The following is a 72089-nucleotide window of genomic DNA, read 5'->3' on the forward strand; positions in this document are numbered from 1 at the left end:
TAGATTAATAGAAATGGGTTAATAATTAAAACAGAGCTAGCCAATAAGAAACAAGTAACTGACCAACAGAATTATATCAAATTCAGAGTCTCTGTGTGTTATTTGGGGCTGGCTCGGTGGTGGGTCCAGACCGGCAGGGAAAACCTTACTCGCAACAAACCTACTTAGAGAGTAATGGTGGGAGAAATGAGAATAATGTTGAGAGGTAATTTGACTTTGAAGGAACTTTGAAAACATTCTTAGCATCTTAAATCTTGGTTCATTGTAATGGGAAATGACCAAAGGATTTTGCATGTGAAAATTTTGATCAAATTTCCCTATTGGAATGATCATTCTAATTTAATAATTCTTGCCATCAATGATCAAAAGTAGATGCTGTGATGGTTTTATTTTCTGCTCAGTTAGATTGTGGTCAAACATGAGTCTGGAAATTGAAAAATAGTTAATGATACAACACTTTAAATAGTACAGTTCAAGTTGCTTTTTTTGTTTGTTACCACTTTATCATCTTGATAGAAGCCAGGGTCATCAGGAAAGAAGAAACCTCGGCTGAGAAAATGCCTATGTTCTCCAGACTAGCCTATAGGCAAGTCTATGGGATCTTCTTTTGATTGATGGCTAATGTAGACCCAGCCCAGTGTGGGTGGTACCACCTCTAGGCAGGTGTTTCTAAATTATAGAAGAAAGCAGGCTGAGCAAGCCATAGAGAGCAAGACAATAAACAGTGCTTCTTCACAGTTTTTGTTTCAGTTTCCTGCCTGATTGAGTTTCCTTCATGAACTGTAAACTGTAAGATGAAATAAACTGTGTCTTCCCCTAAATAAATAGTACAGTTCAAGTAAATTATCTTCCATAATATTAATGAATTTCATTAAGTAGATTAAAGGGTTTAGGGGCAAAGACTGATGTTTCTCAAAGAGGGAGTTTTCAAGATTGCAACAGAAAAAATAATTCATTCTCAGTATACTGCCTTTTAGTAATTGGAATCAGTATCACAATATTACCTAAATTTTAGACTGCTAGATAGCTCTTCAGCTTTCAAAGTTGCCATCTTCCACAAATGTGTCAACTATTTCTTTAAAAATTCGTGCCCCCTTGTCATTCTCTTCAGATACCCAAATCTGCAGAAGCTCAAGTCTCTTTTTATAAAATAGTTTCCTATTTGCATATATACCACACACATTCTTGTATTTGCTTTACATTGCCTTTAGATAATTGCTTATAAGTGTTATATAAATAGTTACTATTTTGTTTAAAGAATAAGGAATAAAAAATTCTAGACATATTTTGTGCAGATTCAACTTCGTTAAAAGCTTTTTACCTGAGATTAGTTGAATACATAGTTTTCAGGATGCACAGAAAGAAACTGACCGTATACATACAATTTTCTTTTAAATAGAAAAAAAAGAAAATTGAGAGTATAGAGTTCATACACATATATGTGGGCTGTATGTAGCAAATTAAATGTCATACTTGTAGGATCTGAGTGTAAAGTAAATGCATATACATCAAAAAATAATTTTTAATATTTTCATAATTAAAAGTAATAAAGAAGATGAATACTGTGGAATGAAGAGGAATCATGAAAGCAAGAGTGAAAGTAGATAAGTTAATGCTGAATTGTTGCACTTGATCAGGTAAGATCTAATGATGTACAAACTCTGGATGAACAGTCAGTGAGGCAACGAGCAGGATTTTTGGAGGTACTCAGTTGTCTTGAAGAATAAGAGTGTGAGTGAATAACTCAAGATTAAAGAGGAAAGAAGAGTAATGATGTCTTCAGGATTCTTATTTTAGCAGTTAGAATTGTAGTTAGAATTGTGATAAGACCATTAATTAAAGCAAAGTAGAATGATCATATTTTAGAAGAAAACTTACATCAATAGGCTGAGGCTTTCAGAGCATTAAAATGTCAAGAAAGAGTTTAATACGGCTAAATCCCTACAACACTAATACTTTTAGTGCATGGACAGAACAGGAGAGTTATGTAAGAAGACTTTGCAGAAAGTTGGAGAAGAATGGAAGGAACAGCAATACGGAAGTCCAAGGAAAGGCATTTTAGAAATGCAATTGAAATATCAAGCATGGTAGAAATGAAAACAAGGAAATAGAGACCCACAGCAACCCTCTTTGGGTATACTGTGAGTACATCTCCACATATGACTGTGTGATGGGTGGATTAATCCTACAATGGAACAAGTATCATGGCAGTACTGTGAGGTATCTGGAGGAAGGGGTTTACAGAGAATTAGTTCCTAGGAAAAAGGAAGGAACTGGGAAAAATAAACATAACTCCTTCAAGGGATAACACTGTGAGAAAAGAGACATAGACTGGGAGTGGGAAGAAATTATAGACAGAGGAAGAGATCCATTCTTCAATGTGGTAGACATTTGATAATATATGTGCAAATTATAAGGAAGCTCCGTTTCAGAGGAGGATAGTGTAAGGTTTCTAGGTACACTGGAAATCTTGAAATGCGAAGCAGAGGCATGGAGACTAGACTTTCTCTATGGCACAAGAGAAGTGGAAAGCAGTTCAGAAACATTTGTGTAATGTTAATCCTAGAGCAGAGAAAACAGTGGCTCTGTGTAATGATGTGTTACTTTGCTTCTTGCTGTGATGGAATACCCAACAAAGTAACTTAGGGAAGAACAAAATTAGTTTTGGCTCATGCTTTGGGTGGAGTCCATGAGGATGAGATGTGGTGAAAAGTGACTCCGGCTTCGATGGCAGGAGCATGAGGCAAATGGTCATGTTGCATGTAAGGAAAGAGAGATAAGGAGAAAAGGAGGGAGATTGATGATCAGTTCACTTTCTTTTATTCAGCACAGGACCTCCTTTCTTGGCACTATGCTGCCTACATTCATGTTGGGTCTTCCCACCTCAGAAAAACCCTTCTGGAAAAGCCCCCACAAACACTCTCAGGTTTATGTCTCCTTGGTGACTCCAAATCCCACCTACTTGCCAATCAAACATCACAAATGACATTTACTAATCCACTGTAGGAGGCAAGGAAATTTCTTGAGAAGGCAAATCCATAAATCAGAGTTTATGCTGAGTATGCAGAGTTAATCAGTGAGTGCAGAAGGGAGAATGAGCTGATTATAACAGAAGAGTTTTTGAGGCGTGATGAAAATCTAATGAAATGGGAGATCACAAGTCCCATCACCATTTTGCTCTCAAATGGCTTCATTCCACTTTTGTGGGTAAGATGCAGAGACAGCAGATGGTGGGGATCAATCTAGCTTGAGTTTTTTTTTTTTTTTTTTTTTTTTTTTTTTTTTTTTTATGTTCACAGCAGGATACATGGTATAGGAGTCTTCAAAAGGGTAGGGAGGTTTGGAATACTAAGCTTAGGAGGGAAGGCTTCGATGACAGAAGGAGGCTATTAAATAGTGAGAAAATAGAAGCAGATGGTAGAGTAAGATGCTGAATAATTGTAAAATGAGAACATTGGAGCTGAAGAGAGTGAGAATGGATAATTAACTATGTTATGCTTCTTGTTTTTATTGGTGAAATAAGGTTTTGGACTGAAGGATTTCCAAAGTTCCTTCTAATGCTATACATTCACAATTCGAGGTGCCTAGAGACAGGGGATGGGACTGGAGGAAGGACCTCTGTAGGTATCAAGAGTGTACAGAGGCCACAGAAGGCCAAGAATGATGTCCAGAGATGACAGTGCTCCTGTCATCATGTACACAGCATCCAAGAGAAAGCTAGCCTAATCCCTGAGGTTCTGGTTGCTACCAATTGCATTTGAGCAAGACAGGAAGATGCAGAAAGCACACTTCTTTTGCATTTTATCAGTTGCTGGTCTTTTCAGTTGTCAAAGATTTAGTCATTTCGTAGATTTTTTTCTATTGCGTAGATTTTTTTCTATTGTTTAATTTTAAAACACATTTGTTTTAGAATTGTACTTATATGAAACTTTAAAAAAATGCTTTTGACACTTTTAGACTTTCATTTTTTATTTCCATAATGACTTTTCCTATTTTAAAGATATTAGAAAGAGTGCATACATATAAAATCAGTGAAAAGAGATACCAGGGACTAAGACATGAAAGTAAGACCATGCAGGGGAAAGGATAAAGTGACAGGGATAAGATGATCAGCTATTTTAAATATTTAAAGTCCATTGTTATGGTTACTTTTTTAAACTCCACACAACCTACAGTCTCACCAAGGGATTATATAGATCATTTTGTTCTCTTAACTTGCCTGAAGTGAATTGTTAATTGAGGTAGGGAGACGCAGGCCATTGTGGGTAGTACCATTTAGGAGAGGAGAAAGCTAGCTAATAGGTAATCAATAATGCATTTTTTTTTTTTACAGATTTGATGTGACTATTTGCTTGAGATACCACCTTCATCTCCCCCAATGAAGGACTCTAACTCTGAATTGTAACCCAATAAACCCCTTTCTCCTGTTGCTTTAAGTTGGAATATTTCATTACAGCAATGGAAGTAAAACTAAAGAATATATTAATATCATGCATATCACCATTGTCTCTGTAGAACGTTTCTATCATTTTGAATTGAAACAATGATTCTTGTTGCCTCTAATTCAAAAATAAAACTGCTTAGACTTAAAAAAAAGTAAAGCACATATTTCCAAAGGATATAGGGAAATTACTAGAGGCGTTTAATTTTAACTCAATATGGATCTTCAGTCAGGAATTCCACTCTATACCTTAAGCTACTGCACCCATTGAAGAAGGATGTTACTGGAAATATAAGTCAGTATGTGATCTAGAATGCCAGCATCCCTTCTAGAAAGTTAATGTATTACTTTTGCAAAGATGACTAGTGTCTTCCTTACACTGGATCAGTGCTTTTGGCACTTGCCATTTCTCTTTCATTTGTCAAAGAGTAATCAGTGGCATTTGAAAACCACAGGAAACTTTGATGAAGTCTTTGGCCTAGAACTTCCATAGAACAACCTAATAAAATGTATCAATTAGTCCAAACAATAATAACTCCAATAAGTTTTCATTACATGACTTCATCATCATCATCTTCCTCCTCCTCATCTTCAGGAGCTTAACTTTTTATTTCAGATTGAACAGAGAAAATTTATGTGGAAAACTGTCCTATTCCCCTTGTGATTTTAATTTACTTTTGCTTTTTCAGCCTTTTTACATCCCTTCTCTTAATACCTTTCTGTAAAGTCAAACTTACCTGCAGACTAAACATGCATCACTTGACAGCACACTTTAATATGTTGCTTGGATACAGATGTTAGGAAACATAGGACCACAGTTTATACTTCATTCTGTTGCTAAGGAAACTGGGGAAGCTTTAGGATTTTTCCTTTGGGAATCAGAACCAAAAACTGGAAAAAAATGTATTAATAGTTTTCGAAGAAGAAAAACTTATAAAACATGGACTAATTATATTTTTGCAGTGAGAAGTTAATTTATAAGCATCTGTAGTCTCCTGCTTGTGGGATAATTATTGCTTTGTGTGCCTTTTTCAGTAAGTTGATCACATTACATGATGTGGGGATGCCCAGCATATTGAAATGTAAACACAATTTACACTTGTAAAGCATTTCTATAGCATGTTATAAATAAATTCTTTGGTGCTTCAAGGGATAAGACACAAAAGGATTTAATTCTACAAGCCTTCCTGCTTTTCTTACTTCCTTTTATAATCAGAGCATGGGACTTGCAGGGGGAAAATAATCTTTGTTCATGTGAACTCTACTGGAAAATCATCTCCAGAAAAACACAGGAAGTTAACTATTAGAATTTTCTGTTCTTCCAGCTACAAGAAAACATACCTGTCTGAGAGTTCCTTAAAACTACACACTGACTGGCATACTTAACATTATGGAGACTGACAGAGTGAGTGCTAAGGTTAATTCAGCAAGAAAAACTCTGCATAGCCTAGCTGATTGAACTTTGTAACAGGAATATATCATTGTGTGCTAAAACATAGCTACTCATAAACAAGAGTATGAATGTTCTCTTCAGATGGTGTCTTTAACAAAGCTCAGTGTTCTTGTTATAGCTCATCTTCTAAAAACTGATGCAGCCTAGCTGTAGGAAGTACCTTGTCTCTTGCTTCTGTACACAGAGCCCAAACAGTGCTAAAAAAGGAAATGGAACATATGGTAATAGGTTCTCTGAAGCTTTGATGCTGGGTTGTAATCAGCAACCAGAGTGAGAGAGGCAATGGCAACCATGAACTCTCCCCCAAGGGCCTCATTAACTTGGCCAATTGTGCTACTGTAGAAAAAAAAAAAAAAAAAAAAAAAAAAAAAAAACAGTGCCGCCTACTTGAGAGAGGAAATCAAGGTGAACCCTAGGTTTTTCTTAGCTGGAATAAGTTTAAACTGGAAAGAATAAAACTTTTCAAAAATAAAGAAAGTTCCTTCCCAAAAGGATATTTTATAATTTTTATAATCTTTTAATTTAATTTTACTTTTGGATTTTTGCCTGCATGTATGTCTGTGCACCCTGTACATGCAGTATCTTTAGAGGCCCTAAGGGAGTGTCAGTTTCTCTGGAACTGGAGTTACAGGTGTTTGATATAGTGTGGGTGCTGGAAACAAAACCCGGGTCTGCTTCAAGAACAGTACGTGATCTGAAATGGTAAGCCATTTTTCTAGGGCACACAAAACATCTTTGGAAATAACACTGTAGAGCTTTTGAACGTCCATGTAGGTTTGATGTTGCAAGTAGAGCATTGGTCATATGGGACCTGAAGATTTTCTACTCCTCCTCGCAGACAATGAGGTGGTGGGAGGTCATTCTTTGCTCAGGTTTTCTGTAACGAGAATGAGGGTTACATGGTTGAATTTTGGAAGTTTGCCTGACTTTCATGTTCTTTAAGACTCCCTATAATCCCCCCTATTTCCTTCATGAAATGGTTTGCAGATACTTTTAAATTTATAAATCTCATCATTTCTCTTTTCTCATTCCTAATTCTCCCATATACTCCTCCTTGCTGTCTTTCAAACTCTTGACTCTTTTTCATTGGTTATTGTTACACACACGCACACACATGCACACACACACACACACACACACACACACACACAAACACACACACTCACACACAGAGAGAGTATAACTTGATCAGTTTGTATAATGTTAACTGTATGTATATTTTCAGTGCTAGCTATTTGCTGTTGGACGACAATTGGAGTGCACTTTCTCTCCTGACGAAGACTGTTTCTTCGCCTCTCAGCATTCCTTAGTTGCCTGTAGTCCTTTGTGTTGTAGGACTGAAGCTTTTTGGGCTCCTCCCCTGATGCCACATCAACATCATTATGTCTATTGTTGCTCTTGTTCAGCTCTAGTTTAGGTAGTCGTGTTGATGAGGCTTTATGGGTGTATCTTCTGACATACTAGGAAGTACCTTGTTCCTCTGGCTGTTACAATCTTTCTGCCTTTGATGAAGCAGCCTGATTCCTTCTTACAGTAAAGACAAGCTAGGTTAATTCTTGTTTATGATTAAAACTGTTTTTCAAGGATTGAGAAACCTGTGACATTAATTTAAAATGGTTTTGTGCTACCTATTCTAGGAAACAGCAACCATGTCTTTGTTTCAGAAAGTCATTTACAACCCTGCTTTTGTTTAAAAGGGTTGTTATGACAACCTGTTGTTATGACTGCCTTGTTATGACCCTCTTGCAATCATGTTTGCTTAGGGAGGTCCTTTTGACTAAAACTTTTTATGATTATATTCTGCTCCTATAGCCCTACCTATTTTGCCTACCAAATGTCCCATTTGGAAATCTCCTACCCCTGAACTATAAAAGCATTGTCTTCCTCATATCCAGTGCTGACTTCTTGAAGTCTGCCTTAGGAGGAGGCAGCCTGTGTATATGAATAAAAAAGCCTGCTTTAATTAATTACTTGCTTTAATTCATTTGACCATGATGATTTGGGTTGGTGGTCTTCTCAAGTCTTTGGGATTACTATCCCCTCTTCCTCAATGATTCCTGAACTATAGGTATAAGAATTATATTATAAATGTAACTTTGGGATTGGGCTCCAAAACCTTACATTTTTATTGGTTGTAATAAAGACCTTTCAAATCCAAGAGTGATTTTATGAACACCACTCAAACAGTGTACCTTTTTGAGACTCCAACTGAAATAAGTTATGAAAATATTTAATGTTGTACAATATCCTTAGTTTTGCCAATTATTTTATACACGATAGTATAGTATCTATCTACTTGTATTCATTATTATTTATATATTTGTATTTTCAGTTTAAAAATAATTTTTGTAACTACATCTAACCTCTGTGTTAGCTTGAAAGCTGCTTTATTTTAGTTTTCCTTTGATAATAATATCAATTACTATTAAGAGACAGTTACTATTTATTCAGACTTACTATAGTTACCAAAGTATTTTATTTGTTCTGACCTTCCTACTCTTTTTTATTGCTCAGTTTGTTTGTCTTAATGCCACTAATTCATTGCTTTTATTAGAATGTCTTTATGGTATTTAACATTATTGTTTTTGCTAAATTAATTGGGGTATTTGTTGTTCTGTGTCAATTAAAGAGTGTGCTTATTTCCATAAAAAAGTACAGTGAAAATTTGAGAAATATACTAAATCTGTAGATTGCTTTGATAATTTTCACAAGAGTAAATCTTCTAATTATGAACATCAGATGTCCATTTATATTTTAATCTTTTTATTTATGAGTTTTAAAAAATCATTTTCAGAGTATGGCTTCTTTATTTCTTCATGTAATTTAATTTTATTTTTATTGTAACTTTGCTGACTTTCTTAATTTTATTTGTGGATAGTTCATCATTATTACAAAGAAATACTATTGAACTTTGTATGTTGATATATCTTGTAGCTTTACTGAATCAACTTATTCATGCTTACAGTGATACCTTCAAAGTTTTTTTCATACTTAAGATAATTAGTGGTAAATTAGTTTTGACCAAGATGTTAAGAGAATGAAACAGGGAAAAGAAAGGCTCTTCAACAAATGATGAGGGAAAGTAGGATATCAACATGCAGCAAAACAAAATTCAATTATTATCTCATGCCACAGATGAAAATGAACTAAAAATAAAGATTTACACATAATCCCTGAAACTATAACACAACTAAAAGAAGAAAATTATATATCATTGATTTGTCTAATGATTTTTAAAAATACAATACTCCCAAACAAAGAAGCAAAAATAGACTACAAACAAAAAAAGATAAAACCCCAAATTTAAAAAGAAACAATTGACAGAGTGGAAAGACAATCCACAGAATATGAGGAAATGTTTATGTGGTAGTTTGGATATGAAATGTCCCCCATCAGCTCCTCTATTTCAGCACTTGGTCCCCAACTGGTAGCACTGTTTGAGGAAGCTACAAACCCTTTAGGAGGTGGAGCCTTGCCGGAGCAAGTACATCACTTGGGGTGGACCTTGAGGCTTTATAGTCCAGCCCCATGTCCTATTCCTGCTCCCATTGCTCTGTCTTCACTACCACAATAGACTATATTCTCCATAGGAATTGTAACCCAAATAGATGTTTTCTTCCTTAAGTTACTTTTGTTGGGCTATTTTTATCTCAGCAACAGAAAAGTAATTAGACATATCTAAACATTCTATACGGGATTAATAATCCAAATATGTAAGTAAAATAAATAACTCAATGACAAAACAAATAAAAATCAAGTATTTTAATTTAAAAGTGAGAAAAGGAACCAAACAAAAATTTCTCAAATGAAGATATACAATTACTTGAAAGTACTACATGAAAAATAAGCTACCTTCTTTAGTCTTTGGAGAAATGAAGATTAAATCCATAATTAGATATCATGTCACACCTATTAGAACAGCTTCCATTAGAAAGAGGAAAGATAAAAGAATATTTACTAACAAATATTCAGAAGGAAAGAGATGTTTGTCTCCTATTGATGACACTGTAAATCAGCATAACCATTATGAAAATAGGGCATTAAAAATATATAGCAGTTTCATGTACTCTAATAATTTTACTTCTAACATGTATCTAAAAGTTGTAGTCAATATGTTGAGGGTACATCTGTGACATCTTTATTCATTCCAATATCTTTATAGTAATCAGCATAAGTATTTGTCACAGCAAGACTATATAAACAGAATGTAATATATATCAAAAATATCTTGAACCTACCCAGACAAGGAAATCCTGATAACTACTTCAACCAGAGGATACTGTATTAAATAAAATAAACCAGGTGCAGAATACAAATACCATATGTCCTTATCTATATTGGATTCTAATAATACTTGAATTCATAGAACCAGAAAGTAACACTAATTGTTGACAGCACTCTGGAATAGAAGCCAGGTACAGTTGTGTTCATCTTTAATTGTAGAATTGTGGAAGCTAAAGTAAGAAGATGGGAGTTCCAGACCACCTTGATTATTACTCAGTAAAACTTTCTCAAAAAGATGTTAGGAAGAAAACAATAAAAAAAAAAAAAAAAAAAAAAAAAAAAAAAGGAGGAGAAGGCAAAGGAGGAGGAGAAGAGTAAAGGGAGAAAAATAAGAATGAATAAGAAAGAAGAATAAGAATAAGAAGGAAAAGAAGAAGAAGAAGCCACATCAGCAGCAGCATCACCTTCAGCGTCACCATCACCAGCATCACTTGGGAGTGGAAAGTTGGAAGTGTAAATCCATAGGTTTTATTGTGTGACTCTAGGCAACTGTGCCTGCTATTCAAGCTAGCCACCCAATTCTAACACACTCTGACCTAATGTGGTGGCCTTTGAATTCCCATTGGTCATGTCTGGTTGAAAGAGTCTTGGGCTGTATGAACAATCTCCACTCACAGTATATATTCATTTAGGATAAGATCATATATTTTCTGACACCTAAACCATCTGAGGACACACAGTATTTTTTTTTTCTTTTTACCTACACTGTTTCATCATTTATGTCTTCTGTGAACTACGACTCAAGCTTCAAAGTCTTCCAGAAATGCATTAGCACAGTGTTTGGATTTCTGTCATTTTCCTTCCATAGGAAATTCAGTTTAGCCTAACTCTTTGGTCATTTGCCATTGAATGAATCCAGATGAATTTCTATATCTGTCTTTCCCTATTCGGATTGTCCTTTACTCACCTTTGTACTTCATGACTTACATGCTGGGTTCAGTCATTCAAATCAGCATTTTCTATTTCATAAATCTGTCATCCTTATATCTGGCTCAGCAAAGCCACTAGAGTCCCCTAGGCCAGTTGAGAGATCTCTACTAAATCACCCTTTAAAATTTTTTGTAAGCACATCCCTATCCGGACAAGTGAATTGGGCATCAAATATCACTGCTCATGCCAATTCCTCTCTTACGCAGCTAGGTCCTTTCCTCTTTTGTCTTTCAGTTTCTGATATTCATAAGAACTTCAGTTAGTGATGACCAAGGGTCACTAGTGGCTTATTTGAGCTAGTCCATCAGAGACTAATTTCCCTCCTATTGCCTATGTGGCCTTTATTTCAAGGAGTGATAGACAACAATTTGGCTTTATTCATCTGCTTCTAGAGCATGCAGACTGATTCTATTGACTACTGTGTTCCACAGTCTCTTGAGCCAGGATCTTCATTCTTTGTATAAAAGTCTGTCTTAATCCTAGCAGTTATGACACTGACCATTCTCTGATTATCATGGTTTCATTTACTGGGCCATTTTAAAGGCTCCTGCCAGCATGTTGAATTGTGAATTGTCCCTTCTTCTGTATCAAAGGTTGGACCTTAGAGGCATCTTCCTTCACATCTACTATGTTCTCTTCCTTCTCACTATGTTAGTCTCCCCATGTGACATTGTTAGATCTTAGTCAGAATCTTTTGCAAAGATCTTATTTGTGGTCTCCTTTCTTATTCCCTACTCCCATCTCATCTTCCTATCTTTCACTTTTTATTCAAGATCAGAGGCTATTGCAAGGGTGGCATGCATATCTCCCTTATTCATTGCAATTCTTCTCTTGCAAGGCAACTGACAGCTGAATCTCCACTCATGTCTTATTCCTTACAGCAAAGGCCACACTGCAGCTGCAGAGCCTGTACATGATCCCATCTCATGTAAGTGAGTGTCAATATATTCTGTACTTCACCAACTGTTTGGAGGACATGAAAATACTCAGTAGGCAGAACCCATCCACAAAGAATGTATACCACCCCACACGGTATAGAGGATGGCCATCCCTAAATTCTCCTACATATGCTCTACTCTCAGATAGCTTGGCCTTGGTTTTGTTTCTTTTCTCTTAAAGCCAAATTTGAAGCAAGATGTAACTAAACACTGGACAGGTTAATGAACTCTTTGGCCAGGTCTATCTCTGGGTTGTAATTTCTGTCACTCATTATAAGGAGAATAAAACTCCACTAAAGAAAGAAGGTACATTATGTCACATCAAATGAAGAAAGGTAGCCATATGGAGTTTCCCAAGTGGATGATTCACTCTCAAACATATCATTCTCAGTTATATGTTTCAACACTCATTAAAGAAGCATTGTGACCAATTCTTCTCAACTAATTTTTGGCTCTTTTGGTATATGAGTAGATGCCAATTATGTTGTGTGACTTATTCTGGAGAATCAGTAATAATCTATTTATCACTTCTAGATCATTGACAACAGACCAAAGAAACCACTCAACCTAAGACTCACCTTGTGAACAGATAACTTTACTGAAGTTACCTACAAGGGTGTAGGTGAGAGGTTACTTACAGGATCATAGGTGACTCAAATATAGTTATACCACTAAAAAGACCCCCAAGATAAGGGGTACTAATGAAACTTGCATCAAAGAATATCTTGCATAATATGCATTCAATTGAGCAGATGGGAGTGTTCCTCCTCCCAGTATTTATTTCTTCATATATAGCTTACAGGAGGGACCCTGTGAATCATTTAAGTTTCAGGAGCTTCCTGAGCTTTGTGAGATTTTTTTAATTTCTGAGTTTTACATTGCTTCTACCTTCAGAGGAAAATATGGATGCTTCAATTTGGAAAATACAGCCCTACAACAAACAGGAATAACTTGTTTTTAAATCTTTTATATAGTATAATTAACTATAGTTAATAACACTGTATTGTATATACCCAAAAACATAACAGTGTAACTTTAAAGTATTTTATGTAAAACTGGGAGGTAAGAAAGGTGATGATGTATTAACTAATTTAACTCAGTTATTCTATATTATATATGTACACATTAAACATGACATTGTTTCTCATGATTGGATTGAAACACTTGCCAACTTAAAATGACATGAATTGAAATCCAAGTCCTTGATGCATTACTATTCTCATTTGATAAATAAGGAAACAGAAGATACTAGAAGCTCTGAGCCAAAGAATATCCCAGACTAGATTCTTAGACAACTTCTTTACTTTGAAATTTGTGATTCTCATGTCACAATTATCTGTCTTTGTTTGGCTCTAGGACTTCAAGATCTTAGATAACTGAATTGTAAATCATCCAGTGATGCTCCTTTCAAATCTATAAAGTGACACTGACAGTATGTCAAATATTGAAAATACTGGCAAACATAAAAAATTGGTTGAGAATCCAGGGGATGTGCATTCTACCCTGATTTTAGTGATTGAAAAGTATAATATTGTGAGAAAATAATGAACCAATTTTTTATCCCAACCCTGCAAAAATCCATTGAACTTTCTACAAATATTTTGGCTACTTTAGAGGATACTCTAAATATATATATTATATAATTTTATCATGGAAAAGTTGAGATTTGCTAAGTTTTTTTTACAATGTCATTAATAACTCATGTATGTAGTTCAGATGGAGCAGATGGATGCTCACACTAAATGCCTATACTGTTTGTCTGATAGGCTGCAGGTTAAATAGAAAGCAGATTATGGACCTTAACTAAGATTCCAAAGACATTCTATAGTAGTATCATAGAATTAACAGATTGGATGAGTCCATAAAAACATGGAGAGAAGTCTGTAAATAACTATGTTTTTCTGCAGTTAATGCTTGGATTCAGCTCTACAGCAAAGTTCCATATACATATTCTGCTTCATTCTCTTCCCCATGAGGAGGTAATCATTACAGTTGATTATAGAAACAATCAACATAATACAAAATGCTTAAGTATATAACAAATACCCACTTAATTAATAAATAGGCTAATCCTGAAATTACATCAGGAGCAAGCATTGCAATGCTGACATTTTTTCTTTGGGAAATTTTCCCAAGACAACCACTTAGCCTTTTATGCAGGGTTCTGGTGACAGCACAAATTAGCCAGTTTTATAGGAGTACCTGCCAAGGTAAGATGCAGAGCAAGTTTTTGGTTTTTGTGTTGTTGTTGTTTTTGTTTTGTTTTGTTTTGTTTTGTACAGGCATCCCAAGTAGATATCTTGACAAAAACCACCTAAAGCTTCCCACCTAATGATGTCTGTACCTTCCATCTAACACACCTATTTCCACAGTCTGCACATCTTGGCTACTGGATATTGATTTTCAGTTGCTCTCATCAAAATTTCTCATCCCTGACTCTTCCTGCTACCTTCATGTCTCCTAACCAAACTTGTCAACAAATCAGGGATCACTACCTTCCAGAACTAATTAGAAATAGTTTGTTACCTGCATTGTCATGTACCTGGATGATTCCAGTTCTAAAGCTGGACCTCTGCTTCCCTGATACTCTACAGTCTGTTTACAGCAGCTTGCAGAAAAAGTCTTATTAAAATACAAGTCAGGTTATGACATCATCTGGGCAGAACTTCCAAAAGCTTTCCATTTCATATGGAATAGAAGAAATTCTTCACAGGCTCCTCTACTTTGGACCTCTTAGAATTCATCTCCTGCTGCTTCACTCTGCTTTGCTCTGCTTCCACCTTGGGAATATCCTTCAAGTTCTCTGAATATGTATATGTTCCACAGAGGTTTTGAACCTGCTCTTTTCCTGCTTCCACAAGTGATTCCCTCACCTTCATATCATAGCATGTGTGCTTTCTTTTTGGGGCTACTTTTATGCCAAATATGGCCTCTCCACTGTGCATGTGCATTCATTCTCTGTTTTCTTAAGAAGTTTGTTATGGGTTGGTTTGGTTCCTCATAAAGGACATGTTGACATCTGAAGCCTTTAGTGCCTATAAATGTGACATTATTTGAAAATAGGGGATGTTTAGATCTAATCAAGTTGAGTTGAGGTTATTATCTTGGGCATTAATCCAATATGACTTGTAGTGTGAAATAAGAGAAAAATATCAGGTTGCTAGAAAACATACAAAAATAACATTGTGTGACAGCAGAAGTCAAGACTGGAATACTCTTATTGCAAAACTAAGACCATGGGGTATTTATAAACAAATAGAAGCTTTGGGAACAAGAGGTGGATTCCCATTAAGAGTTCTAAAGGAAGCAGGATCCTCTGAAGTTTTATCTTGGACTTCCAGCCTACAAGTGAAAAAGGAATAACTCTTTGTGATTCCATATACTGAGTATGTAGTGCTTTGCTTTGGAGACTTTCAAGACTAATACAGTCTGTTTCTTGCTACCTACTATGCCTCAGTTTTAAAAATTTATTACCTATATCTATTTTTTTTGTCTCCCCAGCATTATAATGAAAGCCCAAGAGGGTACTCAATAGTTCTGGCCCTCCATGCCACACTGTTTTTGTGTACTCCAACTTCTGTCTACAGATAATTGGTCTTAAGTCCTGCAAATTAGTCTCTAGAATATCAGAACGAACACAACAGGATGTGTAAATTTTCACTATTTTTTAAATATTTTATTCTTCTCTCATGCAATACATCTTGGCTGCAGTTTTTCCTCCACTCCTCCTAATGCCTTCCTCACTCCCTTCTTTCCCAGATCCACTCTTCCTCTGTTTCCTTTCAGGAGAGAGCAGCTCTCCCAGGAATATCAACGAGCCTGGCACAAGAAGTTAAAATAGACCAGGCACAAACTCTTGTATCAGGGCTGGGTGAGGCAATCCAATTTGCTCTTTTCCAAAGATAATTGAAGAGCGCATTGGTGTTAGGGCCATTCACAATCCTTGGGAACTATGTGGACTGTAGAACTATTGGACAAGAAATAGTCACTTGGACTCCATGTATTCTGATGATGCACCAAAACCATGTGGTGAAAATATTAGGAAATACTGATGGATCAGTTGGAAAAAGAAAAAAAAAATGTACTCAGTATAGGGAAATCGGGACCATTATGAAGATATTTTTATCAAAATTTATTTACTTTTACTTCTTTCCCATAATGTTAATTTAAATGGCTTTTAATTACTTCCTATGCCTCAAAATGTCTCAATCACACTGTGCCCCAAAGATACAAATATACTATCTTTGAAACACAATATTCTATGTAGTATTGAATTCTGAAGCTAGCCATGTTAGAAAAAGCAATGCATGTTATTGTACAAAATGTTCCCTAAACTGCTTTAGAGCATTTGGAACGACACAGAAGAAAATGTCCATCACCCTGGAGATGCTTTCTAGCTTGTTTCTGGCCTGTAAAAGTAAATGCAAAATGTTAGAGGGATAAAAATGTAGGGGTACAAAACAGCAAGAAAATGACTTCTCAGGCACCATACTGTGATGGCTAGAGGAATGGGCACAGTTCCAAGACTCTGCAGGTGTGAATGGTCACTGACCAGAAATCCTAATTTCCAGCAATAATGAACATCTCGGAGTGTTGTTACTGATGTAAATGAGATGCACTTGAAAAAATAGCTCAGTGGTCAGCAAATGACTGCCACTATTATTATATTTCCAGACGCAATTGTTACCTGTAAGAGAAAGACTAAGCTGAGGGCTGCTAACCTGCCTGGTCTCTTTCAGAACACGTAACTATCAGTGTAGGAAAGGATTCATTCACAGCCTTCCTGATTAACACCTCTATCACTTCTCATCATTATCCTTTCATCTTACACATCAGTATATAATCCAATAATCCTTTCACCAAAATAGCACCTTTGAGGATGGGATTTTCAAAGTGCTCCATAGTCATTTAATAATTAGGCAGATCCACCCATTCTTCCAGGGCCTATCCATGAGAATCTTGAAGAGTTAGGGGCAATAAAATATCTCTTGCTGAGACAGTAATTTTCTAGAAGAGACAGAGGGGTAGCTTCAACATTTTGATGCATCTTGCAGAGGTTGAAACTTTATTTTCTTGGAGTTAAACTCATTATTGTTGCTTTACTTACACTGTTTCCTTGAAAAGCTTCCCCCCCCCAAAAAAAAAACAAAAACAAAAACAAAAAACTTTTGAGGGATGCTTAAATGTCCAACGTTCTGGCATGGCAATTGAACCCTCTTGGGAGGTTAATTATCTTCCTGTCTAAAGTATCATGAGTTCAAATTCTCCAGAACTGCTCTCATTTTACATGTCACACCATGGTGAAGTTTTCCAGCTGAGCACTCAGCTTTCTTCTGAAGTAGGCAGGACTGCCTATTGAAAACCTCAATTTAAAAGCTGCCCATTTATATTTTTGGTTGTTATCCTAGCCTTTAACGGCTGAGCCATCTCTGCAGCCTGGTATGTACTCACTCATGTATGGATTTTAGACATAGAGCAAGGGATCACCAGCCTATAATTCACACTGATAGAGAAACTAGGACACAAGGGGGAACCTAAGAGATTCATACAAGGTCCCTCACAGAAGGGGAAAGGAACAAGATCTCCTGAGCATATTGGGAGTGGGGGGGCAATGAGTAGAGACAGAGCTAGGAGAAAAAGAAGGAGAGGAGAGGAAAGCATGTGCGACTAGCATGATTGAGTCAGGGGAGGAATCGATGACAGAAAATGAGAGAGAGAGAGATACCATAAAAGAGGAAGCCATTATAGGTTTTGAAGAGAAATTAACTCTAATGAAATGTTCAGAGGCCCCTAATAATCTGAGCAACAGTGGAAAGGCTACCATAAATTCCCTTCTCCGATAATGAGATTGATGACTAACTTCTCTACCATCACAGAGCCCTCATCTAATAGCTGATGGAAACAGGAGCAGACACCCACAGCTAAACACTGACCTGAACTGGAATCCAGATGCAGAGAGGGAGGACATGACCAGGTTACAGAAACCCATAGAGACAGCTGACCTAAATAAGAAGGAGCTAATGGACTCCCAGGCTGATAGCTGGGAAACCAGCATTGGACCAAATCAGAACCCCTGAACATGGGTCTTAGTTAGAAGGCCTAGGCAGTCTAAGGGACCTCTGACAGTGGAACCAGGATATATCCCTAGTTCACAAAAAGACTTTGGGAGCACATTCCTCATGGAGGGATACTCCCTAACCTAGAGGAAGGAGGGAGGGCCTAGTCCCTACTCTAAATGACTTGACAGATTTTGTTGATCTCTACTGGAAGGCATCACCCTCCCTGTGGAGTTGGGGGATGAATGGGATGGGAGGGTCGTCGGGGAGCATGGGAGGGAGGGAGAAAAGGAGGTGGGAGGGAGAGGAAATTGTGATCGGTATGTAAAATAAGAAAAAAAAAAAAAGAAAAAAAGAAAAGAAAATAAGAAGCTGCCCATTTAAAGGAAAACACCAATTTGTCAATGAAACAGGAATTTGATTCGATCTGAGATGTAGTCTGCAGTCTGAACAGAGAGACTGGCTGTTAACAAACACTGAATAACTTCTATGATATCATGACAGACTGTATAGCAACATAGTTCTGGAGAATGTGTGCTAGTAGACCATGGTGTGATGCTCAATCTGGATTGCCCTTTGTTATTATAGATGATGAGAAAGAAAATGTACTACTTTGACATGAATAGTGATTAACAAGAATTCTTTGAAACTGTGAAAAAGTATGTCTATGTGTGTGTGTGTCTGTGTGTGTTTTCTTCAAAATGTCCACTCTAGTAGGAAATCCACACCCTATAACGATGTAATGTCACTAATACAAATGCTACTTTAAATATCTCTCCTTTGTGGTACATGTCATAAACTTCTTACTGCATTTCATATAAATTTAGAGTATTTGTTGTCTGTATTTCCCATTGGGGCATAAATTCTATGAGAGGAGACACTTGAAATGGTGACTACACTATCCCTACTTCATGATTATTAAAGGAAAGTTGAGTACCTTTTAAGGAGATGTTATGAAGGTGGGGCAAATAGCAAATGGTATAAAATAATAAAACTCATGTCTACTGAGTCATCGAGTGACTAAGTCTAGTTCTCAAAGAATTTCCCTAAACTCAGATTCTTAAGAACTCAGTTTCTTACACTGTGATAATGCAAAGCAGGAATAATTGGTCCTGAGATCTTGAACTTAGCCAATAATCTTACACCTCTTCCACAACAGAGCTACATGCTATTCTCTGCATGGACTTTGTATCATGAATGCATGAAAAGAAAGATCTGAGATAGGTGAGCATGAGGGAGAAAAGGAATGATGCATACTGGATATGTTGGGATGAGGGGCCTTGTGGTGAAAGGTAACAGTGTGGACTTTTCTTCCCTTTCGTTACAGCTGGCTACATCTGCTGGATACTTTGGGAAGTGAATTTATCTCCTGAGTTTTACAATACTTACTTTTCGCTCTCACTCCGAAACCTTAATGGCACATTCTTTCACTGTCTCTATCTCTACACTGCATTCATGAATGAGACAGAAGATAACTTATACTCCTTCTGGCAGAAGTAATAGCATAGGGTTAGGAGCCAAGGGACAATCAAGTAAAGATAGTATGTCCTTATAGATATTGACTGAGACACCCAAGATCATTCACCAAGGGTTTGGCATTTTTCTTTGGTTTTGTGAGTAATAGTTAAAGACAGGAGATTTAAATTGCTGTATCTGCCTGCTTTCAATAATAATTATTTACTATTAGTTCTGGCTTAAAAGTACTACACTATTCTGATATTGGTTGTAGCCGCCACTTTTGATTCTGAATGTTCAAGGCCCAGATGCAAGTGATATATACATAATCTCTTTAATATTATCAACAGTGAAGGTAAATATTAGTATTAGATCCATTTTACAGGTAAGAAAACTGAAATTAAATGTAAGGAAATTGCCTAACATGAAATTAACCATCGCAATATATACTTTTAAAGGAATAAAGAATAGAAGTATATGATTATCTCAATTGATGTAGAAAAAGCATGTTAAAAATTCAATACTATTTTATGGTTAAAATAAAATCTAACAATCTGGAAATAGGAGGGAACTGCCTCAAAGTAATGAATGCTACTTATGGAAACCCCTAATTATATCACACTCAAAAAGAAAGTACTGAAAGTATTTTTTTTTTTTTTGCCCTTTAAGTCAAAGAATGAAGTGATAGCCACAGCTATCAATTGAAATATATCCACTGAAAGTGAAACAACAGACCAGTCACACTAAAAGAGAATACATAAATCAACCTTTGTTCACAGATTATATTATCTTTTCTCAAAAACCCTAAAAAATATTCACATTCACCTACACACACACACACACACACACAGTCTGTCTCTCTTCTGTCTCTCTATCTCTGCCTCTCTCTCACAGATGACACAATGTTATGATCAGTGAAGTAGTAATTCATTCAAGTTGCAGGATGCAAACTTAGTTGCATTACTTATATAACTAAAAATGATCAATTCATAATAAATTAGGAAAACTCTTTCATATTTAATTTCTAGATGAACAAAAATGGATTAGATTTTACCAAAGAGACAAAGGCTTACATACTGAATTTTATGAAACATTTCTGAAATGGAATTATATTAAGTATAAATAAAGGAAATTCTGTACTTTTGTATTAGGTTTAATATTATTAAAATATTCATGCAACTAAAAGTGGTACACAGATTCAGTTAAGTCTATATAAAGATCACAATGGTGCATTAGAACTAGAAACATCAATCTAAAATTTATACAGAATATTGAGACTCTAAATAATCTGAAGAATCCTTTGAAAAGGAGTATGAAGCTTGTACACTCTTCCTGGCTTCAACTGGGGTAGCAAGGGAATGAAAAAGAACAATCATATGGACACAGAAAAGCTGGGGTAGGGTAGACTAGGCTCTGATGGAGATATTCATATATAAATGAATGAAGTTGGACCTTTATCCCATATAATATATATTCCAAATAATGTTGGATTTAGTAACTAAGCAAAGACATAAATGACAAAATTCTTGGTGTCTTAGTCAGTGTCCTCTTGCTGTGAAGAGGCACTGTGATTACTTAGGGTTACTATTGCTGAGATGAAACACCATGACCCAAGGCAAGTAAGGAAGGAAACTGTTCAGCTTACACTTGAAGGAAGCTAAGAACAGTAATTCAAGCAGGGCAGGAATCTAGAGACAAGAACTGATGCAGAGGACATAAAGGAAAACTGCTCACTGGTTTGCTTATCATGGCTTGCTCACCTTGTTTTCTTATATAACTCTGGACCATCATCTCAGGGATGGCACAACCAGAATGGACACTTTTGAGCCCTTCCCCATTGATCCCTAACTAAGAAAATGCCCTATAGCTGGACCTTATGAAGACCTTTTTCTCAGTTGAGGTTCTCTTATTTCATTTAGCTCTAACTAACTCATGTAGAGTTGACAGAAAACTACCCAGGACACTTGGACATGATATACAAAGCAGAAGGGTGGCTCTCCATTTCTCTGAAAACAAAAGTCAAAGTGCATAAAGTGGTCTCTATGATCTGCCTGCTCCCTCTTTACCACCCTTTCTTAGTGTTCCCACTTCCTTCCTTCCTATGAGCCTCATTGCTTTCAGTGTGACAGGAATTATACCCCTAGGACAGTCTTTACCACAGATCTGCATAGTCCATCTTTACCACCTTCCAAACTCTGAAACTTCCAAATCTCATTTGCTTCCTAGTGAGACTTACTCCAAACACTCTACCAGAAACAAACAGAACATGACCTTCTGAGCACTTAGCATAATTATTAGTAAATAGTAACTTCTTGAAAGCCAATAGCAATACATATTTAAAGACAGTTACTAAACTAAAGTGGCAACAAGGGTAATGTACAAGCACAAAAACAGACATGTAGCCACAACATTAAACATGAGTATATGTAGCTGTAGTCATCTCTCATTGAACAAAGATACCAAGAACAAACACAAATAATGCTAGGGATAATGAGATATCCTTGTGTAGAAGAACGAAATCAAACTCATCTGTCACTTTGCACAAAAAGTTAGCTCCAGATGGATCAAAGACTTCAATGTGAACCCTGAAACACTGAAACTTCTAGGAGAAAACACAGTAGTTCTCTACAAGCGATAGGTGTGGGAAAGGACCTCCTGAACAGGGCTTCATTTTCCCTGAAATTACTGCCAATAATAATTGACAAGTAGAACATCATAAAATGAAAAAGCTTCAGTTCACCTAAGGAAGTTGTGGGAACAGCGAAGAAATGGAGAAAGCTATACCAATGACAGAGCATTAATATCCAGAATATATAAAGAACTCAAAATACAAAGAGTTAAGAAAACAAATTACTCCGTTTAAAATTAGGCTATGCATTAAGAAGCTATGGAATGCTAGTTAAGTTACTTTCTAAACTATTATCAAAGAATGAGCTATAAATATGAACAGAGCATTCTCAAATTATGAAATAAAAATAAGAAATAAAAATACCAAATAAAGAATTCCTTATCCTCTATCAGTTAGGGCAATGCAAATTAATTTTTAATCTTTAACCAGTTAGAATGGTTAGTAGCCATTTTAAGGACTGTGGGGTAGTTTGAATTTGAAATCAATTGTTTTATTTTTTTCATCATTTTCTAATTTATTTTATATACCAACAACAGTTACTCCACTCTCCTCACATATAGCTCCCCCCCACCCGAAGAGCCAGCTCACACATCAGGAACAGGTCTTGGTTTGTCCACAAAAGACCAAGCTACACAATTGTTGCCAAGATTCAGAGGGCTTGGTCAGTACGATGCTGACTCCCTAGTTATCTATTCAGAGTCCATGAGCTCCCACAAGCTCTGGTCAACTGTCTCTGTGGATTTCCCCACCATGATCTTGACCTCATCTCCTTTTTCCTACAGTTCCTCCGCCCTCTTTTCAACTGGACTCCTGGAGATCAGCCCAGTGCTTGGCTGTGGATATCTGCATATGCTTCCATCAGGTTTTGGATGAAGGCTCTATGATGACAACTAGGGAAGTCACCACTCTCCACTATTTAAACCACTCTCTCCACTATTGCTAGGAATCTTAACTGGGTTCATATTTTTGGGTTCCCAGGACCCTCCTTGACACCAAGTTTCTCCCTAACCCAACAATGGTCACCTGTATTAAGAATACTCCCCTATCACTCTCCCACTCCATCTTGTCCGCAACTTGACCACCCTGATCCCTCATGTTCCCTGTGACCCAACATGTTCCCTCTATCCACCCAATCCACACTCAGTTTACCCAAGAGATCACATCTACTTCCTCTTTCCAGGGAGATCCACGAGTTCCTCTTAAGGTCCTCCTTGGTAGCTTCTCTGCAGCTGAGGATTGTAGCCTGGTTATCCTTTGCTCTACAGCTAATATCCACTTATGAGTAAGTACATACCATATTTGTCTTTCTGAATCTGGGTTACCTCACTCAGTATGATTTTTTTTATAATTTCATCCATTCACCAGCAAATTTCATGCTGTCATTTTTCCCTATTGAGTAAAACTCCATTGTATAAATATACCACATTTTCTTTATTCCTTTTTCTGTTGAGGGACATCTAGGTTGTTTCCAGGTTCTGGCAATTACAAATAATGCTGCTTTGAACACAGCTAAGCAAGTGCCCTTGGGGTATGATTGAACATCCTTTGGATATATACCCAAGAGTGGTATCACTGGGTCTTGAGGTAGATTGATTCCCAATTTTCTGAGAAACCACCGTAACAATTTCCAAAGTGGTTGTACCAGTTTGCACTCCTAGTAGCAGTGGAGGAGTGCTCCCCTTACTCCACATCTTCTCTAACATAGGCTGTCATTAGGGTTTTTGATCTTGATCATTCTTACGGGTGTAGGATGGTATCTTAGAGTCATTTTGATTTGCCATTTCCCTGACAGGTAAGTATGTTGGACACTTTTTAAAGTGTAACTCAGCCATTTGAAGTAAATTTTGTGCTTGAAATTTTTCATAATAAATACAAGGAGAGGCAACCACTCAGGCATGACTTTAGGAAAAGTCTTCTGATACAGAGAAAGCAAAAATATTTTTGAGCTGTTCACATTAGTAGAGTTGAGGACTAGAGATAGATTTTAGATGCTATTTAAAACAAACAAAGGTCATCATATGATCAGATTCTTGGAAGGGAAAATGGACTTTTAGATTAGTTTTTTAAAAAGCCACTGGGAAAATGAATAAGGTCAGTGGACATTAGTTTGCTTATATGTAACAAGAGCATCTACAAGGAGTTGGGATTATAATTCCACCTGAGATAGAATTCTGGGTATAATCTATCCAGGACTAACAGACATAATATTCCAAATTTATATGAGGTAAGAACATGGGATGTTTTCATATAGAACCATTCCAAACAGGTCTAAATGAGGGCTTATGTATCCAATGATGACAAGTATTAGGGAACTTGTGTTTATCAAGCTAACATTTGTTTCAGTAAATGTTGCTGACCTTAGGTAAAGTTGCTACATAGCTTTTGTGATTTGCTTTCTGTTAGCTTTCTCTTCCTCTGTGCTGATTATTTTCCTTTACTCTGTCAAATACCTGAGAAAATAACTTAAGTCATGAAATATTTGTTTTGATTTAGTTTTCAGTCCACAGTCCCTCAGTCCCACTGCTTCTGAGTTTGTGCACCTAAAGGCAGAGCTTCACCATGGAGACAAATTCAAATCAGAGGACAGGAGACAAAAGGGGAAGAAGCTAAAGACCAGATATAGCTTACAAGTCAACTCCCCTGAAAACTCCCACTTAGGTGAGGTATTTCCTCCAACTAAGCCCTGTCTCGGGGCTTCCACTGCTTCAAAAAGGCATCAAATTATGAAGCCACTACTAAAGTTTGCAACTGACTTTATGGTTCAATCACTTCAGGTGGAGACCAAGATTTCAACAGACAAACACTGTGGAAAAACACGCAAAAGCCAGACCTCAGCATCATTAATCTCTCCTACTTTTTCATTTTTATAGAATTTAACTTGTTACATACAACTGGTCTTTTGTGGAGCCTATACCCCAAAGAAAGTCAAACCTATATTCATAGGTTGCCCTAAAGATTTTTCCTTCATATAGCAAAGTGATAACAACAATACAATTGTATACAAATAAGAAAACTTAGATAAAAGAGAAAAAAATACAATTTATAAAAACTGATACAAAATAAAGACCCAAATAGGCATATTTTTACAAAAGAAATTGAATCTGTCATAAAACTCGTTCCATAAAGAAGACTTCAGTTAAACAGTTTTAATTGCTAATTTCTCTAATTCGTGTTGTTTCCACAGAGGAAACTTCATAGCAAAAAACCCAAATGCTTTGTACTTTGTGAAATCAGCAGAACAGACTCTTGATGCTAAAAATAATATTATATGAAAAAAATACCATTTCTTTATCTTTCATCAATATAGATTCAAAATTCCTAAACATAGTATCCTTAATGTCAGGCAAGAAACCTCCCATTGAGTTGTCAGTCAAGAGTGTCCAAAAGACTGTAAAACATTATAAACCATTGTGTTGTCCTTGGTTGCCTTCCAGAACTTGAAAGTAGGATCCTACTGATGAGGAGATCACACAGTTTTACACAGGAGTTGGAGAAATCAGGTTGGAACTGATGAGGATGCCTCTTCCCCGAGGATTAGCTTTCACAGTATCCAAAAGTGTTTTGTAGGCTACCAAGGGAGAAAAGCAATCAGCAGGCTATAAAGCCTATGACCCACAGCAATGGCAGGCCCTAGAAATTATTCCCAATGTGTAATAGTGACAGTTTTCTCTCAGGGAAAAAGATGTTTAGTTGGACTTAAGGCCTACTCAATAGGAGGGAATTCATATCTGGCATTGTAAACCTAGTTAAGCACCCATGGATGAAGAAGTAATAGAACATAATGGACAACCTTGTATTTCCAACTTACGAAGCCAATGTAATTCCTAACTGCATTTCAAAGACTTGTCCTTATACCCATAGTTAAGTGTAGCTCTCATCCTCCATCCAACTGTCTTATTTCTGTCATGGGTAGAGACTATTACAGAAACACATAAGTGGCTAAACTGCAGAGAATAAGGGATCATGGGGTGTGCCAGGCCAATTTGCACAGCTATGATGTAATTTCTCAAGCTTTGAGTTGTGGAAGAAGGGGTTTGGGAGACACAGAAGACCATGGAGGGGTAAAGGGATGAAAATGATGGAAGTACACTTCTTGTGTATGAAATTATCAAAACAGTAAAAAGTTTAAATAAAAGTTGGAAATACAAAAGCAATAATATTTCCTGAGTATCATTTTTTAGAAGTGCTTCCATGGCTTAATACTCAAAAATAAAATTATAATTATTTATTTCATAAAAATACATGAAAAACACAGCACTTTCATAAATGTCAAGAGGCATTTCACCAAAGTCACAAAGACATGATTTTATAACACACACACACACACACACACACACACACACACACACACACACACATCTTCCTGTGAGGGAATTAGGAATAGGAGACAATTGCCTTTATAAGACAGATTTCATATTGTAATAGATGGCATGTACAAAAGCCTAGAGCTGATATATACTTAAGAGTGTATTATTAAACTTGTTACCTTAAATATGGGGGCATAAATGCTCACAATTACTGTGTCTATTCAACACAGTTCCAAAGGTTCAAGTCAGTAGGAGAAAAAAGTATGAAAATGAACAAGACATCAAAGAACGAAGGAAATAAAGCTGCTTTTATTTTAAAAAGACACATTTCTGTACATCAGAACTCTAAAACATTAGAAACTATTAGAATTAATAAATCAACAAATTTTATGGTTTAATATCAGTACAGTAAAGTACTTTATTTCTATGTATCAACCAAAATTAAAAAGAAATATAGTAAAAAATATTTAAAATAAAATATCACCAACACTGCAATCAATGTTCTTGTAAATTAAACTTAATAAAAGCTATTTAAGATATCTACAATAAAAACTATAAGATGTTTCTGGAAGAAGTTAAAATAAAGTAAAGAGAAAGAGGTGACATATTTGTGAATTGTAACATACAGTTGGTTTGATGCTGTGTCTCATTATTGTAGCCCAAGATGGCTGTAAGTTTATGATCCTCCTTTCTCAATTTCTTGAACACTGAGATTACAGGAATGAACTGCCATGCTTGGGCTTGAGGTAATTGTACAACACTATCTTCCCCAAAATGAACAATAAACTTAATGTACATCAATCACAATTCTAGCTAGAATTGATATTAAAATCTATGGAAATAAAAGAATCTAAAATAGTTTATATGTTTTGAAGAATAAAGCTATAAGTTCATACTACCAAATGTCAAATTAAGCCCCAGTAATTAAGACAGCATGGTATTAATTGTGAAAAGACAGATGGACCAATTGCCCATAATTAAGAGTTCAGGGGTAGACACACACACACAAACACACACACACACACACACACTGCTACTGCAGGTAAGGGATGAACAGGTAGCGTTGTCATTAAATTGTGATTCGGCACTGTATGTTCACATTAAAGAAATTATCTCTGTCTTATAGAATGCATTCACTTGAGAGCAACAGATGGAATATAGTTTTACTGGGAAAAGAGAAAGACCTCATCTCAGGGAGGAACCAGAAGTATATATTATGAGCTTAGGGAACAAGGTATAAACACTGGCATAAAAATGAAGTACAAATAAACTAGATAGTGAAATAAGTCTTTTCGAGTAACAACAACCAAAGCCAGTCATTAGCAGAACAAAGTGGCATGTATACACTGGGGGGGGGGAGATATTTGTAATTTACGTATGTGGCAAAAGACTGGTAACTTCAATATGTAAAAGCACACATAGTAAAACAACAATTTATGAAAAATGAGGACATGAAATTGAAAGCAAGCAAACTATGGTATATGCAAAGGTTTACAGAAAGGAAAGGGAAATGTGAAATGATATATCTATAACAATCTCAAAAAAATTTAAAAAATATTTATTTGTTTTCATTTTACATACTAACCCCAGTTTTCCTTCCCTCCCCTTCTTCTGAGCTCCCACTCCCCCCCCCATCCAACACCCCCCCCCAACTCCTCAGAAGGGATAAAGCCTTCCTTGGGGAATCAACAAAGTCTGGCTTACCAAGTTGAGGTAGGACTAAGCTCCTCCTCCCTGTATTAAGGCTAAGCAAGTTCTCCCACCATAGGGAATGGGCTCCAAAAAGCCATTTCCCACCACCAGACCCCTCCACCCAAAACAGATCAAGCCACATAACTGTCACCCATATTCAGAGGGCCTACTTTGGTTCCATGCAGGTTCCTCAGCTGTCAGTTCAGAGTCCATGAGCTCCCACTAGCTCCAGTGAGCTGTCGCTGTGGTTTTTCCCAATCATGAGCTTGACTCCACTTACTCATATGATCCTTCCTCCCTCTCTTCAACTGAACTCCAAGAACATAGCCCAGTGTTTGGCTGAGGATCACTGCATCTGCTTCCACCAGTTACTGGATGTAGATCCTCTGATGACAATTAGGATCGTCACTAATCTGATTATAGGGAAAGGCCAGAAGTAATTTTTAAATGCTAAATAACAAAGGATAAAGTTCGGTGAGCAGAGAAGGCAGCAAAGTGGGTCTTGGGGGAGTTGAGGCAGGGATGATTCTGATCTAAAGACATGGTACAAAATTCTCAAAAAAGTAATAAAAGAGGAAGAAAGAATTAATATGGCTGGAATAACCCACATAAATTAAACATTCAGACAGCTCATAAATATACCCAAACAACCAATTAAATAAACAAATGAAAAGATAAACAATATTATCAGCCATCAAGTATAAATTAGCACCATAATAAAATGATATTTACACTAACTAAATTGACAGCAAATGAAACGATTTACTGCAGCCTATTTCGATATACTGTTGGTGAGAGGGTGTTACAGCACTTTAGAAAATCCAAAGTATCTGAAAATCCCAAAGTATCTGAAAATCTTACATCCCCTGTCATTCAGTACTTTTATTTGTAGAAAAGAAGAGTAAAATAGAAATGCGCAGAGAGAAACCCCCAAGAAGGATGTTGACAGATTATTTTTAATAGCAGAAGCAACAAAGAACCAATGTGCTTGTTTATCAACAAATGTGATTATCAGCCAATGAGGGTATTTTAAGAACATGGTGCATTCATACAATGAGAAACAACTTACAATAAAAATGAGTAAACTACTGATACAACAGCCTGGATAAAGATAAGCATAATTATATCTGAGAAGTCAAACAAAAATATCACATTGCTCTGATTTCATTTACATGAGTGAAAAACAGATAGAACACATGTATCTGTGACAGGAGTTGGAGAGTGAAATGACTAGGACACACATCATGTGTTCTGGGCCCTGAATCAGATGGTGTTTGTAAAGGAATATCAATTTCTAAAACACACCAGCAGTACAGTGAAGACTCACACATTCTGTGTTGTTTAGTGGATGTATGTTTTACTTCAGCTAAGGTAGTAAGCCTGATAACCTTTTCAAATGAGTGTTTTGTTGTTTCTTCATGTTTGTTACATGCATGGCCCACAGAGGCCAGAAGAGTCAGGTCTGCTGACTCTGCAGTTACAGGCCACTGTGAGTCATCCAGGGTGGGTGATGGGAACTAAACCTGGATCCTTTGGAAGAACAGCAAGTGCTCTTGAATGCTGAGCCTCTATCTCCTTCATCCCCTGAGCAAACCAAACTTTAAAACAAAGGTAAATTTCAACAGAAGCAAATAGTATCAGTTAATAAAATTCCATGATCAAAAGAAGATAACACAGGCTTCAAATTCTCAGTTCTCACACCCCATGCAGTAAGCAGGTAGCTGAGGTGTGCTGAGATGTCAGGCTGCAGGATTTAGGTTCAGCTAAACAGCCCGAGCAGCTGGCATTAGAAGCAATAGCTCTTCAGAGCCCATGGAAGGCTCAGCCAATACCAAAGGGTCATTAATACTAGAGGGGAAAGCAGCCTTGGGCAGTCTATATGAACTCTGATGTCCAGTATCCTCCAGCAATCAGAAATGACCTCTTGACACTCAGCTTTCCTTTTGCTCTGCCAGCAGAACTTTGGAGGATGTCCTTGGCATAGACTGACAAGGAGGCTAGCATTTTGTCCATTATGCACAGAATACCCTGCATTCCCAGGGCTTTCTTTCTGTGGAGAGGTTTTCACAGCATGGCCCACAAACTACCACTAGGTAAAATTCTTTTAAGGGCATTAGAAAACTACTTGAAAATCCTTCTGCAGGAATAGTTTGTTCAAGAACTGAATGAGGACTTAAAAAATGTCTTTAAAAAATTACATCCTCCAACACTGCTACCTAAAATATATGAAATTAACCATCAAAAGCCCTGTTCAACTAGTCGTTGCTATTTTACCTAAGCTGGCTCAGTTGGGGTTCAGGTCCAGTTGAGCTGAATCAAGAACATCATAATAAACATCTAGTCCTTGGAATTGTAAGGATGGAGGGAGTTCTAGGGTGTTGTTATATAAGGAAGGACATTAGTGTTTATGGTCATACATGGACTTGTTAAAATCTCACAGACTCCTTTCAATAGTAACACAAAAAGTGATTTTCAGAGTTGATGTACTGAAAAGTAACAGGAAGCTCTAAATGCATATTCCTTTCTTGACACATATCCACACTTCAGTGACAACATGCTTCTGATGATTTGGTCTCATTTGATATCTAGAAATTTCCAGAAAGTAGGTAATGTATGTGATTGAAATCCAGTGAATTAAGTATCTTGGACTAAAACCAGATGTTTTAGTCAATAAATTTTGTTTACTTTGGTTGCTATGGCTGGAATTGCCCAAGGAAAATCTACTGTTGAGTTTGCAAATCTGAGACACTGGAATAAGCATGTGTTCCTTCCCTCTTCTGTCTCATCATGAGTACAACACCTTGCATTTATATAAGAGTGTTTACATATGGATCCAGTAGGTAAAGCCATCCAGGAACTGTGGGTCACCTGGAGCCCTTGTTCTATGTGATCAAAATCAGGAGCGTGAAGAAAGCAAGGGAAGGTGGTTCACATTTTGCTTGAGGCCGAAGATCTGCCAAAAAGCCCTGTTAAATAACAGTGACGATCTCAAATGCTCAAGAAGTGATGGTAATTTTCTATACACATGAGCTAATTTTAAGGAAATGAATTAAAACAAAGCTTTTTTAAACTCTTCAGATATAATTGATAAACTTACTGTTTTTTATACTCATTTCCTTCCTTTGCCTTATGAAGACATTATTTACATTCCTTTTTATTTCTGTTCAGTTATGCACCTTTTAGCTTATACAAACAGTTAAGTAACTCCTGAAAGTAATCAAAATACAGAGTAGTCTTATCACTGACCCTATTCTATATCATGTTCATGCAAGCACATAATGTGTTTACAAATTACAGCACTGTAAATATGAGAGTTCAATAGCATATACTCACCATGTGCATTTGTGCATTATTTACCTTAAAATTACCAACTGGAAATTACAGGCAGAGAAAGGTTTGTATATTCTGAGTGCTGGTGTTATATCCAAATTTGTATCTCTAATTCTGTTATTAGGGAGTGTGTCTTTGGGGAATTAAGACACAAGAACACAGTCCTTATGAATAGGATTAGTGCCCTAATAAAAGAGGCTTCTAAGAGTTTCTGCTTTCCTTCTGTCTTATAAGAATACCATCTATGAGTCAGGAATGGGTCCCTCCTGATACCAATCTGCCAAAATATGATTCTGGAGTCCTTTGTCTTTAAATGGAGATTAAAAGAGAGATAAATTGCCTACATTTTGGGTCTAACATAGAATAGCAATAAAGCAATTACTATTGCTTTGTTTATTTATGACACACAAAGATCAGATCTGCATAGGTACATGATATCCTCATGTATGTACATGGAACCAAGGAAGTTTTGCCACCCAGAAAAAGAACTTTATGAAAATGGGCCCCAGCTTTTCCATTATCAAAGCAAAACATTACTCCCCCCATTTCTTTAGCAACAAAGCCTTTCATTATCAATCACTTAGCTCAGTAAGAAGCTTTTTTCTTCTATATTAACACTCCTATTTTACAGCAGAAATTTGTTAAAGGACAAATTTGCAGAACTGGACTGTGTTGTGCTTGTTGGAATGATTAACTCTACTATTATGCGAATCAAGGCCCAATTTGGTCACAAAGCAAAGGATGCTTAGTTTTATCAATGGGCAAGCCTTCCTGAATTGAAACCCCACAGAGGAAGAGAGGATGATTAATCAGATGAGGGAAAATCCACCTCTTATAGCATCATCCAGCTGTGTATACAGCAAGAATTATTATATTTTAGCATGCTGGGAAGAATTATCTTGATTTAATGATAGTCAATAAAGAATTCTCTTCTAAAGGATTGTTACTGTGGAGTCCAGCCTGATTTCCAGAAACCAAGGAGACATGCTGAGAAGTCAGAAAAACATATTGTACAATAAAAATCTATGAAGTATCTTAAAGGTAAGCCCTTCTCCATTAAAAATGCAGAATTCTTTGAAAATTACATTTACTTTCATGTTTTTTTTTCACACTTCACGCCATATATTATTTAGTGCTTTTCATCAAATCTGCAGTAGATTGGCATAATAAACATAATTAAGTGAAAAATTATAGTTATACACTCTATATCAAGAGGAAGAAGAGATAGATTCATAATAAAATTATAACTCAAAGGAATTAAGACTCATTCTATCAGCAATTAAAATGAATACTTAAGTTACAAGGTTACTCAGCCTGGGAAGACCAGCTGAGTTAATTTATAGTCATTTCATTAACTCCATAGGGTGAAATCCACTGTTGATACTCTGTGAATGTAATATTTATATTGCTAGTTATAAAACTGATTTAAAATATTAAAGGTAATATAAGTGAATTTGTAAAGCCCATTCTTTCTTAAACCCCAAATATTGCACATCAAGTTGCAAGCCTGATACAACACCCAGTGAAAGCTTTTCTCAGGAACTTCACTGGTGGGGGCCATGGGTACAGGAGGAGAAGAGGGAAATGAAGAATCTCTTTATCTAGTTTCATTGTTTGTGGTGGTGCTGGGACTGTTGGAGTATAATCTAAAGAGCATACTGCACTCAGTTTTCAGTCTGGGCTAAAAGCAGCATAGAACCCACAACAGGAAATGCCTTGCTCTTTGAAAGAAGCAAGCCAGTGACAGACAATTATATTTACTTAATGTATTTTAAAAATTTATCTCATTTCCCCCACTAACCATGTTGATAATTTTTTGAGTTTTAAAATTACATTAAGTGTACAAGTGGGTACATGTGTGTGTGTTTGTGTGTGTGTGTGTGTGTGTGTGCATGAGTGAGAGAGAGAGAAAGGATGGGTGAGTACTCATGTGTATGTTTGTGAACATACAAGTGCCAGAGCACTGATGTAGTCAGAGGAAAGCTTGCTGGAGTCCATTCTCCTCACCCACTATATACATCCTAGGGATGGAGCTCTGGCCATTAGGCTTCATGGGAAGTACCTTTGCTCACTGAACCATCTCAGTTATTGCATTTACAGTTTCTTTTAAAACTTAAAAGTCATATCAGGTCCTCATCTAAACTTACATGTAAGAACTCACTCCATTCATGATCTCACCCAAAATCAGTCTGCATACACTGTATAATGAGGGTTATTATCAAAATGTCTGTGTTTTCTTAACAGAAAAAAATATGGTTGAATTTAAAAGACAAAATGCTCTTAATAAAGAATCTAATGCAAATGTTACCAATGTCTAAGAAAAATTTGGTACACACACAAAACAGAACACTATTCTGCCATATAAAAGGATGAAGTTCTGCCATTTGAAACATGAATGAAATAGTTGAGTAGAACTTAGGAAACAAGCCAGGTAAAGAAGGATAATTGTCCCACAGTTTCACTAACATATGGAATCTGAAAATATTGACCTCATAGTAGCAGAAAGTAGAGTGAAGTTTACTAGAGATTAAGATACTGAAGGAGGTAAATAATGATAAATGAGTCCAAAGATACTGAACAGAGGCAGGTAGTTATGGTGTGCTGTTGCTTAGCAGGATGGCTACAGACAGCAGCAACATAATGCTTGTGTTATAAAGCCAGAACAAGTGATTCTGGAAGTTTTCTCTATAAGTAAATGTCTTTGAAGAACAAAGTGAGTGTTCATCTTGTAAATTGTTATGCATTAAGGCTGTGATGGATACCACAAGCATTAGAGAAATTGTCAGTAGAGTATGTGTCAAAAGCATAACCTGGAAGTCTAACACCTAGTAACACACGTAATTCTGTGGATAATGTATAAGGAGCCTCTTCTAGTAATTTAAAACTAGATATTTAGCCAAAACTAAATATTCTAGCCTAGGATTTGATAAAATCTCAGTGAACCTTCTCACAAGATGATGATTTTCCTGTAAAATTGAACAATATAATCTTGTTCCTTGAGAAAGAAATTATGGAAACCGAAAGTATGGGACACCACTAAAGAAGAAACTGAGTTGTAGTTAATGAAAAACTCTGAGGCAATCACTTCAAATTTTGATTTTCCAGGTATAGAAAAGTGAGTTCAAGAGTAGTTATAATCAACAATGGAGGTTGAGCTCAGTAGCTAGATTAATAGGCCAATGTCTGTTGCCCTGGTGTAGATCACATTTTTCTAGAGTTAGATGCCCTACTGTTGCACCACAAGATCCTACATTTTTTTCTATGTTTTGATTTTCATAATATATTATTACATTGACTCTGTTTTGTGATATTGGAAGTCCAATGGTAAGCTGTTATAAATAATACTTATATGACATGCTCCTTTGGAATGATAGGGCCCAATAATTGTCTTATTATATTAATTAGTAAGTCTGGAATATAATGCCATACTAAATGCCAATGGTTTTCAATTAAAATTTAAGCTTTTCACTTAAATGATTGGAAGTTTGTGGCTAATAAATAATCAAAAAAAAAAAACAAAAAAACTAGAACCTGAACAGAGAGTCACACACACACACACACACACACACACACACACACACACACAAACCCATGGCTAAGAATTATCTTCAAAGTTGTTCATTGTTCCTAGAAATGCAAATGAAAACAACTTTGAGATTTCATTTAACCACATCCAGACTGGCAAAGACCAAAAGTATAACCAACAGCAAATGCTCGAGGAGGTATAGAAGAAAGAGAGCCTTCCTCCCCTCTTGGTGAGCTATCAAACTGGTACATCAACTACAGAAATAATTGTAGATAACTCTTAAAATACTAAAAAAACAAATCTACCATATGAGCCAATTATACTATTCCTTCACACATGGCCATAGGACTTAACACCCTACTCCATATGCCTGGCTAAACATAAGCTGGAGAATCATGATACCAATAGACATAGTAAAATAGATGGGGGGCATTCTATCTAGTATTAGTTGTCAACTTGACTTGGAATCACAAGCCAGCCTTGTTAGAGTCTGGAGATGGCTGTGAGCAGTTGTCTTGAGGTTGTCAGTAGGTTGAGATGGTAATCCCCACACTAAAATCGTGTGGTACCATTCCCAAGGCTTCGATCCTGGAGTGAATGAAGAGAAGTACTCTTGTTGAGTAGAAGCATTCATTGTTCTCTACTTCCTGACTATGGATGCAATGGAACAAAATACTTCATGCTCTTGCTGCCTTTAGTTCCCTCCCATGGCAGACTGTATCCTTGAACTGGGAGCAGCAATAACTCCTGCTTCCCTTTGAGTGAATTTTGTCAGGGTACCTTATCACAGACAGAAAAGAAATGAAAACAACAAAATAGAAAGAGATCTATTTTCCCAACGAAACACTTTTTCCTACTATAAAGCATTCAACAATCACTCTTCCTGGGTTTTTTTGTTTTGTTTTGTTTTGTTTTGTTTTTGTTTGTTTTTGTTTTTTGTGGGGTTTTTTGTAATTTTTTTTGCTCTTTTGAAACAGAAAAACCATTTAAAGAAATAACTACTTTGATTTTTAGAAATTTCAGATTGATTTTAGAAATCTATACTGAAAACCAATTTTGACTAGCCAAATTTAATGTTTGTGCTCTTTTAAATAATGCTAACCTATCTCAATGGAGAACTTAATAAAATTTCATACATGGTTTTTACATGGAAGGAGAGGGAATGCAAGAGAGAAATATTTATTAATTACATATAGTCTTTTTTGTCAAGTCTTTAAATTTAGTGGCACAAAAACTATCCATTTGAATGTTCTAGATATTTGTTATAATGAACAACACTCAACATTTGCCAACTTGTTTTGTTTTGAAAGCTCTTGGGAGGGACCAAAGCTCGTAATGTAAAACAATGATGATGATCCAAACATAGAAATATAAAGTTAATTAAATTTAGTTCTGTTTTCTGTACTTTTGCTTTGATTTGGAGGCCAGAGTCTGTGCAGAGGTAGTCATCCGACAGGAATGATGCTTGTCTAGAGATATGTTTCTTCTCTTGACCAACTTAATGATATTATTTTAAAGTTGCTCTTCATCCTTTACTCTCCTCAAATCCATAAAACTTCAGTGTTGACTAGAGTCCCTTAAGGTCATTGGATTCTGGAAAGGAAGATGCATTAAAAACATGATACTGAATTTTACCATAGGTCTAAAGATGAAAAAATGAAGGGTGATGATTTAAAGGGAAATACATTCCTCAAAAGGAAAAAAGATAAATATTGAACTACTTATTTTATACATGCATATATATGTGCTTATATATAAGATGGTATTATTGTGTTTCCATCTAAAGTTACTGTACTGGTGCAGAACTCAAAATGACAGAAGTTCAGGTACATTGAAAGAACTGGAATGTAACCACACCCTTTCCTACCTGCGTCATGCCCTGCCCATCAGCCTTACCTCTCTCAAAAAGCAGAGACCCAGCCTTTTCACAGAGCTTTCTATACCATGGGGGAGGCTTCTTTACAGAGAATGTGATGGGGCTTATGATGAAGTTAATTATGCTTTTGCTTATTATATTAACTCATCATAGAACAACCTGTATTTACATAGTTCAAGAGATTTTCAGTGCTTGCCAGTTAGAAAAGAAAGGGCAATTTCCGGGGAAAAACAAGGCTTATTTGAATATATAGATGAAGTTTATATGCTAGGCTATATGCTAGGAATTTAACTTGTATAGAAAAATTATTATCTAAAAATTATGCAATGGTATGTTGCATATGTTAGTGCCCACAGTACATATTGTGGATCCACTAACTGTAACACCTGGTATTTGTGGGCCAGCAGTCTCTGCCTCTGAGTGAAATGTGGCTGATAATTTCTATGTTAATTATTATGTCAATGAAGGTGAATTTTCTTATACTATTTTTTCAAGTATATAATTTTCTCAAGAAAAGATGTTTTAATTTTCTACTAAGCATTCTCCCAGGGTCATTATTTTCTCTATATTTCACTATTACACAGAATGACATTAGACAGAGAAATTAGGAGGATTTAGTTAAATTCACAGGATTTACTACATAAATTCACTACATATCTCTAAGCCAATAATTTGTTCAATTTTATTATTATTATTATTATTATTTTCTGATAACAAAATATTTTGTGTGTTGTTTTGTAAACTCTTGTATATATAGAATTAACACAGAGAGAAATATTAATAACATGAAGTATACAACACAAACAACTTATTATTATTAATTCTTTGTTAATTTTCCTAAGCAAATCCCTTAGTCCGAATTAGGAAAATGATCCTTAAATGAACTTCCTAAGCAGAATGAGAGCATTACCTCACACAGGTTTGTTTTAGATTTCACTGTCGTGAATTTCATTATGAAACCCAAAGTGCTTCCAAACCACAAGTGCCATCACAACTTTCCAAGGCACAGTGGCATGCAGTTTGGAAAGCAGTAGTGTTCCACTGGGATTTATTCACTCAGAGTTTACAAAAAGCAGGACTGGGTCCCACCATTTAATTTGTCCTCATGTAGGTGCAATCCAAGTTCTGAGAGTGCAATATGTGGATATATACCTACATAGCTCATGCTTTTAAAAGCTTTTGTTCACTTGAGAACTAGTGGCTTGCACACTCACACCTGACTCTTTGTATGCATCTCATTTCCATTGTCCAAACCAAAGTTCCAACAACTTTTTAGCCAGATCCATGTCACCAGTGATTTCAGTTTGCTTTGAAAGCTGCCCGAGAGAGGATTCACTTTCCGAGCCGCTGGAGACAGTCTGTACAGGCCAGACATCATGATTGCTCTGTCGGGCTATTTATTCTAACTACGAAGTTCTGAGACCTCATGTTTGCCATCCAGGTGACTTCTTTTCCCTCAGGGTCATCTGTTACCTTGAAGGAAAAAAAATCCCGATTTTCTTCACATACTGTTTCTCTCATTCTTGAAGAGGTCACCCAAAGACCTGATGAGAGGAGTCTCACTTGGGAATGTTGAAAAAAGCAGACATTTTCAGGGGAACTCATTCTCTGGCCTTAGAACCACAGTTGCTGAATGGCTCAAGATGCAGCAAAGTTTGCATCTGGAACCTGCCACCTTCTGACTTCCCCTCCCAGCTTCTAGCCAAAAATTATTTTTAATACATTACTTTCCACCTTCTTTTAGTCTGCCATATGTTCCAGGTGACACAAAAATTTACAACTTGGATTTGATTTGAAATGTTATATATGCTTCAAATGTCTGAAATGAATGAGAGACCTAGGCCTTACAGAAGTGGGCAGAAACATCTGTGTAACTGAATGAATCAGGCTGTTGAACTTGAGTGTTTTGTCAGTGAGGAGCTTTGAGTAGTTTCCAAATGACAAAACATGAAATGAAGAGGGACAGGATAATCAGTTGTACCTAATAAATGTCTGGAATTGCTAACTTAGTCTCCCAATCCAAACTAATCAATTTTAAAAAATATTGAGTGAACTAATCAATTTTAAATAATATTGAGTGAACTGAATAATCTCAAAATTTCTAATTTTGTTCTTATATCAATTGGTCAAAAAGAAATTCATAATTTATGTCATAGTTATCTTTTTACATTTCTTACTAACTTTCTCACTTTTAAAAATGCTGTTTATTATACTGTAACCTTAAAAATAAGAAGTTAAAGTATAAAATTGAGAATTTTATAATACATATAATGCGTTTTGATAAAATCCACCACCCATTCCCTCTGCTTCACTTCATCCTTTATGCATTCACTATCACTTCTGTCTCCCAAAGCCCTATATCTAAACTCACAGAGTTCACATAGTGCTGCATGGGTGCAGAACCATCTCCAGGAGCATAGGTAGCCTCTCATGGGCTGCGATCCTCCAACAGTCGCCAATATATAATAGTCATTCTGATAGGGGTGGGACTTCATGAGATTTTTCCCCCATCCCACCTGGGATTTTGGCTGGCTAGATTTTGTGCAAGTCTTGTATGTTCAGTCATAGCTGCTGTACAATGGTCTTGATGTCCACTATTTCTGACACTCTTTCACAATGATGCTTGAACCCTGGTCAGAATAAGTGTGATAAAGATGTTCCACTTAGAGGTGAACATTCTGTCATCTTTTTTCATGCTTTCATGCTTAATGACCAGTATTATATTAATCACCGTCTATTACAAGCTAAAGGAGCTTCTCTGATGAGAACTGAGGGATGCACTGATCTATGAGATAGAGATAAAAATATAGTGGTCAGTTGATTACCATGTCCATTTAACAGAATAACAGTGATAAGCTGTCTCATAGGGCCCATGTTCTAACTAACCATGGTGTTTTGGCCCAGTTATGGTAACAGGCATGAACTCTATCTTTCATAGTGGGAATTAAGACAAGTCAGAAATTGTTCAGTTACTTTTATAACATCAGTGATACTATTATACTAGTTGGTGTATCTTGCCTGACAAGACATTTTAGTAGCATGAAGCCTCCTCCATTGCTGAATAAGTTTGTTAATTACTTTTCCACCCTGTTAGTGTACATAGCAAACCCTTGCACTCTGAAATCTAGCTGGTTCAGATAGTTTCCATTTTAGTATCATCAGCTTGATTTCTCCAAGTCCTATGACTCAAATAAGAGGTATTTTTAACAATAGGGTCTTACCATAAGTTGTGGAGAATAATCAAGAGCAATGGTAACAGTTGGTAATTTTTCGGGGGGAGGTTCTATGGGATGCTACTGACCAACAACTTGAGAAGAGATAACCTATGCCTGTTCCTGAGACTTCGATTTGATCATCTATGTTATTTGGAAGAAACACTGTTCCTCCTTGTTAAGAGTAAGGATTTTCCTGCTGCCTGGTCCCACTGCCACACCAACCCCAAATAACACTCAGAGACACTATAAAGCTGTTTGTCTGTTACTAGTGTTTCTCATTGGTTAGCTCTGTCTTAAATATTAACCCATTTCTATTAATCTAAGTATTTCCACATGTCGACTCCTCCCAACTACTTCCTCTTTCCTCCTAGCCCTGCCTATCTTGCTTTCCTATTGGCCAACAGTGTTTTATTCATTAACCAATACGAGAAACATATTTACAGAATGAAATCTCCCATCATCTCCTCTTTTCTGTCTAAAATAAAAAGAAGGGTTTTAACCTTAACATAGAAAAATACATAACACAACACTTATCAAGTAAGAATCACAGTTAACAATATTTAGTCCATTAACATTTAGCAAGATTTGAAGAAAATATTCCATATTCTATTCTATCTTTGTGAGTCTAAAGTCTTATATGTAACTTATCTTTAATCCTAACTAAGGAAAACTATAACCATAACTATCTGTCTTCAACTCCTTCAAAGACCACAGAAGGATAATTTATAAACTCTAGAAATGACAGAGATGACACACTGCCTGGTCAGTGACCCGAAGTTCTACTGTAATGTTCCATCTTCAGCCCATAGGCCATAGCATAGTGTGTCTGGCAGACTCCTCAGCAAAGCAGGAAATTTTAAACTGCCCACCTGTATTGGCAGTTTGTCAGTCACTTTTCTTTGTGTCCTACAGACTGTCTGGCAGACTCTTGCATGAAGCAGGAACCCTGTAGCGATGTCCATCTTAACATCAGTAGTCACTTTTCTGTGGGTCCTGCATGTCCAGTTTATACAGCATAAAGTCAAACAGTACAGACAAGAGCAGTATCTTGCCCAAATGGCTAGTCTTGCCATATTGGAAGCAAACTCCATAACGAGTTTCATTGATGCCCATCTTCCTTTCTGACACAAATGGTGTTTCCAGGAGCAGTTATGTCTCACTGTCAAGAAAAACCCTAAATGATTTTAAATGCCATATACTGTAGGTCTTTAAAAGGTTTGAAGAATGCCTATCCATCTCAAATACACCTTAAATGCATCTTGAAAATGTAACTAACATAACTCTAAGTTTTGACTATCATAGGTAACTATAATCTGTACTAAATTATGCATTATATTTCTAAATGAGCTATATAAATGCAATACCTAAACAAGAAGAGAAATATACATATCACAAAATTGACCTTAAATTTGTATCAATAAATGATAGTCCATTCCAAAACAAAGTAATCATATCTATACCACAATCCCCCTTTTACCTTTAAAAAGATTGGCTGTGGTCATTAACCATTTATAACCAAGCCCACTTAAATGAAAACATTTATAAACGATATTTGGGAATTTGGGCATTGTTCTTTCCAAACTGCTTCCTGCTGGTAGGGGGCACTGTCATGGGAATCCTAAGAAGACTTAGAAATCCTGGCTGTAATCTGCAAGGCTGGTTTGTGCCAACTGTTTTGAATGATGGATCACCTGGGACTCTGTTTCTGGGGGGGGGGGGTCTTGCTTGATCAAACCATGTTAGACTGGAAGGAATCCACAGCTTTTTATTTTCTGTGGAAACAAAAATAGAAATCCTTTTCCCCAGTAACCTGTCCTTGGACTTTAATTTTTGAGTCAAAGAATTTTTAAAATATATAAATTGAATTAATACAGCAGCATTTCTTTTAACAGTTGTTATTATTTCCTCAGCTGTCAAAGGATACAAAGACAATATAATACCATACATTATCCAAATTCTCTCATTGTTTTCAATCTTTATGTGGCCTTTTTATTACTCTATTTTTTCTACTTCTATTTTAATTTTTTTGAGACAGGGTTTCTCTGTATAGCTTTTATCTGTCCTGGAATTATCTCTGTATACCAGGTTTATTTTGAAATCACAGAGATCTGCTTGCCTCTGTCTCCCGAGGGCTGGAATTAAAGGTGTGTGCCACCACACCCAGCTACTATCTGTCTTTTTAAAACCATTTTATTCTTTTTTCTCTCCCAAGCCTACATATATTTTAAAACATACTGTAAACCTTTAGAGGTTTTCCTAATCAGAATCTGCCTTTACTGTAAATCTTTATCTTTTTCTGGCCATGAGTCTTTTATATGGTAAACAACAACATTGCTAAAATGAGAGCCACAGCTGTTTTAGCTGCAGTCTAACCAAGATGGTGACGGGTACCTTCACCGCCTGAACTGAGAGCTGTGCTCACTGCCTTGGTCTACACTGCCATCCAACTGCATGTTGCTGGCTTGGAGATGTGGTCACTGTCATTGCTAGCTCTCATACACACCATTCAGTTATTAGCAGAGCTCTTTAAAAGCCTTGTTTTTTTTTTGTTTTTGTTTTTGTTTTTTTTCTTGTTTTGTTTTTTTTTTTTTTTTTGCTGCTTATGCTGAGTGAGAAAACCTCCCTTAAAGGAGCCACACAAGTCTCTGCTTGTCCAAGTCTCTGCTTGTCTCTAGTAACAGAGTACAACTAAAACAACACTGCCATGCTTGTCTTTGTCATTTTGTTAAGCCTTTTACCAGGAGTTTTTCTCTCCAGTCTGGACCCACTGCCAAGCCAGCCCCAAATAACACACAGACCACCTTATATGGTACCTCTATTTAAACTCCTTTTATATGTGTACATGGATATGTACACACACACACACACACACACACACACACACACATATATACATATATATATATGTATATATATATATATATATATATATATATATGAAAATGTTTACAGTAGTAGGTTTCCATGTAAGATTCCCAAAGGTCTTTTATGTTAGTTGTTCTTCCCTGGACTCCATCCTCTACCATACCCACTGAACCCCCACCTAATTTAACCCTTACCATTCCATTATTTCCTTCCCTGCATCCTACTACCTACATTTTGCTTCTATTTTATTGAAATCCCCCCCCCATGGATGCTTTACTGGTTTCATGACTTCTATAGGTAATCTAATTTAAATATGCATATTTGTAGATTCAAAGCAAATATCCACCAGTGAGAGAAGTTATACATTGTCTTTCTGGGTCTGGGTTACTTCCCTCATAATGATTTAATCAATATCATCCATTTATCTAAAAATATAACAAATTCACTATCCTTTAAAGCAAAATATTATTCCATTGTATATTTCTAACACATGTTCACTATCTATTTATCAGTTGATGGACATCTATACTGTTTCCATTTCCTGGATAGTATGAATAAAGCCACAGTGAAGACAAATGAGCAAGAAAGTAGTATAATATAGAGTCCATTGGTAATATGGTAGGGTATGGTATAAATAGATAATATGCTACATCTATTTCTAGCTTTTTAAAAAACTCCCACACTGATTTCCATCATGGTTGTGCCAGCTTTTACTCTTTTTTCCTATCTAGAACTGAAACTTTCATTACTATTTAATTATTTTGATAAGTAACAACTTGGTTCCAATCAAAACACACTGGATTATTTTATAACCAGCTTTATCTCTTAACAGCAGTAGATATATTTCTGTTTCCCCACATCCATTCCAACATTTTTGACATAATTTTTATATCAGCTATTCTGATTAGAATATGATGAACTCCCAATAAAATTTAAATTGGATTTTCCTGATACTAAGGATGTTGAACAGTCAAAGAATTTTCTTAGCCATTTGTATTTCTTCTTTTCAGAACTATTTAGTTTCATGCTTCCAATTGGGATGCTTTCTTGATATTTAGGTTTTTGTTTGTTTGTTTGGTTTGGCTGGTTTTTTATTCTTTGATTATTCTAGACACTAACACTCTGATGTATAACTGGTATCTTAATTACTTTTCCATTTTGGTAATGTTACACCTTGGCAAGGACAACTCAGAAGAGTTTATTTGGGTCTTACAGTTTCTGGTTATTAGAGTCTATGACTATTACAGAAGGGTCTGTGGCAGTAGGCAGGCTTGGCTTTACCTTAGCCATTTCCCCAGCTAGCTCTTAGAATTTAAATAAATAAACCTCTCTCTATTAATCTATATTCTGTCACATGTCACATGGCTTGGCTACCTCTGCTCTGTACTGTATGCCCAATTCCTTCAGAGTCTCCTGGCATCCCCGACTCTCTTCTTCCCAGAGTGCTCTCTCTCTCTCTCTCTCTCTCTCTCTCTCTCTCTCTCTCTCTCTCTCTGTCCCCCAGAAGTCCCACCTATTCTCCCTGCCTAGCTATTGGCTGTTCAGATTTTTAAATTACCCTAATTACAGCAATACATCTTCATACCATGTACAAATATCCTACAGAGTGTACAGAGTGGTATGCTTCTATCACAATCTTCCTCAATCTTCCCAACCAGTTCTAAGTTCTATGAGTTGAGGACCACATATTTAAACATTTGAGCCTGTGGGTGCTATACTCACTCAATTAATCCTAGATTATTTTGTTTCCCATTGCTTCTTCAACCAAATGATGGTGTTCTTTACTTTCATCTGTAGTTCTGGGAATTCTATTTAGAAAGTCTTTTGTTGTGCCTATTACTTGAGCATATTCATTACTCTCTCAACTGTCAAATTCAGAAAATCAGATCTTATGTTGAGTTCCTCAATCCATTTGAAGTTGAGTTTTATTTAGAATGAGAAACAGGAGCTGCTTTTACTTCCACAAGTAGCTATACAGTTTGACTAACCCCATTTGTTGAAGATATTTCCTTTTCTCTAACATGTATTTTTTTGTTTCATTGTAAAAAATAAGGAGGCTGCAGTGGCTTTATGTGTGAATCCTCAACTGTTCTGTTAATCAATGGGTCTGTGCTGTTTATATTGCTATAGTTTGGTAATATCTCTTTCCTTTTCCAGTTCTTGGATTGTAGCACAGATTTTAGGACATTGTCTATAAGCTAATTAAAAGAGTTTAATTATTATGAGTGATACATACTGAATTTTATCTTTAGTCTGATACCATTGTATATTGTTACATTATAACTTCCATATAAAATCTGTGTGTATAACTTTAAATTGATTAGTATATATTTCAATTTGCAATAATTTTAATGTATCTACTCATCAAATAATCTCGTTAAACATGTAGCATGTAGAAAAGTGTATCCTTAACATCTTTGTTTATATTTCCAACAGTTATTAAATATGCTTTAATTTTAAATAGTTTTTGTCTATGTGAAGGTCAGTCTATCTCCTTTATATCCATATTAATAAACTTCAGTCAATTCAAACCCATTAACTTCTTCCCTGACAGACAGGTTAGGCTTTCTTCATGTTTGTGAATAACAGGTAGGACAGCATGAATAAATACAACAGCAGATGTATCTTTTTTTTTCAGTTGCACTAATCAGAGTTACTAACAAGATAAAATGAGTAATATCTCTTGAAAAATGAGACCATCAATGATAATGTATGAAGAATTAAGTTTTATGATTATGCACAATATATGACATTGGTGGGGTGTAAGTTTTGGCTGTAAAAATTTTATGGACATATATGTATGTGTTTCAGAGCTGAGGGTCAAAGCAAGGGCTTTAGGGATTCCAGGAAAGCACTATCCTATTGAACTGTGTGTGCCATCATGCTTAGCTGCTATAAATTATTTAAAATTTCCTTCTTTGTAGCCAGTTATATACTTTCCTTTAAAAGATGGCTACCTTACTTAACTATAAATTTAAGTATTTCATAGTTAAATTTCTTACAAAAGCATGATTAGTGTTGTGAGTACCATGTTTGCAAATAATCATCACTCACTTGGAGTAATGTTCCATTTCCCATTTCCTTCACATGTGTTTTTTCCTGACTAACTTGGAGGCTACATGCTTACGAACTTTTTATTTCCGGGGGGGGGAGGGCAACTCTGTAACTTCCTCATTTAATAAGAATGTGTATGAGAGGGAATTTTCTGTTATATTTTCTCATTTTTCTATTGTCTTCCATTGTGTTTGAAAGATCACAAACTCCCAGGCCAGGGAAATGAGGTGCTGAGGCATTGCAGTCTCCTTTTGGGCTTCTGTGTCAATGGCTATGTGATTCATGATAGATTTTGACATCCATCTCCTTCAGAGCTACAAATGTCTTTGCTCAGGCCAGAAAAGCAGCTCCTGAGTCATCTTATATCAATAATACTTTCTTCTTTGATATGATATAAATGTTGTAATAACTGCTTCAGTGTGTCTAAAGGCACATTTATATGCAGCTCATCTTTATATGCTTTCAAAGACACTTTGATTCCAAATATAGTCATTTAACACTAAGTAAAAATATTAAGATTATTTCAACACATACCTAATTCTTAGAAACACACAAATAATCTTTAGATATATTTATAAAGACATCTGCAAATGTACTCTTAATGTTTCATTAGATTTTCTTCAAGCTGACTTTAACAATTAAATGAAAATATATATAACATGGAATATATAAAGAAATATGTCATATGAATGTGATATGTAATAAAAATGATTTAACAGCCATATTTACTTGGCGAGTTATATGAAGAATGAGGTTTACACCTTAGCTTTGCATATTAGAAACACATGTTTTCATATTTAAATAAACATTAAATGTGATAAGCATACAGATATTTCAATCACTTTAAAAGAGAATGATTTTGGTGATCCAGAATTCATATAATTACAATGATTCTTAGGTACACAGATATTAGTATGAGTTTTAATGAATCACCCATTCACACCAACGTATAACCAAAGAGTGTACATGTAGGGTAGTCTATTATTAAAACTGAGTGATGAATAAGTAGTGATATTCTAATTAATTAATTACTATATTATTTTCTACATTGATGTTAATGATGAAATATTTTAAATAACATTATTAATTGCCAACTGTGGCTATGAACTAAAATTGCATGTAGTATTTGCCATCAAATGGAGTATTTAGTGGCAATTAGTAGCAGGCTATGAAACATGTCCAGAGTAAATTGTGCTGCTTGTATTCAGCTCTTGAAGCAGCTCTAATCTTGACATTTTACTATGATATTTTATTCTTAATTTTTGAAACTATAATTTTATAAAACACCATGAAGGATTTTGCTTCATTTTCATTCTTAAAATCTGTTTGTTATGTATACTACTGTCACCTACTGTAGGTGTTATAAATAACATGGTATTGACTTTCTCAAAAGTAAGATTTCTATAAAGCATATTCATATTTAATTTGTGTAAGAAGGAATAGCTTTACTGTTTAAATTGATTATCTTATGAAAGCAACAAGATCAAATTATATTTAGGAAGAAGAGAAATGATGGTGAATCATCATTGCCAAGTTGGCTGGGTTTATAATCACCCATGGGATACATCTCTGGGAATATCTGGGAATTCAATTCCCAAGAGATTAAAGATTGAATAGAGAAAATTGATCCTGAAAATAGGTGGCATCATACATTGTTTAGGCTCAAATCAAAAATAAAAATGAATAAGGTGAGCTCTATATCAATATATATGTCTATGTTTCCTGAATAGTGTCACGCCATCACCATTCCCTCACACTTCCATCAGTATGCCTCCTGTACCATGTCAGATTGTACTCTCAATTCATGAGCCAAAATAAATCCTTCCTACCTTTAGTTTCTTCCTGGCAAGTGTTTGCAAACAGTGACAAGAAAAGCAACTAATATAAAGGCCACACAGAGTTTTAAACAAAAGATTATTACTAAATCAAGATGAATATCCAATGTTTAAAACAAATCTTTGTTAGTCAATGCTAGTCTTAGCCAAGTATGCTGGCTCATACATGTGGTATCAACATTTGGGATGCTGAAAGAGTAGGATTGGGAGTTCAAGATCTGCCTCAGCCACCAAGCAAAGTTGGGGACAGCCTGAACGCCATGATATGCAGTCTCCAAAAATACTAAAGCAGAAACTTTTTTAAAAAGGCTATACTCATAAATAAAGGAAGAGCAGTAGCTAGAAACTGAAGAAGCACAAAATGTCAAAGTCTCTAAATAAGCCTTTGCCAACATTGCCAACATGGCCTGAAGAGCCAGCTGCTTGCTTCTTTCCCATCACACCCAAGTCTTCCATGGGCCAGTACATATTTCTTGGACTAAGGCTAAACTGAAATCTCGTCATCAGGCTCTTTTTTTTTTTTTTTTTTTTTAAAACAGTCCTTCTCTAAGGCAGCTCTAGACATAAATACCTGCCTTGGGGATGTTGCAAGAAGAGGCTGGAAATGGAAAAGGACTGAATTACTTACCCCACTGCAGGGATTATCTTCACATCTTTGAAGTTGTGAGATTGTTTGAGAATGTAAAGAATATACAATATTTAGATAAAAATATATTACTTTCAAAATTTAAAAAGGGGGGAAGAATGCAATGCATGACACACATGCAGCAGTTGCTACAATCTCCAGAAAATAAACAAGGGATAGTCAAAGGTCAGCCATCCTGTCAAGTGGGTGACTGTAGTGGCATCTTGCCTGTGAGCCTGTAACAGTGGCCACACCTCTTTGGGAGTGGCTTCTGGAAGCAGAAAGTGTAAGGTGTGATGTCTCTTTTCCCTTTCTCTTGGGTCAGCAGATCCAATCAGAAGGGCAGCGAATTGTTGCAGTAGTTTTTTTATTATTATCTGTGTGAGTGTTCCCCAATAACTCATTTATCATATATACACACATATACATGCACAAGGTTTTGCTGGTACTCCTGTGCAAGACCATCCATGATCTATAATAAAAAAAAATGTTGCATCAACTTTTTTCTATAAAGTATAAGTGAAAATGGCACTGATAGGAAGCATGGGTCAAAATTAACAATGAACTTCAGCATTGTCAGTGTGGAGTAACCATAGATAAATTATACTACTCTGTGTCCTTCTTATTAATAGAAGAGGAAAATACTCCTTGGCATAAGGAACTGTAACAGTATTATCAGCAAAGCCTTGGAGTTCTGCTGTACACAAGAATATTATAGAACATACATAGCATGTATCTTCACTCTGTATCTTTGTTCTGGTTGTGATAATATACTGCCTCACTGCAGCAGATAGTAAATAGTATTTCGTCAACTTCAAGTACGCCCTTTCTAACTATTGCCTGAAATAAACTATCAAACAAAGGGGTCTCTGTAATCAATTAAATTAGCATAGTACTTTGTCCAGCAGTCAATGGCATCCTAGAAATTTTAAGTGTATATTTAGGTGGCTCCAAATGCATTTACGACAATGTCCTTTCACTATACTATACATCATCTCCAGAATCTTTTAAGGAGCCTGAATTGAGGTTCTACACACCAAGCAATACATCTTCATTCCCTTCATTCCTCATTGCTCCTTCCTTTGATAGCCACTTAACCACTATTATATATATATATACATATATATATATATATGTATTTATATATATATTACATCTTTTTTATTTTAAATGATTTTATTTAAATTTCAAACAAGCTTGTTTTACATGTCAATCCCAGTTCCTGCACCTTCCTGTCCTCCCCTGTTCCCCCCACCAGCCCCCATCCTATCCCCTTTCTGCTCCTCAGGGAGGGTGAGGCCTTCCATGGGGAGTCTTCAAAGTCTGTCAAATCATTTGGAACAGAGCCCAGGCCCTCCCCTGTGTATCTAGGCTGAGAGAATATTCCTCTATATGAAATAGGCTCCCAAAGTCCATTGATGTACTAGGGATAAATACTGATCCATTTCCAGAAACCCCATAGACTGCCCAGTCCTCCCAAATAACACCCACATTCAGGGGGTCTGGATGATCCTATGCTGGTTTCCCAGCTATCAGGCTGGAGTCCATGAGCTTCCCTTGTTCAGGTCAGCAGTTTCTGTGGTTTTCTCTAGCATGGTCTTGACCCCTTTGCTCATCACTCCTTCCTGTCTGCAGCTGGATTCCAGGGGTTCAGCTCAGTGTTTATTTGTGGGTATCTGTTTCTGCTTCCATCAGCTACTAGGTGAAGGCTCGGACAGAGGCCCAGAATTCTGCTCTCCATGTTAAATCTCCTCCTCTCTGTTCTGGAATCTTCCTTGTCTCCTAGTCCCACCTATTGGCCAAAAGTGCTTATTCATTAACCAATAAAAGAAACATTTACAGAATGGCATCTCTGAGATAACCACTATTCTTATTTCTGTCTTTATTCTTTTACTAATTAGGAACTCAGATTTGTGGAATCATGCAATATTCATTTTTTTGGCTTGTTTTCTTCAAATTTCCTCTGTTTTATAGCAGATATTAGGACTTCATTACCTTTTTAAGATGAATAATACCCCAATTCTTACACATTCTATTTATCCCTATGTGGTTTTTTTTTTTATTTAATTTTATATAACAAAGTCCAATTAAATGAAAGCAAACATTTATACACAATATTTGGGAATTTGGGCGTCGTTTTTCCAAACTACTTCCTGCTGGTAAGGGGCGCTGTCTTGGGGGATTCGAAGAAGATTCAGATATCCTAGCTGTAGTCTGTAGGGCTGTTTTGTCCAGCTGTTTGGAATGTAGGATCAGCTTGTACTCTGTTTCAGGCGGTCTGGTGTGATCAAACCACATTAGTCTGGAAGGAATCCACATCTTTTCATTTTCTGTGGAAACAAAAATAGAAATACTTTTCCCCAGTAACTTGTTCTTCAACTTAAATTTTGGAGTCAAAGCGTTTTGTTTTTTTTTAATTTATTATTTTACATGTCGATCCCAATTCCCTCTCCCTCCCTCCCTCCCTCCTCCCAAGCCCTCCCTCCCTCCTTCCCTCCCTTTTGCCCTCTCTACCCTCTCCCATGCACTCTAAACACCCTCCCCTCCCAACCCCCCACCACAATACAATATGTAGGGGAATGCCATCCAGTTGGGGTCATTTGTTCTTGACTTGTGGCAGGTACAACTATCATTGATGCAGATGTAAGTTTTTTTTTAATCAATGACAAGAACAGCTTTTTCTGATTCATCTCTTTTTTTTTTTCTTTCCGATTCAGTGCATTGATCTGAAGCAATTTTTCTCTTCCTTTCCAAACTGTCCCCCTCTTTACCAATCCAGATGCTTTGAGAAACTATGTGCTTTGTAGTAATAAACCTCTAGAGTACCAAATGGAATTTCCAAATGCCAATACTAACTTACTAAGATAACAATGGGAAGAAGAAGATAAAGCTACAAAGAGAGTAAGAGTGACCAAGTGTTTTCCTAAACAAATCGTTCTTTTGATTGTTTCCATTTGGTGAGGGGATAAAAATAGAGAAAATAAAGGAGGTTTTCTCTGAAGTATGCAAGACACATCTACATCATTTATTTTTTCATTATTGAGGTATCATTTGACACCTTTCCCCTAGAACATGTGTTCAAAAACTTCAAAGAATCCAGGGACTCCATGCTTCATTTTCTTTGTCTAGGACAGACATATGGAATAGTCAATAAATATTTATGAAATAAGTGAGCAATTAATTATTAGAATGAACTCTTATGTCTTAGTCATTGTGACAGGCATTATAGAATACTAAATAAAACCATGTCTGCCATAATTGTGCTTTAAGACCAACTGCGGTGCCAGAAACATGATACATCATAGCCTTAAACACACACCAATGGCTTCATAGATGAATGAGAGATTACTTCCACTTATGCATGGTTAGGACAATTGCAATGAGAAGTTCTCTTTGTAGGAAGAAACTTGACAGGTGAAAGCCTAAAGGGCATGTATACCATAAGCAGGAAGAAAAGCAGAGAGGGTAAGAAGCATAACAAGGAACTTCAGTATTCTGAGCTCTCATTGTGTTCCATAAACTTTACATTCCCTTTTTGATTTCAACTTCATAGGATTCATATTTTCCCATTCCTGGGGACAAATCATCCTTCTTTATGCTCCAGTAAAGGAGGCCAAGTAGCACACAGCTGCTAAATGTAGAAGCCTAACTAAGAATCCAGACCTCCAGGTTTCATAGTTAATCATTCCAGTCACTAAATAATACTGAGGAGATTTAGTTAGCTTTTTCTGGATAACATATGAACTGCAAATACAGAAAGAAAGACTCTGTAGTGTTAGAATAGTGAAGCAAAGAGAGGATTGAACTGTGTTTAACTTAAAATATTAAAATGTAAATTTGGGTTTTTTGGGTTTTTTTTTTTTTTTTTTTTTTTTTTTTTTTTTTGTATTTCAGATACGGTTAACTACTTTGGATGGAATACTTAGGTAGGTGCTATAGAAAATAGTAACAAAGTCATGTTCACTAATATTAATCTTATAAAGATTATTGCTTTTGTGTATGTATTCCTTAAGCTTGACTCTACAAGTATGAATTTGCAAACAACATCTCAAAAAACAGTTTGATTGAATTGCTTGAAGCAGATGTTCTCTTCTGAAGCATTATCTGACCAAAATGCATTGTAGAGTTTCCTGGCTTCTAGGAATTCTTCTTTCCTAAATCAATTAAAAATAAATTTATCTTAAAAAGGAAACTTATTTTAGAAATTAAGGGAGATTGTGAACTGAATGAACAGATAAGGCAAACAGTTACTGTATTTTTATGGGTACAGATGAACAGGAAGTAAGGACATGGTTGAGAGAGGTAGCCAGTGTTAGGCCCTCTGCATAGTGTGTGTTTCATGGATAGTGATGGAGTGAAGAAGTTTAAGGAGCTATACTACTTCAACTCATGTTATTCTTTTCACCTATGCTTAAAAGACTCTGATTTTTTTAAAGGTGAGCATCATAGGAAGTTTTAACTATCAGATTCATACAGCCTAGATCATCTGAGAGGATAAAGCTTGGTTGAGGAATTATATAGATCATACAGGCCATTGGCACAAATATATGATGTTTTAAAAATTAATTGGTGCATGAGAGCCTAGCCCACTGTGAGTGGGACTGTCCACAGACAGGTAGTCCTGGTTGTATAAGAAAGTTTCCTAACCATGAGGGAAGCAAGCCAGTTAACAAACAGCATTCCCCATTGTTGCTGTGCTCTTTTGGCTGGTCTGAGGTAATAATGCACAGAATAGCAAGCAGTGTGACATTCAGGTTTCTGTGCTGATTCCCTGCTTTGACTAGAAGTGTAAGAGGGAATAAACTCTTCCTACCCCAAATTGAATTTGGTCAGTAGGTTTTATCATAGCAACAGACTGAAACAAGAACAATAAATCACCATGAAACTCCACAATGACACTTCAATGGTATTCCTCATGTTGTGGGAACACCATTCCTACCTTGACTTGCTTGCATGATTAAAAATCCAAGACAAATATCTTTGCTTTTTCTCTTTTTATTTCTAACTACCATGCATGTGACCTGCTTATCATCAACATAATTAGAGGCTAATAGAGTCCCAAAGAGATCTGGGGATTGATAGCAAACTCTGTACTAATTTTCTAGTGGGTATGATGGAGTTTTTATATATCCCAACTTGACTGAGTCATAATGACTAGCTGTTTAATACTAATTTGCATTAAATTTCCAGTGAGTGTGATGATTTATTTCTTCCACGTCACAAATTGACTAAGTTATGATGACTAGCTGTTTGTTCAAATACTACAGTAGGTGTTGGCTATATAGATGTTTGTAGATGAGGTAATGTTTACAATCATTTGAATGGAGCAGATTGCCTGCTATCATATGTATTGACCTCATCCAACCTGTTGAAGGCCTTAAGAGCAAACATTCAAGTTTCCTGAGGAAAAGGCAATTCTACTTTAGGACAAAATCATCTCTTAAAAACTGTAACCTAAAGTTTTCAGAACACATCGTCACAATGTATTTGGACAAAGAGTATTTTTCAAGTGAATCTTACAAAACAGTATCTCCCGGGATGCATAATTAATCTGCCCACCCTGGGAAGAATATTTTAAAAGGCTAGGACAGCTTCAAAAAGACAAAATGAAGTAAATATGCAGATCCTACTATTTCAGCAAATATCTACATTCTCTCCTGGAAGTGTTACCACACATCTCTCAGTTATCAGGGCTGCACAACAGAGGGAACTGGACTAACAGAACTGATGGATTTTCCTCAGAGAAAGTGAAGCTTCCTTGAGGATACTGGCATTAGTCAGAAAAGTTACAGCTCTCCTGGCCAATAAGCTCAGAATGCCAATACTGGCATTAGTCAGAAAACTGATATTATAGCTCTCCTGGCCAACAAGCTCAGAGTGAGGTAATTCTCATTTTAACTAAAATGCTATGTAGGTCTATTATGCTAGTGAGAACATTCAGAGTTCTTTGAGAAGTTCTAGTATATATCATTCACATCGCTAAAGATATAACTACCATGTCTTCATGACACTATGAACTGTTTTCATGGGGAGAAAAAAAATAATCAGAAAATTGAGCACTATCTCTCTTCTCCGTACCTTTCCCACAGTGATTTCCAACAAATGGAAATTGTCTTTAGCTGTGGCATCCTTGCACAAACTAAGAAGGCTCTCTGGTTTTTAAAAGGCTAAATGGGTTTACTGAACTGAAATGAACGTTGTGTTTCATAGTGCTGACTCTCCTACCTTGATTTTTATTCCTTCAACTTTATAGCATTTCCTCTGGGGAAAGATTTTACACACCCCTCCACAGAAAAACAAGCCCCCTTTGCTCATCCTTAGTCTCACCGGCAAAGGCCCACACACGTTCAGTCTGACTCATGTAGTCCTATTCAAGCCTAATGCCAGTCTCATCACATTTGTAAGGCTTGATGTCCCTTCTTTCTCACTTGGGAGCAGGTGGACCCAGACAGTTTTTGGAGCCACATTAGCGATTTCTCCCTAGAGAGACACATCTCTCTAGTCTGCCAAGGAATGAAAATCCAAACAATCACATAGATCATTTCAAATAGTGCCAAATACATTCCACCAAATGCTACTGGCAGTAATTGCAGCATGTCATTGGGAGATGTGATTTCCTCCCAGCATCAGACTTTCATCTTATCCTGAATGCCAGGAAAACAAGGAACGAAGGACATCACTCCAGAAATAGAGGTCCCCCCAACCTGAAGCTGTGCTTCTTGGCCATGAAATGTTTGGAACCATGAATTAAGAACCATATTGTAGAATATACTGCCCCATCGGAGTACATCAGCTCCTCCAAAAATTAGGCAAAATGATAAATAAAGACCACCATTTTGTACAAATACGGCCGAGGTCTCCAGCCGAGTGAGGGCATAACCTGTTGTGGCTTAGGAATAGGAACACTGTTTGGGAAGAATGCAAAGTCCTGGGAGCTGAAGACCACCTGATCTTCAGGAGGCAAGAACACCCAGAAGTCTACCAGTATTTTTAGATTCAACTACAAGACTACCTTTCATAAAAACAGGACCAGGAAGTCATACCAAGCGACAGAGAAAGACCGGGAACAAAGCAGCGTCACAAACCAAGTTTTACAAAAGATAAAAGACTAATAATAAGAAGCGGTGGGGAACCGCAGAATGGCGAGGCAAAGCAGAGCCACCTAAGGGGTGAGACTGGAGGAGGGAGTCTGCAGGGAGGGGGAGAGAGCAGAGAGCGGAGGAGCAGGGACGTCAGGAACAAAAGCCCCGACAGTGGAGTCTGGCAAAGGCAAGGAGAGAGCATGGGGTGGTTTTGAATAATTATTAAAATGAGCATGTGCCTGCGCCATCCTGTGGGTGTGGCGCAGAGCGGAGTGTAAACTCTAGCCGGGCGAAGCAAACATTGGCTTAGCAGCAGCAGCTGTCAGTCTGTGCCTAGGAGTGTGGGGACCAGCTCGGCAGCAAGCAGACCTGCACCATGGCTTCATCTCAGGGGAAAAACGAACTGAAATTCGCCGACTGGATGGCAACTCTGCCTGAGAGCATCCACAGCATCCCCCTCACCAATTTAGCGATCCCAGGTAGGTACCCGCTGTACCTGCCCCGCCCTGCTTCATCTTACACTCAGTGCTAACTTGCCTAGTGCCTGCAGGAGGGAAGCTCGTCCAGGGGGTGGGTACCCGGGTTTTCCAAATCTTGGAGGACCCTGGCACCGGGAGTCAAGGTGACTGCTTCCCCTGGGCTTTAGAAGCAGGCTGTGTTCGCAGGGCTGCGTCTGTGGTTCCAGGATCGCGACCTGGGCCCCCTTCTATGGTTTTCCCTGAAGACTCAAGGGGACTAGGAGCAAGGCAGGTCAGGTTTCTGAGTCTGTGGCTCCATGGTGAGTTATTGGAGGGAGCTGGCTGTCACCGGAGTTAGCTCCAGAACATCACTGAATCCATCCTTGGCATACACTTACGAGGATTTGGTAGTTTCACTGTTAGCATCTAGTCGAATCATTAGTATTCATCCCCAGTCTCCTTTTAAGAGACAAAGCGCTTTCTGAAGAGTGATGAAAGTTCAGGGATTGGTGGTGGCCGCAGCAGCATACTCGCTGTCCTTGACAGGGAGCTGAAGGGGGCAAGAAGTAGAAAGCAAGCATTTCCTAATTGGCTTGAAGAGGGAGGGAGTCTGGTCAAAGAGATGCTTAAGGTAGAGCTCCTAGATGAGGAGAGCAAACCCTTGCAAGACCACACGTTTGTTGCTCCACACGGAAGTCAGGCAGTGAAATCCGCTTGAGCAGGTACAGATGGGAATAATGAACAGATTGCCCCAGAAAAGTGACTGAGCTGGTGGCCTACAGGAAAGGAAGCTCAGGGTCAGCCAGGTATAGTTGTGTGGCATCAAGAGGCTTTAGATTGGTGTGCATGGTCTGGGCCAAGGCACTGGCCAGCTTTCTGGGTTGAAACACTCAGTAGTCCTTAACTCAGATATCTAAGACGGAATTTCGTTTCTGGACAGTTTACAAGCTTACCAGCTGGGGAAATGCCTGTTTCTTCTTTAGCAATTCGGTTATGCACATGGGCTGAGGGTATACACATCTGATTCTTACAAGACAAGGCCGGAGGGCAAATTACTCATGGACAATCAACCCCCTACCCAGAGTAGAGCTGAGTTATTAAGTTCAACCTTCTGGTCTACTTCCTCCGATCTGTCCTATCCACTCCAAACACCCATGAAAACATGATTAGTTTGCAGGACCCAGAGGGGAAGTGAAACCTAAAAAATAGGAGAGAACGAAAAAATAAAACAGGTTTCTGAAAAAAATCCCAAGTGTCTAACCAACAACGTTGGTACTCACCTGCAACTTAACTCAATTGGAATGGATGTTTGGTGGCCCTGTCCTCAGGAAAAAAAAAAAAAAAAAAAAGTTGTGTCTCTCCCTTTGTCCTTCCTCAACAATGACTTCCCAGGGGCCTAGGTGTCTCTCAGGAAAAGCATAATCCAACTTCCCCTTAGCCTCAATTCCAGTCTCCTGGTGAGTCTGGGGATTGTTCTTTTGAAGGAGTAGAAAGCACACAACTTTGTTAGTGAAATTCCATTCACACTTCCACGGGCATTTTCTTCTTCCTTTCCTTTCTATTTGTTTTCTTAGGCAGTTATTTTCATGTGGTCCTACCTGCTTATGGCACCAAGCTGGTATAATGAGGGCAAGGACCAAGGTGCTAGCTCTCTGCAAAGAGAGTCTCTAGAGAGACAAAGAGGTTAAATGCCTGAGGTAGCATTACAACTCTGAGGGATGGTGTGATGCCACATTTGAGTCTTAACATAAATGTCTGTAGCATTTCACTTTTCAAATCCAATTTATGTCTGCTAGCTTACATCCTTCCAAAAACTCTGTAAAGTAGGCAGTGCTGGAATTACCATTTCCATTTCATAGACTAAAAACAAGCAACATCCCCCTCAGAACTAAACAAAATGAGACCCAGAAATTCTGTGCAGGCAAATGACCTAAAATCTGATGAGTGATCTGATTCCTAAAACACATTTTATGGAAAATTTTCTTAGCAATTCTGGGATAAGGGCTAGATGATATATAGTGGAAATAACTGAGAGGCAACAAGTTCTCCCTGAGGTGAGAAGTGAGGCATCTGTACATGCAGGATAATTTTTTCCCTCTTTAATGGGACTAAGTGGAAGTTTGAGGTCAGAGACTTCAGTTTTCTGCTGGTCTTTGGTAGAGGCATGATGACATTTGGAAGGTATGGACTTTCCATAGTATTCCTACGTCCTTTAGTATAAGAGTATAAGATTTAAAGTAAGTGGTCCACACAGCCTTGCACTTTCACCCCAATACTTCCAAGAACACACACACACACACACACACACACACACACACATCCCACTTCATCAAATATATATTCCCAAATACCCACACAGTTATACAAAGTAGGTTTGGCAAAATTCTTAACTGGGATTAAAATGAGTCTGGTACCTTTCTTTCTGCATTATTCAACACAGAATTTTTTTGGAGAAAAAGAAGACATTCAAATTTTGATACAGCAGACTAATTGGAGACTATTAAACACTAATGGAATAATTGCCTTAAAATCATGCTAATAGCTTCCTGGCTGCTACATGTTTACTTGGCCAGTTGCTCTAGCTTGAATTAAGCAATTATCTCCACCATTTAAAATCACGTCTGCTGCACAACACAAGTGTTTCTGTGGAGAGGAACTGCTGCTCAGTCGTCCTCATAGTGTAAGGTTTTTTTAGGTGAACCGTATAGAGAGGGTGAAGAGCCAACTAATTATGAGGCCACCTACTTGGGGCAACTGTCTCTAGTCCCACCATGTGTGCAGTTCTGATGTCCTTGAATGTTTCTTGAATGGCTATGTCCTGAATGCTTTCAGAACCGAGTCTCTCAGTGCTGTTCTATATTTAACGTTTCATGCTTTGGTATGAACTGAGCTAAATGATTGTTGGTAACTGGGATTAGTGAATTGTTTTTAATTTATTATTCAAAGACAAAACACACACTTTTTCAAATTTCAGTCTTATCATTTCTTGTCCCTCTGAGGACATCAAACTTATGGCATTTGGGTTAAGAATAATGCTGGCTCTTACCACAAACAGGTCAGAGAGGAATCAAGAAAGCAGGAAGACAAAGTATAATATCGAGGCTAGGGTGAATCTGGTGAATAGTTGGCACTTTTGATGCAGAGTTACAATTCTAGTCATGGTGTTTCTAGAACCATTAAAAAGAGACTTGTTATAGCAGTGTATAGTGTGTTGATAATTAGAGTCTGTGATGAATACCTTTTGGTCCAAAGCATAAAATACTAAGAAGGATTTGACTTATGGGAAGGATATACTATACACTGTCTGATATATAGTGGAAATCATTTACCCATAGTAAAACTGATCACCCAATAAGGAAGAATTCATCAAAATGTGTGGCTTGAGTGTCAGAGAGATTGTGTGTACTCTTGAATGGGGAGTAGTAAATTATGTTTAGATTGTTTTATAAATCAGTGATTATGTGGGCTGATTTTATTTCCTTTGGAAAAATGCCAACACCATTACAGAATAGCAGTTTTATGGAAACTATACACTCATACACTGATTTCTTGTCCAAGTGCTTGAGCTTGTATTCATATTGTTGTTTGTTTTGTTAAGGTGTGTGTGTGTGTGTGTGTGTGTGTGTGTGTGTGTGTGTGATGCTGTGTACTGAACCGGGTGTCTTACATGTGATGGCAAGCACTCTACTTCTTAAGGCCTGTGCTAAGTATTAACTTTTTGCCTCATGGTAATCCTTTCATGTTGCCAACATTCTTAGAGTTTACTTCCCCCTTCTTTATTTTTTTTTTTTCAGATTTTTATTTTATTTTTAATCATTTGCATGTGTTTTTCTGGGGTGGGGCAGGTAGTGGTTATGTGCAGGTGAGTACAGGTGCTCTTGAAAGCCAGAGAGATGAATTCCCCCAGAATTGGAATTATAGGCAGTTGTGAGTCTCCTGACATAGATGCTGGGAACTAAACTTAGGACCTCTGCAAGAGCAATATAGACTTTTACCTCAGAACCCCCTCTCCAGCTCCTTCTCCTCTTCATAGCTTTCTATTTCTACTTTAATTGAAATGAAACAACCTATAAGGTCAACCAGACACAGAATCTCCTTAAACACATTTATAAAAACTGTGTGTGTCTTTAGTCAGAATGGCTGTATAAAGAAAACCCTACATCAGTCAAAACATAAGACAGTTCAGAATGAATAACTCTCTATTATCTTGCCAATTCACCATTCAACTTGATTTTTCTAAGAAAGATGAATGAATATCTGAAGGTTTGGGCATTTCAAAAGTTGTTTTTGAAATTGACACATAGAACCTATATTAATTTGCTCTACTACAAATTTTTCATGATGATTTGAATTGAATTCTTAAATATTGTTAACCAACACAGAGTTTTGTAGAGATAGTTTGCTATTTACTGTGTTTTTTCATATACACATGTGATTTTAACGTGTTCTATTAATAATCTTTTAAGACTTTTGGAAGAGATCTGCTATACACTGTCCAATATATAATGTCCAGGCAGGATTGCCAGCATCATCATATATAGAGTCATGGTATGTGACTCTATATTCCACCCTGCTGACATATTTAATCATACTCTACAATTTAATAAGCTGATTCATATACACATTTGTAGTCTAAGAAACACTTTAGTATGCTGCTAAATGGGACCTTTATTATATGAGTAGCAGAGCCAAATTTAAGTATATATCTTCTTAGTAAGCTTTTTTGTTGAACTATCCATGAGTGTTCAAGTTTTCAATCAAGCTTAAAGCCAGAACTCCATATTTGGTTCAAGGATAATTGCCCAGGCTGGGAACATTTCTGATAACTGACATTATAGTTCATCATGAACCTTGAGCAATAAATGTTATTTAATTGCTATTTAAGTGCTCAGATTAGGCCACCGTGATAAATGTAAAACTTTCCCCTTCATTTCTTTGAGCCCTGCTGCACATTGATATTGACTATCAACAGCACTTAAGATCAGCCCATCTGGTGATGCAGGTGGATAACTAGTGTTGGCTTAAGGAAAGAAACACCCCTACACTCATTCTGTATCAATTTGTTCTTATCCTTATTGTGCACAGAAACAAGGACTTATGTAATATTTAAAAGGTGAAGGTTTACTTCGTGATGTAGAATTTTTGATAATTTTCTTGAGTAAAATTTACTTTATAAATATAAAATTTGCTTGATGGTCATCATCAGAAAACTATGAAAAGCATAGGTAAATAGCAAATTGATTTATGATAGCGAGAAAATAGTCTATCTGGTTTATACTTGCAAGCTATACTTATTTACTTAAAACAGTTTTCATGGGATAGAAACATGTTTGAATGGTGTATAATTTATTTGTATAATGTCAATTATTTAATAATTAAAATTTAAAAGCATAACCACACACACCTCAAAAGCTAAAGTCAATATAATGTTTAAATGTTGAAGGTCATGAGGTATATACATATGAAAATTGCATAATTTCACAACTCTTATTTGCAAGGAGACAAACGAATACATACTAACAACAACAACAAAAGTATGTTCTAAATATTACTAGCTCCAAAGTAAGACTAGAGACATTATACTTCACTTCCATTCATCCTAAGTGGAGTTTTGGTTAGCTCCACAGCAATCACAAACTTTTGGCTACTATAGATTAGAGAACTTTCTAATTTTCTGTCTTGATGAGCATTTAGGAAGTGGTCTTTTTTTGTGTCTTTAGGGGCCAAAATTTGAGAATGTTAATGTCTAAAAAAGTATCAAAAGTTCTGAGAGCTGAGATCCTCATTGTAGAAGCTGCTGATGCTGGCATCCACCACTACTAACTCTATCACTGATGATGCCACAAGGGCTAGCACTGACCAAACCTGTTCATCTTTTGGGCTAGCTCATATTTATAAATTTGAAGTTATTACCATTTAGTCCTGTGACTCAGGTATGAACTTAGGGGGATGGCAGATGACACCATGTAGGACAGAATTCTTTCCTCTTCTTCAGTTATTTTGTTTGCTCAGCTTCTCTACACATGTTCACACACATGCACACATGCACTGATTGTTACTTAAGAGAGGAAACTGTTTCTTGAAATATATTTACCTGATATCACTAGAGAGAATGATTCTTACCAATAAACATTAGCTTTTAGAAATCTAAGAGTTTTCTACCATGTTAGAAATACCACAAAGTCCTTGATATAATTATGCAGGGTTTAATACATTGCAAATGTTATATCTTCTTGTCTTTTCTGGTCTATGTAGAGTTATGATTAGCCTCAGTTGGCTAATTACCAGGAAAGCATCTAAATCACATGCCATATAAGAAGGGAGAAATAGTGAAAGGATTAAAAAAAAAAAACCTAACATGTTTCACATAGAATTCTACTACAAAAGCTTTCTATGGCACCATATGTTTAATTATGCTCTATTAAGAGAAGAAGGTAGGCCAGGCAGAGGTCAGGGGAGGGTGGTTAAGCATTCTCAAGAATCTTCCAGGATTAGTCACTTCCAGAGATCAGGTTCTGAAACAGATGGCCCATAGATTTTGCTACATGTACACATGCTGTATTCTTGTAATCCTTATAGATTTTGGAAGTGAACAACCCTTACAATGCTCCATACAAAATGCTAGCTCTTATTGTTTTACTTAGAAGAATCCTTCCTGTGAAATAACATTTAGGAAGTATGTTAATACTTGGTCAATATTATGATAGTTCATTTTCTCAATTCAACAGAAAAATAATTATTTTGAGGATGAGAGTGAGATATGATGACTAGTTGTCTATTCAGCTTCCTTGGAAGCCTCTGTGCTTGCTGGTGAAGAAAAAAGATTCGTGTGATATTTCCTTGGTGGAACTTACCTCAATCATGACTCAAGCCATTTTGAGGTGTGTTGTCATATGGAGTGAGATGACCATAACTGACTCAATGCAAAGTTAATTTTAAACACAGTGGAAGCATGACCTAGACTGGGCTTTTCCCAATAAAAATATAATCAAGGAGATGTCAATATCATGTTAGATGGGAAGGTTGCAGATGTTTAAAAATAATCCAATTAAAGGGATGTTTGGAGGCACAGGGAAAATGCAGAGTGGCAGGCCCAGTTCTGTTCTCAAGAAGTATGAATCAAGCAAGCTACAGAAGTTGAGGATCATGGAAGATGAGATACAGCATAAGACTGAGGGAGACTGAGTCACTACCATAGAAAGGTTGAATAATGTCTTCCTGTCTTTGTTGTAACACTGGGTGGTTCTATTATGGGTCAGTGGGGCCACTGCCATGGCAATGTCAGATTTTCTCCTGCTTATAGGGTCATCATGAAGGTGCTATTCTGTTTGTTAGTCCTGTGTATTTAATATATTCTCAGACTTGTGTTTCTGGTATAGTTTTAGTACGTCCATCTGCTCACAGGTTTCCAGTCTAATTTAATAAGTTTCTAACTGGTTCATTTTAATTTTTGGTGGTAAGTTATTTACCAGTCTGTCTCATGAGTGGTACTGGGTAGGTAGTAAGTCTGTAATACAGTTATCCTTTGTTTTATTTTCACTCAAAATGGAGTCAAATGCCACTTTTAAAATAGAGTAATTTAGTACAAAGTGCAGCCTAAAAACTGCTCTTTTAGACAGTGTGGAGTAACTGTGAGCAGGCAGGATGTAGTTTGATCCTCACCATCACTCTAGTTGGCATGCAGCATTATATTAGTAATACACCTTGTATAATGTCCACTTAACACCATACCTGTCTCTCTGTCTACCAAACTCTTTGTGGTACTCATAGATGAAAACTCTACATACTTAGGTTGTTATTCTTCCTCTAGCCCTTATTAATCCCAGTGTCTCCCATCATCACAATAATAATAGTTCCTATTATGATTGTTCAAAACCAATGATTTTCCTTTCTGATTATTCACTCTCCATAATCTCATTAGATCTTCCAAGCACCATTTGGTGTGGCCCATGACACCTCACTTCACGAAACATATTTCTAGATGTGCAACTTGCCATTTTTTAATACTGCTATACTATGTACCATAAGACTTACTTCATGTCCAGTGAAGAGCATTTTCTCATTTATCCTTCTCTTTCACCTTGGCAATAACCATTTGATTATCTGCTTTTAGCGGTCTGATTATAGGTACATCCAATAAGTGAGATCACGTCATTTCTGTCTTTGTGTAACTGGTTAGTTTTGCGCAGTGTAATGGCCTCAAGATCCATCCATTAAAAAACCCATGTCAGGACTTCCTTATTCTTGAGAGTTCACTAAATAGAACACTTGTATCTATTTGTTTTTCTTATGAATTTATTCACAAATGGGCTATTACATTGTAAACAATACTCCAATAAACACATATATGTACATTCAGTTTCAAGATTCTAACTTCCGCTGTTTTGCAGAAAATATCCAAAGGTGGCTCTTCTGGATCATACAGTAGGGATGTTTTTCCTCTTACCCGGTTTTGTTTGTCTGTTTGTTTTGTTTTTGTGTTTGTGTTTGTTTATTTGTTGTTGTTTTTCTAGAAAAATGTGTATTCTAGCTCTTAGGCTGATTTTTAATTGGCTGTGTCTTTACTTTGGCTATTCATCTGCAGGACCCCACTACATGTTTTGGAAATTAAAACCTCAACAAATAGGATATTCATATTTCCCTTTTTCATAAGCTGCCTATTACTCTTCTGGTTATATCCTTTGTCACACTGTTGCTTATGCCTATTTGAGTATTATTATTTATTATTTTATAATTTCATATACTCTATATTATCATATTCGTTCCCATCCCTCAACTTCTCCCAGATCCTCTCTCTTCCCTCCCTAGCTTCATGTTCTTTTTTTTTCCCTCAAAACAAAAGCAAAACACAAAAGAAGAAAAAAAATCTGCTAAACCTATGAATTTTAGTGTTGCTCACAAACTTTGCTATTTGTGAGTATAAACCCTGCCCTGGAGTGTGGATGATAAGCCCAGTGTCATGTAATTGAAGAAAACTGATTTCCCTTCTCCCAGCAGTTATCATTTGTGAGTAGCTTTCTGGTGTGGTGGTGAGATTTTGCACTCAATTCCCTTCATTCTTCTTGGTAATTTTGTCTGCCTTGAGCTCAGGTAGGTCTTGTTTATGCTGTCACAGCCTCTATAGGCCCAGATATACATCTCCACTGCTGTGTATGGAAAATGTTATTTCCTTAAAGTCTCCCATCACCTCTGGATCTTACAATCCATTGCTCTCTCTTCTACATATATTGAGGATAGAGGTATGATAAACACTCCCTATTCATGGTGGGGTATTCCAAAGTCACTCTCTAAACACTGTGCAGTTGTGGGTCTCTGTGTTAATTCCATCTACTACCTGAAGACAATTCTCTGATGATGACTTATGTTATTGGGAGCTGTTTTATTGTTGTGTTCATTTCGTAGAATAATAGGTTTGTATATAGAACCTGAAGCTAGTTATATTATTGGCCAATTTGTGTATTTTCACTTTAATGATTTTATTGATTGATTGATTGATTGATGTTGTATCCAAAGATTTATCATGAAGATCAAAATGGTGAAAATTTCCTTTTAGCTTTTATGGTGGTAGCCCTTATCTTTTCTTTTACTTTTTACAGTGTTAACTATTATGTTAAATATTTAACCAATTTTGGGTTGTTTAAAGCTCTAATTTTGTTTCTCTGCATGTGGATATCTGGCTTTCCAAGTATGATTTGTTGAAGATGCCATCATTGCATCTTATTACAGGTGTAGTCAGATTATGTATTTCTTCATAACTCCATCTTGGCAGATAATACATTACAACTTTTACTTACTCTTTTTTGTATTTGTTGGTATATACACTTTCATATTGGTCTCTTACCATCCTTTCTAATTTTTGTGGCTTTAGTTGTAATTTCTTTTCTTTCAATTATTTTTTTTTAATTTTATTTATTTTTTTATTTTACATGTCAATCCCAGTTCCCTCTCCCTGCCTCCTTCCTTCCTCCTTCCCTCTCTGCCCACTCACATGCATCCTGACCACCCTCCCTTCACATGCCCCCACCCCAATTCCACATGTAGTGCAATGCCGTCCAGGTGGGACCAAGTAAATCTGTCAAGTCATTTGAAGTACAGACTAGGACTTCTCTCCTGTCTCTAGGTTAAGGCAATATCCCTTCATGGGGGATGTGTTCACAAGGTCCTTTTGTGCACCAGGAATACATCCTGGCTCCACTGTCTGAGGTTCCTTAGACTACTCAAGTCTGAGACCCATATTCGGGGGGCGGGGGCTGAGTCAGTCTGGGGACTCGTTAGCTCCTCCTTTTTCAGGTCAGCTGTCTCTATGTGTTTCTGCAACCTGGTCTTGTCCTCTCCCTCTGCATCTGGATTCTAGTTTGACTCAGTGTTTAGGTATGGGTGTTTGCTTCTGTTTCCAACAGATACTAGATGAGGGCTCCATCCATGATGGTGGATAAGTTAGTTGTTGATCTCATTATCCAGGAAGGGCATTTATGGTAGCCATTTCCACGGTTGCTCAAATTGTTAGTTGGCAGCAGTCTTGTAGGTCTCTAGACCATTCTTTAGGTTGAGTTTTCTCTTCAAACCAATAATGGCTTCCTCTTTTATGTTCATTCTCTCTCTCTCTCTCTCTCTCTCTCTCTCTCTCTCTGTCTCTGTCTCTCTCTCCCTCTCTCTCTTCTGTCTGCTATTCCTACCCTGACACAATCTTCCTAGTCACATGTGCTTTCTTCTCCTTCCCTATCTCTTTCTTCTACTTTTCTCTCCATTCACTGTCCCCCCAACTTCCCATGTGCTCTGGGGGACTTGTCCCTTCCCCCTTCTGTGAGGGACTTTATATGAATCTCTTAGAATACACCTTGTATCCTAGTTCCTCTGGTGGTGTGAATTATAGGCTGGTAATCCTTTGCTGTAGTTCTAAAACCCATATTTGAACGAGTACATACCATGTTCCTCTTTTTGTGACTGGGTTACCTCACTCAAGATGGTTTCTTCAGGTTCCATCCACTTGCCTGAGAATTTCAAGATTCCATTGTTTTTTTTTTCCACAGAGTAGTATTCCATTGTGTAAATGTGCACATCTTCTTTACCCATTCTTCAGCTGAGGGGCATCTAGGTTGCTTCCAGTTTCTTGCTATTACAAATATGCTATGAACATGGTTGAGCACATGTCTTTGTTGCATGGATGTGGATCATTTGGGTATATGCCTAAGATGGGGGATTGCCAGATCCTGTGGTAAACTAATTCCCATTTTTCTGAGGAACCGCCATGCTGATCTGTAAAATGGCTATTCAAGTTTGCACTCCTAGCAACAGTGGAGGAGTATTCCCCTTTCTCCACATCCTCTTCAGCGTAAGTTGTCATTGGTGTTTCTAATTTTAGCCATTCTGGCAGGAGTAAAATGGTATCTCAAAGTTGTTTTGATTTGCATTTCCATGAGAGCTAAGGCTGTTGAGCATTTTCTTAAGTATCTTTCAGCCTTTTTGATTTCCTCTATTGAGAATTCTTTCTTCAGTTCTGTACCCCATTTTAATAGGGTGTTTTATCGACTAGTTTCTTTGTTGTTTTGTTTTTGAGACAGGGTTTCTCTGTATTGCTTTGGAGCCTGTCCTGGAACTTGACCTGTTAGAACAGGTTGGCCTCAAACTCACAGAGATCCACCTGCCTCTCTAATTCTGGGATTAAGGCATGTGCCACCAACAATCTGCTCTTTTCTTTCATTTTTAATTGTGTCTTTGTATTTATTCTTGGCTGAGAGAAATGTTTGGCAATTTTGTTCTTCTTAAAAAATAGTTTTGTTGCTTTCTTCTATTCTCTTATTTTATTCATTTCTTCTTCACTACTTATCATTCCCTTTCTAATACTAACTTTGGTTTGTTTGTTCCTTGAGGCATATAATTAGGTGATTTAAGTTTCTTCTTTAATTTATGTATTTTAGGCATTATAGTATATTTCAAGTCCATTGTTTGAAAATTCATTTTCCATTTATTTAACTTATTCACTTTTTGATATGAAATATGAAGTCACTTATAAATTGAGCATTCTTAGTCTAGGAATTTGAAATCAGAAACACTGCAAAATATTTGAAACTTTTGGATGACAACATGATTTTCAAAAGCTATAATGTTTTAGATTTCAAATTATTGATATCCAGCCAGTAAAATCTATGCAAATATTTCCAAAAATATTCAAAACCATGTAGTTGATATAATCTTGGTTTCTAGTATTTTAGATTGGAGATATTTAATCTATTCTGTTAATATAGATCATGTATTGCTGTCTTAGGGTTTTTATTGCTGTGAAGAGACACCATGACCATGGTTTTTCCTTTATAGGAAAAACATTTAATTGGGGTGATGTACATTTTTAGAGGTTTAGTGCTATGAGCAGGTTTTCCCACCAGCCTGAACTCAGAGACACGCCAGCCCCAAATAACACACAGAGACACTGTATTAGATATAATACTATTGGCTTGTTACTAGCATTTCTTATTGGCTAGCTCTGTTTTAAATATTAACCCATTTCTATTAATCTAAGTATTTCTATGTGGTCTCTTACTGGAGAGATGGTCCAGAGTTCTGCTTTCTCCATCCTAAATGTTGAATCTCCTTCCTACTTCTTTCTCTCTCCTTCTTGTCTCCTAGTCCGGCCTATCTTGCTTTCCTTTTGGCCAACAGTGCTTTATTCATTAATCAATAAGAGAAATAAGAGAAACATATTTACAGAATGACATCTCCCATCTGTTTAGTCTGTTATCATCATGGTATAGCATGCTCTTGTACAGGCAGGCATGCTGTTCAATAAGTAGCCAAGTGTCTTACGTCTTGGAGTATAGGTAACAGGAAGTAGTCTGTCTGTCTCACTGAGAATGGCTTGAGCATACATGAAACCTCAGAGCCTGCCTCCACAGTGATATGCTTCCCTCAATAAGACCACACCTTTTCCAACAAGGCGACACCTCTAATAGTACTGTTCCTTTGGGGGGGGACATTTTACTTTGAACCACCACAATTATTTATTCATAGCTTTTAACTCAGATATGTCCTTTTTACCTCATGTAGACCTTCTCTAGGTACTTTACTTGTGGTATCATGAGTATTATGTGAAGCATTTCACAGTTTCCACACTATGTTTTAAGATGACAGTAACTCACCAAATGGTTGTGGTGCACACCTTTAATCCCAGCATTCAGGAGGCAGAGGCAAGCAGATTTCTGTAAGTTAGAGCCCAACCTGGTCTACAAAGATAGTTCCAGGACAGCCAAGGCCACACAAAGAAACTCTATTTCAGAAAAAAAAAAAAAAATGGTAGTAACTTAACTTCAAGTCCATGTAAAAACTAGTTTTTAATTTTTCTCACTTCACACAATATGGAATCTCATATTACATCTTATAGTTTATATCCACAAATGTATTTGATAGCTATAATTCTTATATGTTTCCTTTTAACTCTTATGGCCATTATTATAATCATCTGTATTTTTCCGTATTTACCATTGAGTTACATACTTGTGTTGTTGTTTCTGTGTGGTGTTTTTTATGTGAATCTAAAGTGTCTTTCACCATCACTTGTAAGATAGTGTTCTCAAAATTTGTTTTTGGATGTTTATTTCAGCTCCTGAGGCAACCATTTTCTGGTTTCCTCACATTCGTTGTGCGTAGGAGCTCATATCAATGCTCCTGTAAACAAGTATTCCTCATCATCTTTATAGTTCTGCTACATATAAAGGAAATTGTGTACCTTAAAAAGTTATATATCTTGGGGCCTCTCAAGCCTTGTATGTTTGTTCTTCAATGGACATTTCTGTGTAGATTTCTAACTAGAAATCTAGCTGAAATATTTACCTAGATGTGTATATTTTCTCTTTCTCCTATTGCTATTTCTCTGATACTTCACAGATTCTCTGAAGTAGAGTCATGCCCCATGCATGCTTTATTTTTATACTTAGACATTTAGAATGTGTTAGGGTGGTAGCTTCTACAGGCACCTCAGATTGGACTCAGTAGAAATTAGTACTTTTTTGGGGACAGCCAATCAAAAGAATATTCTCTTCTCTTTCTGCAAAGGCGCTGAACATGTTGTGTGCTATGCAGAAGACAAGGTACAGATAGAACTTCAGGACTATTAAAAGGGGTTTTTAAACCAGATGAATAGCTCTTAAGCTTGTAAATCCACATCAGCTACAGATGTGACCAACTCTTTTCAGATTCACAAAGCATCAGGTTCCAGGAGTTCTAAATTAAAGCATATAAATGATAAAGCTAAGAGAATGAAGATTTTTGTAAATCAAAGTTAAGGAAAGAAACCTTTGTGAATGTGATTCTTAACTACAAAAATCATCTTCTGCAGCATAAATAGCTACAGAGAACCTGGATGCTTATCTCTGGATTCTCATAAAATTTGATTCAGATCCCCTGAGACTGTCCCTTGGCTCACACACACTTTGTAGTTTATGGCATGTTACCTAGCATCTTTGAATATTATTTCTTTATCAAAATTGAGGTAAGAATCTATTTTCATAATATTGTTCTGTAAGTAACCAGCAGTATTAAGTGTGAAATATTTAACCCAGTGCTTGGCACCTAAAAGGCCTCAATGAATTACCTGTGATATAAAGTAACCCTATAAATTCTTGACACACTGGATAAAACAAATCCACCCATCACTATTTATGGCTTACTTTCTATCATACTATGTTTAGGTCTTTTAATTTATTATGAGGTTTCACTAGTATTTAACTACCCAGAATTATTTAACAATTTCTTTGCAGGTAGAGGTGAACTAGAAATTAAATATGTCTTGTTTCTGAATGTTATTTCCAAAGCCATTTTATTAATAGCAACATTTTTGTGTGTTAGTTGAAGAAGTCTGTTGTTCTCTATGCTAATGTAACTACTGAGACTGATCTCCTGTGACAAGAGGTATACAGACTCCAGGCTGCCATCATACTGTAACCCATTCACAAGTTGGAGTGCCTTAGGCTGCTTCTGAAGTCAATATGCTGGATAATACTCTTAATGCCAATACTTTGAGCAAAATTCGTGAAGAAGAAAACTGACTTTTTTTGGATAACAGTTTGAAATTACATGAATAGTGTTTCTCCTTCAAGTCAATTTACTTATCACAAACTTTATACAAATAAAAATTTGAAGAAATATTTAAATAATTGAGTGACAAGAAATAATATCTGGCAATAGTATTTCCTTATTATATGCTCATAAAATAAAAGATGGAAGTGGGGGGGGGCAGACACTTAAAAGTGTAAGGACAAACATTTTCCAAAGAATTACGCAAAAAGAAAAGCATGTAACATGCAGATAGCCACTTTAACATAGCCCACATATATTCTCTGAACTATTCAATAAATGTGCATATATGTATTTCAGAACACTGGTGCATGTGTGTGTTTATGCACATTGACTCTTACATTAAGCAATTTAAACATATCAAGAATTTATAAGTCAGAGTAAGTACTGAAAATTATACACATAGAATCAACTCCAATACTCCCCATGTATATGTTACAATAAACATTATGTTTTGGGGTCGGGACATGACCTAGAGTGACTTACAGTCTTTTAACACTTGTGTGTTTCTTCTGCTTTTTTTCCTGTTAGAATGTGATATCAGTAATTTTTTTTCTTCAAAAGGAATTGTATACTAATGCACTTGGAGATTTAAAGTACATACATACATGTACATATATATTTAAATATATAAAATGTGATGTTAAAACTAGTAAAATAATTTTGTGTGTGCCCTAGTATAGCATTTTTGCACAAGAGAGGTAAAATGGCTATTGAAAACAATCTATAAACTGATTTTTAATAAAGGAGGCCGAAGGTACCTCAGGTAGCAGTTTTCTCACTGCAATCGTGAATACATGAGCTAGAGTACCTATTATTTGTGTAAAAGGAAGGAACAACTGTATCTGTGACTCTAGATACATGGGTTTGGAAGACACTCAGAGCTCATCAGGCAGTCAGCCTACTCAAATCTATAAACTCCAGACTCAGTGAGAGACTCTGCTTCAAAAAATATGAAAGAGAGTGGTCAAG

The sequence above is a fragment of the Phodopus roborovskii genome, unplaced genomic scaffold, assembly GCF_943737965.1.
Source record: "Phodopus roborovskii unplaced genomic scaffold, PHOROB, whole genome shotgun sequence".
Lineage (NCBI taxonomy): Eukaryota > Metazoa > Chordata > Mammalia > Rodentia > Cricetidae > Phodopus > Phodopus roborovskii.